Genomic DNA, 60948 nt, shown 5'->3' with positions numbered 1-60948 from the left:
TTTTTGTTTTAATGTTATAAAAATACAAATCTGCGTTACAGATGACATTTATACGTCACGTATCGGGTCACATGATCACAAGCACGTCACCACCACCTACTACCGTGATGACGCAACCCCCCCCTCCCCAAGAAATAAAAGCTAAATTTTTAATTTAATAAAATTAATCTATTTTTTTAAATCATATTTAATTTTTTTTTATCTGAAATGTTTCTTTGTTGTTGTTTTTTTTATAGTAAATAAAATGATGTCGTGGACTCAGACAGTCCCGGCCCCTCCACTCAACCCCCCTCACGCCTTCCCCCTCCCAGATCTTCTCGGTCCTCTCGACACTCTGCAGGATGGACGTCGTAAATCAGGTACAAACACTCCACATCCACCTTTATATATATATATATTTATATATATATTTCACGTGTCTGCTGCAGGTTGATCAGCTGTGGGTTCGGGTTGTGTTCGTGTTTCGGTTCGGTATTTGTTTGCATTTTGCCTCCCGGTAAAGCATCTCCGTGTCGGCCGCAGGAGGCGGCTCCGACAGCTGGCGGAGGAGACGGAGGGTAGAGGCTCTCCGGACCGGGCTCGGTTCTTCATGGTGGTCCATATGTTTGTGTGTTTGTACCACTGTGTGTGTGTGTGTGTGTGTGGGAGGGAGGGGGATGTGAGGCGGACTGCGGGAGGTTTGGAAACAGGAGCGGCTGTCTGGGGTTTCCATCCCTGCGCCACGGTGTCTGCAGGAGGCCCGAAACAAAAACGCACAAACATGAAAATGTCAGCAGCCCCGTGCGCCCGTGATGAAATGAGGTGTGTGTGTGTGTGTGTGTGTGTGTGTGTGTGTCTGGGCTTGTAAAATGGCAGCCGGGGGGGGAGGGGGAGGGCGTCCTCTCTGCTCGGGATGCTGATGCTGATGATGTTGCGGGTCTGCCCGGATCTGTTTTTCTCTCGCCGTTTTCCTTCTACCTGATCCGCGTTATTTAACCCGGGTCTACCCGGGTTCACCCAGATGATTCAGCTGCTCCTCCTCTTCCTCCCACCCCTTCTCCTCCTCTCCTTCATCAGCTACCTTTTAAGATGGAGACCGAGAGAAAAGCCAGCATTGCTTCGCCGTTAGTTTCTATCACAGCCCGATATTTCATATCCAGCTGTTGTTTCACAGCCGCTTTATTTTTACTGTTTTAAACTACAGAGGAGGAAAAAGCCCGGGAAAGCTGATGAAAGCTGTTCTGTGTCAAACATGATTTCAGTCCAAAGCTGACTCTGTCGGCCTCTTTGATCGCTTGCATTTAATTAATGATGTCATATGTGAGTCTTCTGTGTTACGCTCCATAACAAACTCCAGAATTTTACGTCCCTCCGTTTAAACGCAGTATTTGTAGTTTCCCACTGCAGAATTTAACTATGTCCACCACCAGGGGGCAGCATTCTTACAAGTGTTACAGATGTTACTGCTCGTTTCGTCTTTAATATTTTTTATGGACTTGTGGTGGTTAAAACGAACCAATTAAAATCAGAAAACTCTTAAATCCTCGATTTCTGTTCCCAGAATATGTTTTAATGTAAAAATATAACTGACACATTTTTTTTTTCTGCTCTCGGCTTGTTTGTATCATAAAGAGGGGAAATCCCTGATACGATCTGCTCTGGCTGCCAGCACAGAGGCCCAACCAAATATTCCGGTTTGGTCAAAGGGGAGGCACATAAAGCTGGATTGTTTCTCATAAAAGGACCATTGTAAACTCTGTGAATCTTGCACAGTCACTCTACTCCAACAATAAAAATATGGCGTTGGTCCCCTTTAATGCTTTAATATTCACACGATGCACAAAATAAAAAAAATCAGGGGCTCAGAAATGCTTTTTATTACAGACCACAGCAGCTGTACAGATGTCCAGTTTCACACATTTCTAGCTGATGCTCCTTTTTTTTGTTTTGTTTTTTTGCCGGTAAAGCTGAGCTACCTTTCAGGCCCATCACAGCGTGTGTTTGACATGATGGTGGTTTAAAAACACAATTGTACTCCCAGTGCATTAAATTTAACAGCCTAGCAGCACTCTAGTCTTTTTTTCAGCGTGCTGGGATGTGCTTCAGAAGAAGAAGAATCTCTCCAGGTGAGGAAGGTAAAGGCTGAAGGATGTGTATGTTCGCCATTTTCACACTTGTTTTTGACAAAGATCTTGTTTTGAGGTTGAAATAAATAACAATAAAATAGCTTTGTGCCATGTTAACCACATCCCAGAAAGCAAACACTTTCCATCTGCAACCAGATGGCTACAAATGAGTCCAAAACCCGTGGCTGTGATCCTGCGCAGTCTATTTTAGATCTCAAAGGAGTGCGCTATTGTTTGTGGAGGTGGTTTTCAAGCACGTTGTCCAAAAGTTCATATTTGTGGGAAATGGATTTCATATCATATCTGGAATATTTTCAGCTCTCCTCTTGATTACATGGTCAGATGACGGCACTGCAGGTTGCATGGCTGCAGTATCTGGTTATCCTCCTCTGAGTTTGTGACCGTTTTACCCCTCGGCTGTAAAAGGCTGATGGGGCATTGTCGTCTCACTGACGAGCAGCATGGAAGTTTGTGAATGCAGAATGAGGCAACATATTAGCTCATTTACCAACAACCATTCATGAGTTCGAGTCTCGGTGACCTCGACCTTAAGGTGAAACACTTGGTGAAACTTGAGAGCAGGGCCACATAGGATTTTGTGTCTGTTAGGAGGCTGAGCGGTAGCACTGGTGGGTGCAAATATTTTATACAGATGTTCACCCATGTGCCACAGCCTTTGGGAACCCTGATCTGTGGTCTGTGTTGGATGGGAAACATCTGTAAAATAATGAAAGAGATGTTTTTACCTGAATGGAAGCAAAGTCGGGGAATTTTTTTTATGACCTGTAGGTGTGCAAAAGGTTGGGATTCTGGTCTGGTGGGACGAACAGACTCTAGTTTGAGAAGCCTTTTTATTTTAAAGTTGCCGATTAAATGGTGCTGGTGTTTCAGCAGGAACGCACAAACTGCCAAGCAAAAAACTTCACAACATGGTGGAGAGTGGCACATTGCCATGGAGACTAAATTAGTGTGCTGTGCATCACTTTTTAAAATGAAATCGGTGGTTTGTCTGTATTACAGCAGTTGATGGATAAATGTGTCCACTCTGCAGCCAATCACAGAGCCCGCCTTCCTGATCAGTTTATTCAGCTCTGATGTCGCAGGTACGAGGTGAACAGGAATGGAGACGGCTCAGTCCCCCGTGGAGCTTCCCGTACTGTTCGTCACCAATGGAGACGGAGCAAACTCCCGTCTCGCACACTGAAGCGTGTCAGTCAGTTATCCACGAGATTCATGTGTTACTGACTGTTCCTGTAGCTTCTTTTGAATATAAACAAATACTGAAAAGGGAATACTTTTAGTGATAAAGCTCCAGTTTAACTGTGAAAGGTAACAACTGAACGATGTTCCCTCCTGTCAGAGTCTCTGTCAGTAACCAATCATTTCAGCTCTGCTGGCTGGTTTTATTGGATGTTAACAACAGATTCTGGCATCACTCCTCCTGAGATGAGCCCGCTCAGGCTGACCAGTGCAAAACTCCCAGAAGTCTGAGTCGACCTCAGCGCCGTCTAAGTATTAGTCAATTTAAAATATCAGCATTTAATTAATTATTACTTACTATTAGGTAATAATTACTTTCTATTAAGGATCTCGTGCATTTTTATTCTGCTTTAAACTGTTATCTGCAACATTTGAGTCTTTCAGTCTTCACTCTTTCATTTCTGGAATATGTCTGCATATAAAGTGAAGGCAAAAGCATTCTAGAAATTCCTGTTTTTCCATTGTTGTTTATTTTTACTTCATTATATTTTCATTAGCCCTGCGTCAGATTGGCGGCCTGTCATAACCAACCTCAGAGACGGTGTTATAGTCCTGATAAAATAAGCTTACAATCTCTTTTTTGGTTTTATATAAAGTAGTGCCAGTTCACCACGTGTCTCAAGCTACTTTATAATGTAAAGTCACAATATACAATAAAATAAAAATTTACTGGAAGTCCTTTGATTATTAAATTGAACCTTTTAAAGTAATGAGTAATTTTGGGTTAAAATAGTGCCGTTATAAAGTGAAATGAACTGTATTTGATTACAAAATAACTTTTTGCTTGTTTTTATTCTTTTATTGAGCCGTAAGTGTGTCTGCAGTTATGTTTGGTAATGAATGTAATACTATAATATCCCTAAAGCCTGTTTAATACCTTCTCCTTGGCACCTTTTATGCGAGTGTTGAATATCCCACGAGCCGAGCAGCAGGTTGAAATCTGAGAGGAAGAATAGATCTGTTTGTTTGAACACGGTGCACGATGCTGTCTGTTTGCAAGATGTGCTTGATGTGTATTAAATCTGAAATGAAGATTTTAAAGTTCAATTTAAAATGAAGGATTGTGACATTGAACGCATTATAATTCATGTTTAGGTGCATGTTCATCCAAGAGATCAACTTTTCTTTTAACTCATTTTAAATGAAGAATAATCAAAACAGTGACTGAGTCATTGCCAAAAAGCTGAAACATGAAAGTGTTCCCAGAAAAAGAGGTGATGATTTCACATAAGCTGGCAATGATTTTTGCAGAAAGAATTTTATGCATTTGTTCTCAAGTAATTGGATAATTATCAAAGTCTTAAAAATCATAATAAATCTGTTAAGTCATTCACATCCAATTCTGTTAATTCTTCGTTGAATTCTTCCAAATATTTTTCAAACGATCCAAAAACATTTGCCAGTTTTTCTTCATTCCCGCGTGTAGAATAACGTCCCTGAAACGCTCTGGAATCAGAACAAAGTTCTTCTCTGACATTTTTAAAATTTCCCTGCACAACAAATCTTCTCCATGAGTCGAGCTTTTTTCATTAAAGCTGAAATGAAGTGGTGAGAAAATCATTTCAACATCCAGAAACACATGCAAGGATCATTAAGACTGAAGGACTATTACACAGCGAACAGCGGGTTTCCATGTGCAGTTAGATCGTCTCCTACAACGTAAGGAAAACTGTTCAGATTATTGCAATAAAGAAACTACTTTGTTGTGCAGTTGTGAATAACATTCATACAAAAATGTTATATACAGATAAATTCTGTCTCTTATTGCATGATGAGATTATCGTGACGGTCTCCTCTCCACTCCCAGTGTCTGCATTTTAGACCTGCAGTCTGAATCATTCATTAAGTCAGCTGACTCGGTATGAATGTTTTTTAATGTTGCCAATATTCTCAGTGAATCATTATTATAGATAACAACAGTTGAGCTCAAAGTTTCTCTTGATAGAAAGTAGGGCTGCCACAAACGATTATTTTGATAGTCGACTAGTCACCGATTATTTTTGCGATTAGTCGACTAATCAGATCATCATCCATTGTACATAAAACTACAGCTTCTTGCACCAGCATCCATCTGCTCTTATATAACTATCATTAGCTTACAGCTTGAAGTGTTTAAGGTATGTGCTAACTAAAAATAAAGACAAGATGATAGTTTATTAAATTTTAATGAAATTTGCAGATTGTTTCGGTGAAGTTTAATAAACTCCTTGCTATCTAAAATATAACAGGACACCGGAGTAAATTCTCGAGCATCTCACACTTCTGATAATCAGCTGTCTGCTTGACGTTTATTCAGCTGTGTAAAAACTATAACTTTAATCTCAGCCAAACCGATTCACTCAGGAACAAATAAAATACTAAAAAAAGCGAAACAATAACATTTTTAAGTTATCTAAGTGACTTATATATCATGTTTAACCTGAGTAGCGAAAGATTGTGTGGTTTGAAAACGATTTGCCATTAGTCCGGTGTTCTCACGGCTCTAGTGAGCCTAGCCCCCGGCTAGCTATCGAGTAGTGATGGGTCGTTCGCGAACGAAATGGCTCTTAGAGCCGGCTCTGTGACATGAACGACGCGATCCGGCTCCTTATCGCGAGCCGTCACGTGGGTTTTTTTTTCTTTCTCTCACCCTCTCTCTCTCACTTTTTTCCGCTTCACTCCGCACGCGAGCCTTGTGCTTTACGCTGGGCAGAGGGGGGAGGGGCGGTAGTTACACTCAGTAGCACAGGAACAGAGTGAGGGAGAGAGAGAGAAAGAGAGCCAGGGACAACAACATCACATTAGAAAGGTATAGTAATCATCCACAACTATTTTCGGTTGCAGATGATAAAGGATTCAGAAAGTTTATTCATGCGGGCCCATATGACAGAGAATATGCATGTTCTTTTTGTTTTCATATTTTAATTTATAATAATTTTGTTGTGGTTTGCAGTGTTTTGTGTTGTTTCACTCTAAATTTGTAAAAGGAAAAAGCTGAAAATTTAAATAGTTAAAATTTGAAATGTGAATAGTTGATTTTGTATAATATGATTTATTTATTACATTTTATGTGGAGTGAATAAATAAAAGTATATTTACGGTGGTTTGAGGTATGAGACTGACGACTGGAGGTCCATTGTGCTTCAAACAATGATTTTATTAAAACACATATATATGTGGGAAGCCGAGCACAATCACTCAAACAGCATTGATCTTCCTCGAACAATAAATGGGGTGTCATATATATAACATAGTTGATGACGAGCAACATGCGTCAAAACAGATAAATGACCTGCATCAGTTCCAGTAATTCTTGGACCTTGGACATATTCTAAAAAAGAACAGCTCCTTTCTCTGTTCCTCCAGATGCTTCCTGTTATTTCACTTCACTTATCTGTGGAATTAAACTGTCACGTATGCAGGTACAACAAGTTGCAGCCTATGTGTCTGTGTCTTAACCTCAGTGCATGACCTTACTCGACAAACAAAGACATTTCAGAAGCATACTTCCTGACTCCGTTTGAGTCATGTGTTACCAGGCAGACTCCAGTGCAACATGAGGGCACACAGGCCTTTATTCTATTCCTATATAATATGTGGTGAATTGTAAGCATGTATGCAATCTTTCATTAGCTGTGGGTCACTTTACTCAATAGATCGGTCGAACATCGCGTCGGCCGAAGTTTCAGACCATTAATTAACTTGACCGAGCTTCAACTCTTTAATTAGCACAAAAATGCAATATGTGTATAACATGATTACAGTTGCACCTGCAATAAAATATTATTATGTAATTCAGCTCACACCTGAAATACAGACTTTAATGTAACATCAACAGTTTCAATAAATGCTCTAATGAAATGATAATGATAAATCATAAGTGATGCAACAGTAATAATAATAGTTATGAATAGTAACAGTAAAATAATTTTCTCATCCCAACACCCCTAGAGACAAAGCACATACAAACTTCAAATCACGTACAAACACGTACAAACTCCGAAGCACGTAAAAACTCAGAAGCACGTAAAAACTCAAAACACGTACAAAAGACAACAGAAGTGCTCCAGGATGCTGGGCGCAGTGTTGAGCTTTTGTTACCTAGTGGCTACACAAGCCAGCAAGTACCAACGACCGGATTTGATGTGTGGTAGTAACAGGTAAATGAACTTTTTTTAAAAATTATTTGAATATATATGAGTGCCTGTGTATAAATACACAAACAATACACACATGCTTTCAATTGTGTAATTTAAGTGATCTAGTAGCTCTGCTTTGGAAGTTCAGTTCATGCTAGAAATGTGTTTTGGAGTTTGTACGTGTTTTGTCTCTAGGGGCCACCGCATATACTTATATATAAACATATATAAATATAACCTTTTTTTTTTACATTAGTAATTCCTTTTGTGCATAATTTTATATTATTGTTAATAATAAATTAATTAAAGCAACAAAACAACCTGAAGAGCCGGTTCGGAGCCGAAAGAGCCGGCTCTTTTTAGTGAGCCGAACCGAAAGAGCCGGATCTCTAAAAAGAGCCGGAAATCCCATCACTACTATCGAGCTAGTGGCTAACAGACATCTCCGAAAACGCCGGAGCGCTTTTGAAAATATGTGGTGTCTTGATAAACTGAGCAGATATTTGAGGTTTACACAGCTACATTCTCGCCTGAAAATATGTTAAACGTTTATTTTGTGACCCAGAAAGAATAATAAGAGTAATATTAAAACTAACTAGCTGCCGCCATTGTTTAGAACTGAGCTGGCCTGCGCTATGAATTCTGGGACAGAGCTACTTCTTCTTCGGGGTTTAACGGCAGCTGGCATCCTTGTACATGCAGTGCTGCCATCTTCTGTTTCAGTCCGTTATTACACTCTTAAATCCTACTACTTATTCCTGCATGCTTCAAACGAAGCGTCGACTATTAAATCAGTCGTCGACGATTTTGATAGTCGACGTAATCGTGACTAGTCGACTAATCGTGGCAGCCCTAATAGAAAGTCTAAACATGTCGTTGATGGTTAATAGAAATAAGTTCATGAAACCACGCTGACCCTCCTCTCTGCCACCTAGCATCTCTGTAGGTGTTGGTTTGCTTGTTTTTGTTTTTCTAGGATGTAAAGTACAGAAAAGTTTGGAAATATTTTGGGGAAATTGTAACGTTTTCTTCCAAATGTTTCATTTAGCAGAAATGATGCTGCTGTTTATGATGTTCTGGCCCTGAGTGAAAGTGCTCCTGACAGCAGGAGAACCGCGCGCTCGTCTTTCGGCAGGCTGCTCAGATGAACATAATTAACCAGTGTGTGTCTTTCTGTCTGCAGCTGGTGGCCCAGGGTCAGTTCAGGGTGCTGAAGGTTCCTCTGGGCTTCATTAAGGTCCTAGAATGGGTGAGTTCATCAGACCAACAGCTGCACCACAAAAACCTGCAACCACAGCACAGATGCACCGTATCCTCCAGAGTTTTTAAGGACGTATAACTCCCGGAGCTGAGTTCACGTTCCTGTTTGAAGCTCAGAAACATCATACACCATCAGAGTTTAATGGTTCACCTTAGATGAAAGCACAATTCACACATATCCAGGATCATGTATGAACGAATAATTTTCTTCTGTTTAACAGCTGACCAGCTTTAATGTTAATATTTAAAGTACGCATTCATGACTTGTAATAAAAACATATAATAAAACATAAAAATCTTATACTGTATCAGTTTTATTCTATGTTTGTAGCCTTTAAGCTGCTAAAAGTTCACTGACTGCAGGTATGATTCAGCTCCTACTATTAACGAGCTAACGTTCTGGTTTTATTTTGAAATAAATTGTAGATGCCAGCATCCACACAGCAGGGGGCGCTGTAGGGAGATTGAAATCCTTCTTTTGGTTTTTCGTTGTGGATAAAACCTCAGCTCAGTCTGGAGGGTTTTTAAAAACATTTTAGCGACCTCATAACTTCATAGGTGCAGGAGATATACACATGAATTTTTCAGATGTATTAAAGTTTTCATTACAACAAACTCAGTGAGCTTCAGCATCATGGGATGTATCATAGTTTAAACTATGTTACAGTAGCAGAAACAAGCACCAGTTGTTTTGATCTGATTTATGATTGTTCACTGTGGGGGAAAAAACAACTTAAAATGAATTTTCAGTGAAATTTCAGGAGTCATTTCATCATCTGATATAAGTATCTGCTCAAAACAACCTTTAGCATATAAAACGTCTCCTTTTATTTATGTCTGTGAAGGTTCTCAGTCATCCAGGTCATCGTAGTCTAAGGAGCTTGGAAAGAAAAAGCGTCTGGACTTTAAGTTGCTTGAAGACGTTTCACCTCTCATCCAAGAAGCTTCTTCAGTTCTAAGGTCAATCCCCTCAAAGAGGGACAAAAGGACCTCCTGATGATCATCTATCTAATCACTTGAGCCAAGGTGTGAAAACGGTTGTGGGTCACACGGAGGGGTCGTTTTGTCCCTCTTTGGGGGGATACTCCTACGTGGTTTAAATCTGGGACTCTCCACCAGAGATGGGCAGTAACGCGTTACTTGTAACGTGTTACTGTAATCTGATTACTTTTTTAAAGTAACGCGTAAAGTAAGGGATTACTATCGCAAAAACGGTAATTAGATTACCGTTACTTTCCCGTAGGAACGCTGTGTTACTGCGTTACTAAAACTGTGATTTTTCAGCGAGAATGTCTCATGACAGTGACGTAAGCGAGTGCGACGTTCGTGACAACAGCTGTGTGCAGATCAACAATGGATCATATATCGAGTGCAGGAGAGAGTATGAGCGTGCAGCGTTTAAAGCGTGGAAGTACTGACCTTACTTTGAGTTTGATTCCATAAAAAGTGACAAAAACATTAGTGTCCGTTGTGCGTGGGAAGAAAACTTCTTTTTACAGCGAAAAAAACCCCTAAACTTCCGAGCAAACACCGAGTAGCTACGACGTAATGGGAAACTCACAGAGAAACTCGCGGATTCTTCCACTGACCGCTGAACACCTGCACCAGGGTAAACCTCCGCCTGCCCCACTCCTGCTTTACAGGTGAAAATAGAGCAACAGGACCGCTAGTCTTTGACTTTATTTATTTTCTGCTGTGTTTTACTTGCATCTATTTGAAAGACTGAGTGTAAACACACAAAATATTTTATTTTATGTGCTGGAATGCAGAAAATAGGTTTAAATGTTAAACTAATTTCTTCAAGTCAGAGAATGTTGCAGATAATTAAATTTTTGCTTGATGCATAAAGTTAAAAAGTAACTAAGTAACTAAGTAATTAATTACTTTTGAAAATAAGTAATCAGTAAAGTAACGGGATTATGTTTTAGGGGAAATAATTAGTAATTAGTTACTGATTACTTTTTTCAAGTAACTTGACCAACACTGCTCTCCACCATTTGACCTTAGAACTGAAGAAGCTTCTCAGATGAGAGGTGAAACGTCTTCAAGCAACTTAAAGTCCAGACGCTTTTTCTTTCCAAGCTCTTTAGCCTCCTTTTATTTACATTTTCACACCAGACTCATCAAAAGAATCCCCGGTCCTGGTTCTTTGTTTATAATATCATCATATTTTTAGCAGCAGCGATGTTCATGTGTTGTATGTAACAGTTTTGACATCTCACATTGATAACAGAGGGTCTCAGGTACAGACATCTGTGAAGATTGAAAACAAGCATAGGCATAGATCGGTTGTCTTAATGATTTAATAGCTTCATCAGTGATTACAGATCCTGTTGAAAGTGCTGTCTGTGGAGATCACTGTATGCTTCACCAAGAGAAATGGGGAATAAAGCATGGGAGGTCTCAGCCAGTGATTCAATACCTCAGATTAAATGTGAGCGTTTAGTTAGATGGACGTCCCAAAATAAAATCTGTTAAATCTCAGTCCAGGCTGACCGTCACACACTGGCTGACAGGGCGCATGTTGACTTAACTATGTTAACTAATGTTGTATTACATTGTCAGATCAACTCTATAAAACAAGTCTGAAAACATAAAACCTTTTCTAAACCTTCAGACAACAAGCAAATGGCTTATTCACAAATTCCACTGAGATGCCGAAGGCTGGATGGGAAGTGATGTAACAGCTTCAGCTCTCAGTACTGTATGTATGGTATTAAATATCGCACACCCACACACTGACTGAGCAGATGGTCACAGTCAGACGGCCCAATCCCTACTTGGCAACGTGGATGTGGGTTCATGCAGCCTCCTCGCGAGGACCAAGTGTGGATTTTCAGAATTGTGTGGATGTTTTATGGCAAATTTATGGGAAATGGGGACGGTCGAAGCAGCAGTTCATCAAAGACTCGGCTGTTTGAGCCTTGGTCCTCACACGTGTCTGAGTGTTGGCTAGAAGAGCATCACAGCTGGTGTCTACAGATGTGGCAACAGCTGTAGAAAAGCAGGGACACCTTTTGGGACTCTAGTTGTGACACTAGTGGCAAAGCGGGAGCACTAGTGGGATCTTTTTGGCAGCGATTTGTTCCAACAATGGTCTGGTATCAAGCCTGTTTCTTCTTAGATGTGCACACTTTTTGGTTTTTTGCACTTTCTTTTGCACAGTAACATATCTACCCTGGTTCAAAGTAGGTGTGCTGTCAGGTTTTTAGTTATCAGCAGGTAAAAGCAGAACAATCACAAAATCCCAATCACAGGGGCAGGAAGAGCAGTAGGTAGAGTGGTCGCCCCAGGATTGGGGACTATAAGGGGTTTGGAAATTAAAAGAAAATAAAAACTAGTAAAAACTGCAGACCTCCTTACAAACCACATCATATTATACATACAGGAGTTTAAACTTTGACTCCTGGATACAAGACGATGAAAATCCTGCATGTAAATCGTGCAAGGCTGCGAACATCTTAATGATGACCCTGCTTTCACTTTCCTCCACGTTCTGTAGCAGGTGGAGAAATCAGTGACATCACACATAAAAACGTCACCAAGTTCCTCCCGCTGACTCGATGTGAAGCCTGTTTTCATCGGGCCGCTGAAGTCAGTGTGCACAGCTCTGTGAGGCCAAGGCGGTTGTTGGTTCGGTTCCTGTCTGATATGCAAAGCTTCGCAAAACGCTAAACATAGACGTGACGATGAGTCATCATCCTGCAGGAGCCAGCGCCTCCTCGGCTTCAGCAGAACTGCATATATATGTATTTAAAAAAAATAGCAGCAATTTTTAGCCACAGGAAGGTCACGTCCATGAAAAATTGTTTTTACTGAGGATGCTGTTTGCAGGTCAAAGGTCAGGTGACACAATCATGTCACTCCTAAAGCGAGTCTATAAATGCATGTAACAGTTTAGTGTTGCTAAATTCGTGCAATATTTGAGCAATTGTAAAAATCTGCCTGCAAGTGCTGAATTTATTTATTTATCAATAAATTAATAAATTAATTAAGCCGTCCTAATGAACCTAAATAACCTTCTCTACAAAAACACAGCTTCTCCTCTTGGAGGCAAATAAATCTTGAGTCTCTTTGTGATATAATCATGATTTTTATTTCTAGTCTGTTGAGTCAAACAGAGTGACCTCTGTGCAAAACCACGAATACATCAGTGTTTTGGATTTTGGTCAGACTAAAAGGAAATGGAAATTAGAACCTGGAACAACTTTAGGAGTCAGATGAAAATGCTCTGCTTTGCCACATACAGGAGGATACCACTGCTGCTTGTGATGTGTTGTTGCTCCTCCTTCTTCCAGTTCTTCGCCATCTTCGCCTTCTCCACCTGTGGCAGTTATTCCGGGATGTTCAAGATTGCGGTGGAGTGCAAGAACCGGACGCAGAGCGACCTGAAAATAGAAGTGGAGTTTGAGTATCCCTTCAGGTCAGAACACGCACAGACGCCATAAACTCTGAAGCTAAAAAATATCAAATAAAAATTAAATGTTTAAACTTCTTTCAGCTCAATTTTATTTATAAATGCTCCTCAGGCAGGACCCCTGGGTCAGATGGTGTGACTGTCGGAGCTCTAAAGTTATTAACTGTGTATTAGTTCTTGTTGGTCACCAATGTCTGAACCAAATGTTGTATTTCTTGCCAACTTCACTTGATCTTCACCTTCGATAACTTTAAACTCCTCTGTCAGACTCCACCAGGAGTATTTTCATGCCCCCACCTGTAAGTCTGAGAACAAAGAACCGATTTTCCTGGTTGGCGACTACTCCTCCTCGGCCGAATTCTTTGTCACCATCGGCGTCTTCGCCTTCCTGTACTCTACGGCGGCTCTCAGCATTTACGTCTTCTTCTTTGAAAAGTACAAGGAGAACAACAAGGGCCCACTGATCGTAAGTACAGCCTCCCGACTTCCCAGTTGACCTCTGAAAAACCTGCCTCACTCCGTCTTTGTGCCGTTTCAGGACCTGGGAGTCACCGGAGTGTTTGCCTTCATGTGGCTGGTGAGTTCGGCAGCCTGGGCCAAAGGTCTGTCCGACGTGAAGACTGCGACCAACCCGGATGAAGTCATCACTATGATCCCCGCCTGTAAAGAGGATGAGAACAGCTGCCGTGAAGTCCACGACCCGGTTATGTCTGGATTGAACACCTCTGTGGTAAGACTTTCACTGGGCCTGGGCACATCTGAGTCTTGCCATAGGACGGGGAAACTTTGAGAAGTTCATGGATGCTACAATACTAGAATGTCAGTACTGACCCTTATAAAGCACAGACACAAAATGTCTGTAGGCTCTGAGTCATCCAGGGCACGAGAGTCTTAAGCACTCGAGTAAAAAGAAATTGGACTTCTTTCACATGAGCCAAGGTGTGACCCTGACGACTCGCCTGATGACAGAGTAGGTAAGAGACCATGTCCAAAGTGACGGCGCCTGTTACACGCCGGCCTAGAGCCTCAAAGAAGTCAATCACACAGCCACGGCTTTACAATGACCAGTCGTTTTATTAACTGGACAGGTAATGAGCGTCAGGGTGGGCATGGCCAAAACAACAAACAAAACACACTAGAAATAAACCAGAAATAACTTACCTATAGTGATAAAACCGCAAAAGAAAATACAAGCTTCTTACCTGTCTTCACTAACCAAAACAGGAGGAAAAGGTTCTAAAAAGCAACGTCTTCCCACCCCTGCAGCTACCATGTCCTGTTAGAGGTCTTTTTACACTATTTACACTGCAGTCTAGCTCTTCTCATCCCGGAAAACTCAGTCACACAGCACAAACACGCAGCTCGCTGGAAACATGAAGCTGCCGGCCTAGTCAGGTCCCAATTTGTAGCCAGCCTCATTCAATCTTCCACCGATGGTCAGCCTCCACCTGGAAACTTACATAGCACAAACATCACAGAGTACAAACAACGCCCCCTCTGGTGTGGTGAGTGACAGTACCACACAGAAACAATGACCTGGCTCATAACAGCGCCTCAAGAGGAACTCATGAGCAGTTAGACCAGAAGAAGCGGTCTTAAAAAAGGAAGTCCAGTAGTCTTCAACTCGAGCTTAAGATTAATGAGAGATTTAAAAAAATTCAACATGTCAAAGCAAGATTTCAGATATAATGTTAGCTAAATAACAATGACACGTTTAGCACCGGATTATAAAGAAAACTGGTGCTGGATCAAAGTCTCTCTGATGTTTATTGAAGATGGGTTTAAATTCACTTGTTTCAGGTCAGTGACATAAATGTTTCATTCTGTCTTAAAGTAAGACAGATTTGACACTTGGCTGTTTTTGTACTGATGAAGTAACTGCTGACGGGGCACTCACACTTTGTTGTCCTCCTCTTCATTTCTACCTTTCGCTTTAGTGGATTATCTTCCTCCATCTGACCCTATCCATAGCATCCTCCTCCTGCTCCGCCACATCAACCCTCTGCATGTCCTCTTTCAGTAGAACCATAGATCTTCTCTGAGGTCGTCCTCAGCAGCTCCATCTTAAAACTCCAGTCGATCAGTGTACGTGCCCAAACCCTCTCAGCCTTGCCTCTCTGACTTTGTGTCCAAACCGCTCGACCTGAGCCGTCCCTCTGATGGACTCATTTCTAATCTTGGTCACACCCAGCTCGACCTCCCGTCTTGCTGTCAGTGCCACTGTCTCCGAACCGTACAGTATAGCAGGTGTTAATCGGGATGCTAACTTAAGCTAATAAATACAGTTTATTTTCAGTTATTGTTTGTACTTTGGATGGTGGAAGGCATTTAAAAAAAAAAGAAAACAAAATCAGTTCTTTATCAAATGAGGGTGGATTTGGGAACCTCTTGGAGCTGAAAGAAACCCCAATAATGCAAAACTTAAAGCCATAATATACTTTAAATGGCCGAGTTATCCCCATTCACCTAAAACAGGTGAATTTCTGTCTTTTGTCCTGCCTGCCTCTTCTCACTCCTAAGCTGTCGCAGCCCTCTATCGCTCTGCCAGAGGATTCTTCCTGTCAAAAGGGAGTTTTTCCTTCCCACTGTTGCCAAGTGGCCAAGTGCTCATAGTAGGTCGTCTGTCTTTTGGGGTTTGTTTCTAATATTGTAGGGTTTTTGCCTTGAGGTCACCTTGAGGTGACTGTTGTGAATCGGTGCTGTATAAAAAAAATACTGATGCATTCAACTGCAAAGTTGCTATTTTAACATGGGAGTCTATTGGGATTGACTAGGTTTTGCAGAAGTGGCCATTGGAGGAAGTGCAGCTCTTTGCACTTCTATCAGAATCTGATTTGGTAACAGAGAATAACGTGATAACCCTCAGCTTCTCCTCTTGCAGGCATTTGGTTTCATTAACCTGATCCTGTGGGTTGGAAACCTCTGGTTCGTCTTTAAGGAGACGGGCATCATCGCTCCCTTCATGCGGGCTCCGCCTCCTGAGAGCAAGCCCGCCGCACCCGATGCCTACGGCCAGCAGGGAGCCTATGAGCAAGACCCGTATGCCAGCAACCAGGGAGGCTACCAACCTGACTACAGCCAGCAGGGATACAACCAGGTGAGCAGACGCACTGATGATGCTGGTAACGTCAAACCTGGAACCTCAAGGGAAGAGTTTAGCTGAAGCTTTGTGACTCGGTGATGTGAAACATAATTTATCTCCTGATGAGCTGTTTGATCAGAACAGACATCTGTAACATCTGCTATTCAGGTGATGGGTCAGTTAATTACATTATATGTGATAATTAATGTTTATGATAATTGTTTAAAACAGAAACACTTTGCTGCCCATGACTGTAGATTGAATTTTAGTCTTTGAGTCTGACATTTTACATACAAAATCAGTGATCATTAATCAAGAAAACTGAACTGCAGGCTGAATTCATCCTATGTATTTTTTTTATTTTTTGTCGTCCAGGAAGCGCAGTATGGTCAGGGCTATGGCCAGCAGGGGGCGCCCACCTCCTTCTCCAACCAGATGTGAGCTGACAGGAAGAAGGTGAGATTGTGGAGGCTTAGTGAAGTGCCTCCTTGCTGCATTTAAGTTGAAAGTTCAATTTGGAGCATCACTTTTAGTATGTTGGGCCCTTTAATTTCTGTTTCTTGGAGTCAGAAGTTTCCATATTTAAAACTGAGGTTGCAGCACGACGACATCAGCTAGGTGCAAAGCATGCACACAGATATCTTCCAATTATAAAACACTAGAATTTCACTCACCAAAACTGAAGAGCAAACCTCTTGATGGCACATCCCTCACATCGAGCCATCATATTTCTCAGTTTAGTTAGAAATACAAGAGGGTCCCAGTTCAGTTTAGCAGGTTGAGTAGGTAGCCCATACACCATAAGGCTGATACAAAGGTCCAGAGTGGAATAAACCAAAAGGCCACTTACTGTTCATCTCCCCCCTCATTTTTCTCCTACATTTCCTGTCTGCTCTCCACTGTTCTATCACAATATCCAAAAATATATTTAATGACTGCTTTGTACCAGGCTCTAAACATGATTTTTACTTTATTTTTATTTTATTGATGTGAAGCCGGACACTTTAACACAGCAGTCTCTGGGGATTGGCTGATTTTTGGAGTCTGCCTCAAGTGGCCATTAATGGAACTGCAGTTTTGCCAATTAACCAAGCCCGAGGACCTCTATCAGAATGTTTTTTCACATCTTTAAATATGTGAGCTAAAACTGTGCTCATCTGCTGTGTATTTATTGAAACAATCATGAAGGTAAAGCTTCATATTCATGCGTAGGAATGTTGTGAAATGTTTGGGGCTCTAAGATGTCATCCTCGTTTATTTTCTCTCGCTATTTTTAGGGATTTGACTGTAAATTTTGAAGATTAAATATTGTATTTTTGTTTCTGGTTTCTCCAGGATGGGGATTAGTTTTTAGTCACTGACGCAAAACATGAAACTCGAGGTTAATGTTGCTTTTTTCAAAAAGACTCGTCGGTGAATGAAGGTCATTTGAAAAAAGCGAGCAGCTTTCTTTATTTATTTAATCAGATTTTTTTCCATTTGTCTTTCCTTCACAGGACAAGTCGGAGTGAACCAACAGTGGGTCGCTTGCAACCAACCCACAATGTGACACTCCTGGCTGCAAAGTTAATGGGTGGGGTGGGGGAGGGATGAGGGGAAAGGGGGGGTTAGATGTTCACTACAATGAATTGATGTGTAAATGACTAAAAAAGAGAGTTATAGATAACAAATCCACAACTTGAAGAATCCACCAAGACATCGGTGACGAATAGAAACCTGAAACCAGTGACGATGTTGATAAGAGTTATTCATATTAATTAATCTGTGGAGAGAATGTATGTTTGTGTTGTATAGATATCACTATGAACAGATATATAATATAGACTGAAATGTTTCCTGTTTCCTATTGATCTGCCCTGCCCAAAGTTTTACGCCCCGCCTCCTTACATCAGCAAACCAGATTCACACCAGCCAATCGTGAAGCTGTTGAGACTGGGTCCACACTGAGACAAATCCAATGAAAACCAGATTTAAACCAAAATGAGAACCACATTAAACAAACTAACAGAGCGTCCGCCAACATCACCTCCCCGCTGCATGTAAATATCAAACAGGAAGTGATGTCGATCTGGGCACGTAGTAAAACCCAGTCCGGCCTACAGCATCACAGTGACGCCCGGTGGAAACTGGATCCAAAATGGCCCCTCGTCATTACAGTTTGCACAGTTCGTGTGTTTAATGGGCTCAGCCGAGCTTCGATCTGCTGTGTGTTACATTCCCGCTGCAGAAACGTCCATCTGGACGATCACCGCCGCTAAAACTAAGCCAGATCTGATTCTACTGGCTTCTACTTTGGGTCTAAACTCGGCTAAGACCAATCTGACAATCTGATGATTTCGATGTACTGCTATGATGCAACAGAAACGCCCATCAGGAGCAGGCAGTACAGTTCACTGCCCCTCAAAGGGCTTCCAGATTTAAACCAATTAGAAAGTGAAGGTGGGCTTTTGGAGGCGGGGAGCCTAAAGGGAGACAAATGAATGGAAGACTAAGTATGGGATAATTATTTGGACTGACTTACGCAAAGCCTCTGACTTTGCTTTGTTCACAAAGATCAGAGGTTTTAAGCAACAGCTGTTTCCAGTACACGATAAATATCTTTACCTGGAAACGGTTTCTATGCGGACAGCAGCTGATGATTACATCCTGATACAAGTTGTTGTGCTGTGAGTCGACATTTGTGGCATCAACAACTCAATGGCAGACCAAAATTTTAGATGACTGGTTTCTTGGAGTTTTTCCACCTTGATGGGGGTAAATTTCCCCACTTGGAAACTCACTTTTCCCATTTTAATGGTGGCGATGTGAAAATTCAGAGCACAAAATTCAGTTAAGATTCCTCCATGACTTACATGTTGATCTCAGTTATTGGCTAAAATCTTCAGATGGATGCTTCTGTCAGCGAGCTACTTTGAAATGTTGCAATTGTTTTTTTACATTTATTTTAATTTGTCTTCTGTTAGCCAATCGAGTCTTTCTGGAAAGTTCTGGGTCTATAAAAAAGTGATGCTTCTTCCTCTTCTTCTTCTTCTTGGGTTGTTTTTCTTGAAAGTGAAGCTGTTTTTAGCGTCGGTATCTTCCTCCCGCATGGTGACGTGTTTACTGCTCGTGTCGTTCAGTATCTGAAGATCAGTGTGATTCTACTTCCTGTTTCCTGTGTGTGTGCGCGTGTGTGTTTGTGTGTGTGTGAGACCATTACCTGTCCATACCACTTCATTGGCTCTTTTTATCCTTTCTCTCATCTTTTATGCTTTTAATTCTCCTCCGTTCACTTTTCTTTCTTTCCTTGTTTTTCTTTTTTTACCCTCCCTCTTTATTCTTCATCATCCTCTTCTCCACCTCTGTGATGTGTCCTCTTGTGTCACAATAGTCTACTCGGCATCAGTAACCATGGCGATGGTGTTGACAGTGATGATGTGTGTGACTTGTTGCTATGGAGACATCCCCAACCCAATTCCCCCTGCTGTGTTTATTCAATGGAAAGTTTCAATAAACGACAAACTCATCTCAGTCTGATTTTGTGTCTTTATACAGTCGAGTGAGCAAATGAAGGGGAAATGAAACTGGGAAGAAAAGGACACTATATGGGAAATGCACATGCTAGACCAGTGGTAGGCAACTCCAGGCCTCGAGAGCCAGTGTCCTGCAGGTTTTAGATGTGTCCTTGATCCAACACAGCTGATTCAAATTGCTAAATGTTCTCCTCAACATGTCTTGAAGTTCTCCAGAGGCCTGGTAATGAACAATCATTTGATTCACGTGTGTTGACGCAGGGTAAGATCTAGTTGAGTTTCCCACCCCTGTGCTAGACGCTTAAATAGATACTTGGCAAATGGACAGCTACTTTTATACCAATACCTCTATGTAGTGCTTTCTACTCTGACCATTCAAAGTGCGAGTACCCTGTTGGACCTCCTTTTATCTTTGGTGCTACCTTAATTCTTTGTGGCATAAATTCATCGGGGTGCAGGAAACATTGCTCAGATTCTGATGTGTTCCAGTCACTTCCAGGACCACAGGTGTATAAAATCAAGCACCCAGGCATGCAGACTGCTTCTACAAACATTCGTGAAAGAACGACTCACTCTGACCTTGGTGAATTCCAACGTGGTTCTGTGATATGATGCTGCCTGTGCAACAATTCAATTCAATTCAATTCAATTTTATTTATATAGCGCCAAATCACAACAAAAGTCGCCTCAAGGCGCTTCATAGATACAGAGAAAAACCCAACAATCATATGACCCCCTATGAGTAGTACTTTGGCGACAGTGGGAAGAAAAAACTCCCTTTTAACAGGAAGAAACCTCCAGCAGAACCAGGCTCAAGTCTGGCCATGAAATTTTGTTTCTACTAAATAGAAATAGTCAGCTGACAGCAGTATTATATGAAAGTGATTTTTGAACAACACCCATGAAGTGGTAGGCCACATAAAATCACAGAACAGGGTCAGCAGGTACTGAGGCGCACAGGGGTCACCAACTAGGTGCAGAGACGTCCAAACTCCTATTTGCCCTCAGATTAGCTCAAGAAACGTCCGTATGGAAATGGGTTTCTATGGCTGAGCAGCTGCACCTAAGCCTTACATCAGCGGGTGAGATGCAGTGAGTAAAGCACACTGGACTCTAGTGCAGTGGAGACATGTTCTCTGACGTGACGAATCACTCTTCTCCATCTAGCGATGGACGAGTCTGGTGGTCCTGTTCCAACATGCCTCGCGCCAGTGAACAGAGCAAGGTCCAGAAAGACAAGGGTGAGAGAGTTTGGTGTGGAAGAATATGACTGGCCTGTGCAGAGTCCTGACCTGAACCCACCAGAATAGTTGAAGCGGAGACTGTGAACCAGGCCTGCTCGTCCTGCGTCAGTGTCTGACCTCACTAATGTTTTTCTGGAATGATGGTCAAAAATTCCCATAAACACTCCAAACCTTGTGAAAAACCTTCCCAGAAGAGTTGAAACTGTTATCGCTGCAAAGGGTGAGCCAACATCATTTTAAAGTCTATGGATTAATAGTGGGATGCCACTCAAGTTCATCACGTGAATAAAGTTCACTGACTGAATATTTTATTATTTATTGATGAACAGGTCGAGCCTAAAGCACTGTTATATTGAATTTTTGATTTTTCGATCTACATGTTTTTTGGATACTACAATAGTTAATCCCTCTAATTAAGTTGCTTTTTAAAATAACACAGTAATGTGAGGTTGGTGAGACCAGGCAGAATATGGCTTTATCCCAATTCAGGGTCTGCAGCCTTAAAGGCCGCATTTTAAGGCCGATTACGTCACCGCGACGCGACGAAGGCTGTCCTAATTCAAAGGCTGCTCAAAATGCGGCCCTCAAATGCGTCCTTCATTTCCCTGAATTTTAAGGACGTGGCGGTGTAGACTTCGTGGCCCAACATATCCCAGAATGCATAGTGCGGCGGTGGGTGTGGATAATTTTGACGAAAAAAACAGCGGATGAGGGGCGCCCGAAGAGTAAACTTTAAGTAAGTACTGAATATTATGTCACTTATTTATGTGCAAATGTTTAATAACGAAGAACATTAAAACATTACTGTTGACCACATGTCGGCAAAGTCATGTGACATTAGTGACGTTTGTACTAACTTGGTTTTAAAGCCTTTACTTTAAAATATACGCCGTTCAATAGCTGAGCTTAATCAGAGAATGATCAAAGCTCATGTAGAAACAAACAAACAAATGAACCAAAGATTTTCTCCTTCATTTCTGTCAAACAAAGCTGTATGAAACGGCTGTTAGTATCATGGTTGCTAGGCAACCTGGGCAGCACGACGGAGGCTAGACCGTCCCATTTCACAAGCCTCGCACTTCCGGCCTTAGCGGTCTTTGAGTACGCGGCCCTTGAGGATCGTTGAGGCTGCGTACTTTAAGGCTGCAGACCCTGAATTGGGATACAGCCTATGTTTGAAAACGGAACCGTCCATTAATGTTAACTGCACGGCACATTATGATTGAGTGTGATCCTAGAAACGCCCCTGCTGAGCTGTATCACTGCATCACAGAAAAAAACAAGAATAAAAGGTAAACTCTGATCAACGCCTGCAAAAACACAGAACTGTTTAGGTGTTTGGAGGGAGGGGGGGCACTGGATCCAGCATCAATTCCCGAAGACGGCCACACCCACATTACATCCTGCATACTGGAGAACTACACCGGCTAATGATACAGCATGGTTGCACCGAAAACCAACACCCAAGGAGTCGCTTCGAAGCCAAACCAATGGAAGACCCCATTACCCGACACCAGGGATCTGGAGAAAGCAGTGAATACGGTCAGTGTGCTCATTTATGGAAACAAAAAACTGGATTACTGGTAAAAAATAAAATAAAATAAAAACTACACGACGGAAGAAAGGAGCTGCGTTCAAGACGGAAATGTGCCCACTTGGGCATGACAGGAAGAAAATAAAACGATTAAAGATATAACGACCTTTTTCTGTTTGTTTCCTTTCAAAGGCACTGATTCGAGACTTCGTGTAAACGAACAGACAAAACACGATTATATTTGTTTCTTCTAATAATCAAAAGCTTTTATCCAAATTGATCATGATCAATTATCAAGTAAAGCAAACGCGAAAAAGCTTAAGGTGTGATTTAATGATGCATTCAGGATTTTGCTGAAGCTTTCAAGGTAAACAATTGTAAGCCGGATCATTGACCGCGGTGATGCGCATTAAGCTCCCATCTTTCATGCTGTGCTCATATATTGTAACGTTCGCAAGCTCTCGAGCACCAGACGGTTTGTTCTCACCACGGTTTATTGAGGAGGTACAGAAAACGGGCCGTTAGTCCCGAGGATTGTCCTCCGGTACAACTCACTCTCCAGCTCCCTAACAACAACAACAACAACAACAACAATAACAAGAGCCCCCTCCCATTCCTGCACACACTCAGTGACTTCCTGCAGCACAACCAAATCACGTATCTTAAAAAAAAGACTAAAACTGACATTGAAACAAATAAAAACTAAATTAAAACTAAACCTTTTCAGACAATAAAACTAAGCTGATGTTTAAAGAAATCCAGTCTAAGAGATGTGATTTCAGTGACTTTGAGCATTGCATGGTTGTTGGTGTGAGCCACGTTGGTATTTCAGAAATTGCTGATCTGCTGGACTTTGACACACGGATATTTCCAAGGTTTACAGACAACAATCTAAAAAAAAGGGAGAAAACATCCAGTGAGAGGCCTTGTTGATGGCAGAGGTCAGAGGAGAATGACCAGGATGCTTTAAGCTGATAGAAAGGCGACAGGAACTCACATGACTGCTCATTACGTCCAACCAACCCGAACGTCCAAGCAGCACAGTCACAGTGACTATTAATGGAGGCCGTCCTCTGCGTCACACTGGATGTTCATATTCCTAAGGTGGTCGTGTGTGTGGTCACCTTACAAGAAGTCCACTATGTGTTTAAGTCACGGTTTTCTCTTGGGGACCAAAGTCTAACATTTTTATGCAGCACAGATGAACTGAATGAATTTCCTTATGAGCTGAGTTTCAGCTGCAGGTGTTTCTTCGTCATGTGACACTACGCTGGTTAAAATAGAGGCTTTTCTGAACAGTTTCGATGGATGCTGGGGAGCACGTTACCGGTACTTTCTGACCTCGCTCCCGTCATTTGTGCAGAATGACCGTGAACTGTTGACGTCAACTATGCAACAATTTGTTTTTGTGCTTTATAGAGAAGTTAGGAGAGAAGAGCATGTGGAGTATATGAGGTACTCATACTGTGATGTGTGAGTTTGTGATATATGTAGAAGCTGGTGGCCCCCGCCATCCAACCCATCCACCCCCACCTCCTCCTTGAGTTACACCTTTGCTTCATTGTAGCTGTGTTTGTTTTTATGACAAATATACACTGAATGATATAAAGACTGGAATTAATACTCAGTTATATTCAACCCAAAATTTTAGGTCTGGTGGCCCTGCACCTCATTGACACCATATTTAATCTATATTTACACTATATAAGGGTTCTTTCTGCAGCATTGAAGGTCCCAAAGAGCATAGAAGTCTACATCAACCATAAGAAGAAGGACTCTCCCTCCTACGGTGTCTCTTATGAATACCTGACCAATTTTAGTGGTCAGGGTAGAAGGACATTAATCAGGGAGGGATGGTCCCTCAAACAGAGCTCCTGCAGTGCTACAGAGAGGAGAACCTTCCAGAAGGACAACAATTTCTGCAGCACTCCCCCAATCAGCCCTGTATGGTCGAGTGGCCAGCTGGAAGCCACTCGTCAATAAAAGGCACATGACAGCCCACCTGGAGTTTGTCAAAATGCACCTGAAGGACTCTCAGACCATGAGAAACAAAACTCTTTGGTCTGATGAGATAAAGATTGAACTGTCTGGAGGAAACCAGGCGCCGCTCATCACCTGGCCACTACCATCCCTTTTATTCTTTTAATTGGATCTAAAGGTGAGTCTACAGGTGCCCAGCTGGACCAAGTTTATCATTTTGACCCTACATCTGGAATGTAAACAGATGCTGGGTTTGGATGAACTAACTGAAAGCTTTTATAAAAATGTGTTTTGTTTTTGTCATTTTTGTTATTGACTCTGATGATCGGACGTCCCTGAATAAAAGTGCACGTGAACAGTGGGTCATTAGTCTTTCTGTTTTTCACCATGCTGCTAAAATGAAAATATTTTACCTGCTGCGTGTCTTTTTTTTTATCTGCAGCTGGTGACCCGAGGTCGGTTTGGGGTGCTGAAGGTTCCTCTGGGCTTCATTAAGGTCCTACAATGGGTGAGTCCATCAGACCAACTGCTGCACCACAAAAGCTGCAACCACAGCACGGATGCACTGTGTAACTGAGTTCAAGTTGATGTTTAAAGATCGGAAACATCATAGGCAGAATTTAATGATTCACCATACGGGAAAACACGAATATCATCATATGAAGAGTTTATGCACATCTGCATAACACAGGACTGTGGACACACACATGAAAGACACTTCTATGGTCTATATCAATACATTTTTAGTTTGTTGTAGAATTCTGAATGCCGCTTTTATGATGCAGGTTTTAATGAGCGAGCTTACTTGTTACACAGAAACTGTAGATTCCAGCACACAGCAGGGGGCGCTGTAGGGAGAGGGTGGTGGCTTTAAACGTTTTCTTACTCTTCCTCTGGAAAAGACAGCGTTTCACTGCAGATTCAGATAACTTTGCATAAATTTAAGGGGACAAAACCTGACAGTATTTTAAATAATTTAACTTAGTAACTTAATGGTGCGCTGATGTCTTTTTGCAGACTCTGTAGTTCTACCAGTGTTTTTTAATTGGACTCTTTTTCTTCTAAACTCTTTATAAACTGCAAATGAGGAGGATTCAGTTCAATTTTATTTATATAAATTACAACAACAGTCGCCTGAAGGCGCTTTATATTGTAAGGTAGACCCTATAATAATACATACAGAGAAAACCCCGGCAATCATATGACCCCCTATGAGCAGCACTTTGGTGACAGTGGGAAGGAAAAACTCCCCTTTAACAGGAAGAAACCTCTGAGGCAGGGCCATCTGCCACAACTGGCTGGTGTGAGAGAAGGAAGACAGGAGAAAAGGAGAAACCCAACCTACAGTGCAGCCTTTATAAGCTGCATCATATTAAAGAAGTGCAGTGCTGTGCAAAAGTCTTGAGCCACCCCACACTTCTTGTAGTTCCCGCGGCCTCTCCCGTTTTTCTTTGAACATCGCATTGTGTCCCCTTACCTGACCATTTTCAGAGCAATGTTTTTTTTGTTTTAAACTAATTAACACATAAATATGAATCATTCAAGCATACAAATGCACTCAACACAAGGGATGAATCAGTGTTGTATCTATGCGTCGCACAAAACTTTAGCAAAGAGCTCATTTTAAACTGCATCTTTAGCCGGTTCGATGCTTGCAGCTTGTCGAAAAAACCCGTTTGTTCCAGTTTCTTTTGTTGAATCTACAAGAAAATGCCAAAGTAAAGTTTGACTAACTAAAATTTGGATTTTTGCACCAACTGCTAAAAGGCCAGTTGTCACAATAATGTCAGAGATTCTTCAGTATTCAGATTTTAATTTGTTGCATTGGCAGAGGTTTTCTTTTCCACTGTAGGAGCTGAATTAATTTGTCAAAAGTACAAAAGCCCCGAGTGACACTCTGACACAACTTGTTGTTATGAACTGAAGACACACAATAGACAAAATAAGTAACAGGCTAAAATAAAGAAGATTTAATGGGATTGTTCCTTCAGTGACCACGCCTACAATCAGTTATTATAGTTTTGAGTGCATTTTATTTATACGTTTAGTGTCACTGTTAGTTTTAGTCTTTTTAATTATTTTTGATTTTTAACTATTATCAGAAAGTATTCCAATAAAAGCACAGAACGTTTTGTAGTGGGATTAAGATTATGTGTCTTTCTGCTCCTTTTTGAACATGTTATCATGATTGTTTTGTTTTTCTTATGTTTGTTATATGATTTTAACATGTTTAAATAAAGCCTTTTTAGCACAAAAGTAAAAATGAATTGCAGAGGCCTACTGCAGTTCAGGCTCAGCTCTGACTGTGAGCTGTTTCCACAGCTTGTGATGCGTTGTTGCTCTTTCTTCCAGTTCTTCGCCATCTTCGCCTTCTCCACCTGTGGCAGTTATTCCGGGATGTTCAAGATTGCTGTGGAGTGCAAGAGCTGGGTGCAGAGCGACCTGAGTATAGAGGTGGAGTTTGAGTATCCCTTCAGGTCAGAACAAAAACTCTGTGAACTCTGAAACTAACTTTGACCTATTTAAAATTCTTTCAAATAGTATTTAGAGGATGCAGCACCATCCTGGTTCATTTAAATGATATCAGTCAGCCCTCCTGGGTGTTTTTGTGTCTCTTTAGTGATTCTTCAAAGCTTTGAGGTGTTTTGGGCTCATTCTGAACATCAAAGCTCTGAAGTTATTATCTGCGTGTTAGTTATTGTTTATCACTTTGGTGAAAGTTCACCTTCACTAACAGGGAAACTTTAAACTCCTCTGTCAGACTCCACCAGGAGTATTTTGATGCGCCCACCTGTAAGTCTGAGTATAAAGAACGGGTTTTCCTGACTGGCGACTACTCCTCCTCGGCTGAATTCTTTGTCACCATCGGCGTCTTCGCCTTCCTGTACTCTATGGCGGCTCTCACCATTTACGTCTTCTTCTTTGAAAAGTACAAGGAGAACAACAAGGGCCCACTGATCGTAAGTAGAGCCACCCGACTTCCCAGCTGACCTCTGAAAAACCTGCCTCACTCCGTCTTTGTGCCGTTTCAGGACCTGGGAGTCACCGGAGTGTTTGCCTTCATGTGGCTGGTGAGTTCGGCAGCCTGGGCCAAAGGTCTGTCCAACGTGAAGACTGCGACCAACCCGGATGAAGTCATCACTATGATCCACGCCTGTGAAGAGGATGAGAACAGATGCCGTGAAGTCCACGACCCGGTTATGTCTGGATTGAACACCTCTGTGGTAAGACTTTCACTGGGCCTGGGCACATCAGGACGGGGAAACTCAGAACTTACTGGTGCCAACACTGGAGAGTCAGTACTGACCAATAAAACACAGAATATCACTGAGAAACATCCAAAACAAAGAAGCCACAATTTTCAAATGTGATTCATTAACTAAACTGCAATTATTGAACTGAAAATATCAAAATGGTTAATAAATGAGGATCAAGCTTTCCTTGCACACACTGCCCAAACCGATTTAACTGATCAGCAGAGATCCTCTGACACACCCTCCTGACATTCTCCTGACGCCACCGACAATCACAAATAAAGCTTACTGCTGACATTTATGTACGATTTTACTTCACTATTATAAAGAGACAGAAAAAGTGAGATGGCTTAGTGTCAGGTAGACAGACCTGTAAATTACTCCATGTCCAGGGTGCGTAGCAAGAAAATATGCTGACACGGCAAAAGCCTTGCTACATCACTGGAGAGTAGCTGGTAATGTTGACTGTGGCATCATAAGACTAATCTCTGAAAATATGTTACATTTACTTCTCCAAAAGTTGATTCTGTTCATCTGGACGTAGCGTTTTCTGGGAGAAACGTTTCGTCACTCATCCAAGTGACTTCTTCAGTCTCAGCTGACTGCAGGTTCCCCCAATCTTATAAACAGTACATTTGCATAATGACTGAAACTGAAGGAACAATGGGCTGTGAGGTCAGTTCCTTAATCATAATTATGCAAATTCTCATGACCATTGATCAACAACCACTGATCAACAATCACTGATCAATGGCCATGAGTACCATTCACAGAGAGTTGGGGAATGGCTGCAATCACAGCATTGTAAGCGTAAACGTTTCTCCCAGAATACGCTACGTCCAGATGAACAGAATCAACTTTTGGAGATTTATTTTCCTGGATGATTGAGAATGCATCAAGACATTACATTTACTTATTTCAGCTAATGTTTGTACTAAAGAAAGGAGCTTTGAGGCACAAATATCTGTGCATCCAAAAACATCTGAGTGTGACACACAATTTGTCTTTTAATGCGACCACACACTGAAGAACTGCTGGTCAAACCTGTCACTCAGTGTGGCCTCTGACTAACTAAGGCTAACCACGTAATTACATTAATGCATGTAAGGTGAACTAGCAAACATCATCATAGCTACATGCGGCTGTCTTCTTGTTTGATGGCAGATACTCCCTTCACCCTGGCCAAAAAGGCTAAAATGACCAAAGAAAAAGTGGAAAACAGTTAAACATGAGAGGTTTTTGGACAAAGTTTGTGTTTTTTCCATTGTTTAAGCACTGCTTCCAGCCAAGAGTGATACCATATATGCCCCATAGCTGCAGAAAAGGCTAACATTGTTATCTTTTTACAAAAAAACAGCTGAACATGAGAGGTTTTTGGACCAATTTTGTGTTCTCCATTCTTTAAGCACCGGTTTGAACACCATTTAAGCACCGGCACCGTTTCAAAAGTACCGGTTTGGCACCGGTATCGGATAAAACCTAAACAATACCCATCCCTAGCTTTGAGGCTCAAATATCTGTGCATCCAAAAACATCCGAGTGTCTGTATTCACTGCATTTGATTCGAGCACACAATTTGTCTTTTAATGCGACCACACACTGAAGAACTGCTGGTCCTACCTGTCACTCAGTGTGGCCTCAGTCCCAATCATTCATACTTTGAAGCCATAATATAATTTAAAACAATGATACTTCTTTTTAACTCCTCCCCAGTAACATTTATAAAAGGTGAAACTGGCTATGGAAACTAAACCCTTTTGTAAACATATTTTCTACTGCAAAGGTGTTTTGACATGGAAGTCTGTTGGGATTGACTAGTTTCTGGAGTGGGCTTCAAGTGGCCATTGGAGAAACTGCAACTCCAGGAACAAAAATCTGCAGAAATTTGAATTTGAGAACTTTGGAACGTTCTTCATTATGATGTTCCGTAATGTCCCATAATTTCATTGTGCTTGTACAATGACAATAAAAGGTCTATTCTATTCTTCTATTCTGTGTTGATAAAGTTTTGAATCTACATCTAAACAGAGACTCCAGGGTTGACCTTCACTGTCTCCCGTCTCAGGCATTTGGTTTCATTAACCTGGTCCTGTGGGCGGGAAACCTCTGGTTCATCTATAGGGAGACGGGCATCATCGCTGACTCCGTGTTGGCTCCGCCTCCTCAGGAGAAACCTGCTGCACCTGATGCCCACGTCAAGCAGGGGGCCAACGAACAAGAAACATACAGCAACAAACAGGCAGGCTACCCACCTGACTGCAGCCAGGAGGGATATCCCCAGGTGAGGTAATGCTCAGGAAACAAAATGCTGCAGCAGGTAACCGCACACCTGAAGGTCTGTGACTAGATGATGTGATGCTAGTTAATCAAAGATTGATTAGCTAGCTACCTTTGACTGCTTTCTTGCCACAAGCGGTCGCTCTGCATGTTTTATTTTGGCTTCTGATGACTTACCTGTAATCCAAACATTTCATTGTTCCAGCCTTCAGTTAAGTAAATAAACCGAACTAATGAAAATAATGATTAGTTACAGGCTGAATATGTCCTGGTTTTTGTTTTGTTTTCTTGCCTCCTCCAGGACGTGCAGTACAGTCAGGACTCCAACCAGCAGGGGGCGCCGACTTCCTTCTCCAATCACATGTGAGCTGTGAGGAAGAGGGTGAGTCAGTGAAGTATGTTTAGTATATTTTATATGTGGCACTATATAGAGTATAGCACTTTGAATTCATTTCTTCTTGATTAATCAGTAACTTGTTTCTTGTAAAAAAACAAAAAACAGGAACTAGAGCATCCACACACCAGGGGGCGCTGTAGCACTAAAAGAATAAAACTTGATTTTAAGATTTTAGTCTTGTCCTGTCTGCTGTTTGGAACCAGACGTTTTCATGTTTGAACTAAAAGCTGGAGTGCAAAGGTATCAACTAGCTAGCATAATAGGTTAGCAAGTTGCATCCAGAGACAGTTAAATATGCCTAGTGTCGTGTTCGTGTGGTGTGTATTCTTGTACAAATATATGTTCATTCAAATCATGCTGATGCAAAATATTTAATCTTTTTTTTTTTTTGCAGAATGATGCTTTTTTAAATTCCCTGACACAAAACATTAAAACTTTTTAGGTCGTGATAATTTGAGAAGTTGCTCTTATATGAGAAAATGTCTCCACCTTGTGTCTCTGTCACAGGAAGCGTCGTAACGAGCCAACAGTGAGCCATCTGCAATCTAGCAATCTACCCACAATGCAACACTCCATGGAGATCGATGAGGGAAAAGAGGTTTAGATGTTCACTGTAACAAACTGATGTATAAATGATTAATAAAAGCTAACCTGTAACCAGTGACAGTGCTGATAGGACTTACACACATTAATCGGTTGTATTGAAGAGATCACATTGAACAAATATATAACACATACTGAACTACTTCTTATTTAGTACTAATCTGCCCTATCCACTGTTACATGACCTGCTACATGGTGTATATCTATATGATAATGGTGTTCTGCCTGCTTATTATCTGAATGTATCTGCAGTCTATATGGTTACTGAATCGTATATGAACATGAACTCACTGACAATCATATTAGACCTTTGCAAGAGCATTTATGCTTTGCATTTGTTTTGTGCACAGTTTAAAACGTGTTTTTAAACGGTATAAGGATGGATCCAGAATCTTGAATGAGTTTTAATGGTGTAATAAAATAAGTTTGACACATTTAAAAACAAGCTTTTGCGCTCTCTTTGTTGAGTCAGCTGTTTGTGGAAGTTCAATAAACTGATCTGTTATGAACTCTGCTCTTCTCTGGTTGTCATTTTTGAGTTTTAAACTTCTTTTCGACAAAAGTTTAAAGAATGAATCTGAGGTGGTCTCTACCAGGAGGAAGTGAGAGTGGCCCAGAGGTCGATGATCCAGAGGGGATCAGAGCATCCGCCTCAGAGTGCTGGGTGGTGCGTGTTTATAATGAGTGTTTTTCAGAAAAATGGATGAGATTTTGTTTAAAGCGGCGACAGCGATTTGGGATATTGCATGTGTTTTGTTCTTATGTAGAATGATGTGGCTGTCAGTAGAAAATGTCCAAACAAAATGTCAACTATTGTGATTAAATAAGAGAAATTGTTTTGAGAAGAGAGTGTAGTTTGAAACCTGGCCAAACGCCATAGTGCAGGGGTGTCAGACTCCAGGCCTCGAGGGCCGGTGTCCTGCAGGTTTTAGATCTCACCCTGGGTCAACACACCTGAATCACATGATTAGTTCATTACCAGGCTTCTGGAGAACTTCAAGACATGTTGAGGCGGTTATTTACCTTTAAATCAGCTGTGTTGTATCAAGGACACATCTAAAACCTGCAGGACACCGGCCCTCGAGGCCTGGAGTTTGACACCTGTGCAATAGAGCATCTGGCAAAAAGTCTTTGCCAAATCAAACGAGTCGTCAAAGCCTGTCAGACTCGGGCTGGCAACAAATGCCTTTGGCGCTGTTGGCCTACAGCAGGGGTGGGCAACAAATGAATCATGTAATTCAGGTGTGTTGACCCAAGGTGAGATCTAAAACCTGCAGGACACCGGCCCTCGAGGCCTGGAATTGCCCACCCCTGGCCTACAGGGTGTCAATGAAAACTGTGCTGCTGTTAGCCCAGGTGTCCCCAATCCCAGTCCACAAGGGCCAGTGTCCTGCAGGTTTTAGATCTCACCCTGGGTCAACACACCTGAATCACATGATTAGTTCATTACCAGGCCTCTGGAGAACTTCAAGACATGTTGAGGAGGTCATTTATCCATTTAAATCAGCTGTGTTGGATCAAGGAAACATCTAAACCCTGCAGGGACACTGGCCCTCGTGGACTGGGATTGGGGACCCCTGTGTTAGCCAAAGACAAAGGAAAGAGGAGAGGGGGATGGCATGTTAGGAGGCAGTGAGAGAGAAAGAAAGGTGAGAGCAGGGATTTTAAATGTTGATGCTTGAAGTCAAATGGCTAATGTTGAATGTTGAAAGAGAGGAAATCTGGAGTAACTGGATGAAGTGGATAGAGAAAGGGTTAAAGGAACAGAGGTAATGAGGTCATCCTCATCAAGAAGAAAAGGAGAGTGAAGGCAGAGACGAGGGTTAAATGATGAAAGCTGAAGAAGGAAGAATTTGGCGACAGTTCAGGGAAAAGACTGAGTGTTAGTGACGAGTTACTAGATAACTGAGAAAGTACAGCTGATGTGAGCTGCAAAAGGATGTGAGCCAGGTTAGAGTGGGTAAGGATAGAGATGGAAGTGAATAGAGTGAGCTGAGAGGTTGTAAGGAATACTATGATGAGCTCAAGACTGAAGAAAATGAGAGAGAACTAATAATGAATCAAACAATGAATCTGGAATTTCAGAAGATTATTAGAGGAGGACGTGAGGGCAGCTGTAAAAAGGATGAAGATTGTGCTGTAAAAACCCGGAGCAGGAAGTGTTTCTGTTAAAAGCTTCCTCTGTGGCTTTCTGCCCTTTGACAGGATCTCAGTTATTGGCTATAAATCTTCAGATCTTTCAGTCAGCGAGCTGTTTTGGAGTGTTGCTGCTTTTCTTTTACATTTGTTTTAATTTGTCAGCCAATCAAATGTTTCTGGGGGAAAAAAGTGATCCTTCCTCTTCTTTTTCTTCTTCTTGGGTCAGTCTTCTCGCCTCCATCGGTGCATCTTTTGGTTCTTCTGTGTTTAGTCTGTTGTGTCCTTCTCTTCATCCTTAGCAACTTCCATATATCCTTCTCTCCTTGTTATGGAAATCCATACTTCTTTGCTTTGGTTCTTTACCTGTTCCTTAACTCCTCATTTATTTAATTCCTTATCTCTGTAACTACTTCTTCCACACTATTTCTTATATCTTTCCCTCCTCACTTGTCTCCTTATTGCCTTTTTTGTGCCCTTATCTTCCTCGCCATGCCGCCCCTTACGTCCTAATCTTAATCCTTGCCCCTTTTTGTTTTATACACTTTATATCCTTTTCTCCTCGTGTCCTTTTCCCCATTTCCTCCCTCACCCCCTCTTTCCTTAAATTCATGAAATCCTCTCTTTTTTCCTTGTATCCTATTTCTTGCATACCCTTATGCACTGATCTTCTTACTTGTCCCATTGCTTATTACCTTCCTTATCTTATTTATTTCCACTTTTTACATTTGTTTTCTCCTCCGTTGTCCCCTTGTCTCATTTCTGAAATTTTATTCCCGTATTTTATTTCCTTGTGTCCACACCTACCTCCTTACTTCAACTCCTTCCTTATGCCCTTACAGCCAAACTTATCCCCTTTTATGAACTTATCGCTTTCTGTGTCTTCTTATCTCCTTCCTTATGTCCTTAAATTATTTTTTTCTCCCACCTTATCCACTCCCATAATTCTTAGTTCTTCCATTTTTCATCACATCCTATTTTGTCCTCGGTCTTCTGTTATTATCTTATTCCATCTCAAAATCCCTCCCCGTCTCCTCCTTCTCTTTCCTTTCTCCTCTCGCCTTCTCTCCTGAGTCATCACTCCTCCCTCTCTCTGTTCCCTCCCCCCTCCTCCCTTTTATCAGAGGAGTGTCTGCATCCTGCCTCAGTGTGTGTTTGTGTGTGCTCGGCCTGTAGCATGGCGTCTCTCGGCCTCCTGCTGCTCAGCACTGCTCTGATCCACACCACTCAGGTAAGGACGAGTCCCACCGACGGCACACACACATACAGAGAGAGAGAGAGCATGTTTACATATGTGTCGCATGTGTTTATCCAGCCATTCATCTCCACGGTGCTGCATCGTCACGGTAACCTGACACTGATGCAAAACAATGTCACTGCTGATTATCTTCTACCTGTCAGCACACACACACACACACACACACACACACACACACACACACACATGTGTGTGCCTGTCTTCTGTTTTCTATTTCATTGATTAGGTATTGATTAACAGGTGAGGGAAATCAGTGCAGAGAAACTGAGATGTTGTGAGGCTGCGGCATCTACGTGAAGATCAAACTGAGTTTTAAATGTTTGGAGAGAACCAGAACCAGGTCAGAACCAGGTCAGAACCAGGTCAGAACCAGGTCCAGGGTCTGCATTTGGACCCTCAGATGCATCATTTCACCGCGGGTCCTCTCAAAGATAGCAGGACAATCATGAGTCTATTTTTGTGTGTGGATGTGTGTGTGTGAGTGTGAGTGTGTGTGTCTGTGGGTAGCTGCTGTGTCAGGAAGAACATTTCGTTTCAGCTGCTGTCACCATAGCGACAGGAGACGGTTACCCACAGCAACACGGCCGTAGATTACACAGGATACAGCAGGTCTCCTGACACATAATGACTGCTCTGCGTGTGTGCGTGCGTGTGTGTGCGTGTGTGTGTGTGCGCGTGCGTGTGTGTGCACTGCTGTTCATTATTTGTGAGGACAGGGTTCGCTTCCCTGAGCATACAGACCTAAATGACTGAGCGATAATAGAGATGAGGTTTATTGTCTCTGAGGGAAAAATTATATTTGGTCTCACAGCGCTGTGACAATAAAGTTATGTAATCTTTATTCAGTATGTGCACAACAACACAACTGCACCTGTACTGCACACAGCGCTCACTTTGTTACCGAGGTTTAGACACCGACATCATCATCCTGGACTTTAATTTTTAAACATGTTTTAAAGACTCAACGACAGATCCTGGCGTGGCGGTCTGTAGGTGATAAGCAGCTGTGTGCTGTCACCCGGGGGGAGTGTAAAACATGTACGGAACGGCTTACAGCATGGGCTGCTCTTGTTCATGTCCTTGCTTTTGCTGCTTAGAGAACAAATGTTGTTTACAAAGAACATCCTGAGCAAACCGTCACTTCTCTGCTTTTACCTGCCCTTTTTCAATCTGACCTTTTCATGCTTATGATAAAGTGCTGCCATTCTCTTTACTGGTCTAGTCCAACAGCGTTCGACCTGTGCATAATGTCATGCGCTGTTAACTTTTGTGGGACTTGTGGTCCCATTATGGTGTCCGTTTACATGCCTGTTTGGCTACACAGACATATAGGTTGTGGGAATTCATCCAGCACGTTGATCGACATCAGTAACGTTATAAATACGTAGCTTCTATCTAACTACTACAGGCTGAAAACAACACATACTGCTTAACCTTACTTCTGCGGAGACCCCTCACTTCCAGATAAATATGAGGGTTGTGATAATAAAGATTGATTTTGTGTAAAAATGTTAAAGAGTGGCTTATCTCCAGCATGACACATCTGCATGATTCAGTCCAAATTAATTCTTTTTGAACCTTTTACTGGGTCTTTATGCTGCCCATTAGTTCATCCGGTCTGACACACGATCTTTTCGCTCCTCTCCCATTAAAAGCTTCTTCGCCACAGAAATATGAAAAATATGATGATTCTTTCAGAGCTCATGTTTCTTGGTTGCTTCACTTCCGTGAGGAACAAAGTGACTTTCACAGTCATGATGAGTACCACAGACAGAGCATAACTCTGAAACAAATGTATCTCATTAGAAATATGACTTTCTTTTTAAGGGTCACGTGATCAGGTATCCAGGCAACCGAGAAACCTGAGCGCTGAAAAAACATCTAATCCTATTTTAACCCAAACCATGATCTTCTTTGTAATTCTAACCAGGTAAAGCTAACAAACCAGCAGGTTAGAATAAAAATAAACAGCAAATAAAAATGCGACCTCGATCGGCTCACAGAGACGGTGTATTTTCATTGGATCATTGGATTGTGGGAACTATAGACTCTCCTGGCGCCCCTGCAGCCACCTAACATGAAATTATTTTGCTCTTTAACTTTGGAAGCACTTCACTTTTCTTTATAATCACCAATTTATTTCACCCATAGATGATTGTGGATTCAGGGTCTGAAAGATGGATGCAAGTGTCTTAAACATGCATTCTTTCCAATAGCCAGCAGGGGGAGACTCTTCAGGTCTCAAACCCCAGACTGGTTGTATTAAGTATATGTGAAATTGGACCTTTGCTTTTTGGTTTGTGACCTCAGTAAACATTGTCCTTGTGCGTTTACGATCTCAGTTAAGGCTTATTTATTGATGTCAAATGGGAGGATAAAGCAGGGTGTAATTTGGACACCTGCCTCGTCTTTGGGAAGTTACGATGCTATGAGCTATCATCTATGAGCAGAATCCATAACACATCTGCTGGACCTGTGTTTTTCCATACAGTCAGTTCAGTCTGGAAAACGGTGAAAGATCATGATATGATGTGAAAATGTGGACATTTTTGGCTTAATATGACTAAATTCTCCCGCCGTGCTGCACAGAAAGCAAAGAAAAGCTCTTTTTTAGGTTTTTATGCTGATGTTTTAATCTCCCAGAGCGCCGTGTCAGAGCTGCTCTAACGTTTGCAGAAAATACTGGATCCCACAGTGAGTCAGAGAGTTATTCTCCTCAGAGGGCTCATTACCTCCTCCTCCTTCATCTCTTCATCACGCCGCTGTCTCACCATCGCACAGAGCCACAGATACAACCCTCCTCCTCTCTGGAATAAGCTGCTGTGCTGCAGGCGGAGGCATATTATCATCGTAAATCAGTGTTAGTTCGAGAACTCTGACACGTCTCGGCTGGAAATTAAAGCTGCTGCAGCAGGATGAACCCGGATCTGTCTGCTGCAATCGCCTGGCATGGAAGATTTAATCATCTCACAGTCAAAGCGACAGCTTCTTTCATGTGAAAGAAGCTGTTGAAGCATTTTTCTCTCACGCTTCCATTAATCCTGAGCAAAGATTGCTCGCAGCCTATTCAGACTCTTCATACTGAGGAGCAGTTTTAGGTACTTTACCCATGAGTCGCTCTATATCAGCGCAGATGCACTGATGTGTAACTGTCACTTAAGCATTAAACGTCACATCTGCCAACATATCTGTCTCCCAATGACGAGGATTAACACATTTCATTCAGACACTTGTGACAGAAAGAATAGAGTATAATTAGAGGTGATCGTTTAGCTCATCATTCTCTGAAAATAAGAGATGCACAGGAACTGGGAAGTGAAAAGTAAATATCCCCTTGGAGCCTAGAGGTTGATGCCAAGGGTGGAGGAGTGGAAACACCAGGTGGTGCTGCAGAATATATCGCCAAATTTGGATGGCGTGTTCAGTACAAGCATGTTTGTGTGAGATGTAGCACAGATCTTTTTCTCATTTTTAAAAAATAGTAGATTTAAAGAATGTTTTATTTCCTAATAAATGGTGGATATTTGTATGAAGCATGGTTAAAATTGGAAATAATGAAGCCAGAGCATGAAAAATGATCCCTGTGAGCCAAAGGCTCAGACTCCAGACTGCTCTAAATGCTCTGCCTTTTCCCCAGATGACGCCACTGATATGGGATATCTCTAATATAGCTGTCTCAGACACAGCTCTGGCTATGAGCACAGATGTTTGGGAGGGGCAGCCAATCAGAAGAAAACTGGATAAAAGCACGGGGGAAATGAACTAAAATGACTGCACCAAGCCCCAATATAAGATGATTATGGTGGCAAAGCTGCTGTAATTGAGTATGAGAAGAAAAATATGGAGCTGTGAATCAGCAGGTTAGGTTCACCGTTATTACCACAAAGCCTTCAGCATAATTAGTTGAAAGCAGCTCAAAGCGCTTTTCACAGCAACGTGTGGTGGTGAGATCCATCTCAGTTGCACATCTAAGTGGTAACTCGAGTATTAATTGCGATGTGAATACTAAATAGAAGAACAATAATTTCTCAGTGCAATCATGCAGCCAGCACTGCTGCTGAGTCACCGTACGTGCAGCTCACTGATTGATATCACCGTGATCTGAGAGTTTGATATAAATGTGATCACCCCGAGGCCTCAGACAGCTCATCGATAACCCTCTTCATCACTGCATCAGTCCTCCTCGGTCTCACACACACTCACTTAGGAACAGAAACTGCTGCGTCACATCTGTTCTCACACCTTTCCTTCCTTCTGTGAACATTTCGACACTTTGTGGAGAGGGAAAGTTAGCTTTCTATCATCCGCTCATTGGTTAAATCAAGATGAAAGGGAATTATTCTCTCTTAAGTAAGAATCTCATTGAAAGCAAATGAACCACAGGGAAATCGAACTCCTGACCTTCAGCACTAATGAATATTGAGTTAACTAACCGATTAACACTTTAAAGAGACTGCTTCAGAGATTTATAATGTTGACATTGCAACAGTCACAATGGTCTGGTGTCTCTTTAAGACAACCCAAGTCGAGGGTTAATGTTGTTATCCGTATGCGCCACTCACTCTCTCTGTGATTGTGTGGACATGTGCTTGCACGCTAGTGCATGAGGGGGGACGGATTTTGTGGCTAATCTGCTAAGTGTTTTGCCGCCTCCTCTCAACCACTAAACGCAACCCGACGTTACAACATCCAGGCACATGGAGAGAAGTCAATTCACAACACAAGGACATGATTACATGTATACATGCATATTTAATCATGCTAGAGTGGAAGTTTTGTGGCTCTCTGATCACAGCTAGTTCATATCCGTGGTGCTACATCAAAGGAAAAGCTCTGTTTCCAATAACCTGATCAATATTTCTTGCTTTGTAAGACACAATCTGAAAGGACTGTAACCATGGAAACAACATCATCTGTAGTCCTTGGTGCAGTTTGGCAGGGGACACAACGTTAATGTTTTAACCTCGTTTGCTTGGTGGGTGCTGCACGGATCGATATCAGAGACTCTGTTTTTCAGCTTCCACGTGCTCTGCTGTATGCCGATGATGTTGACATGTTCACATATAGAGGAAAGAAGCTGAGCAATTAGCTGTTAATCTGCCACATATAATGGACAAAGTTTCAAATTAGCTTAAGTGAAAGTCAATCATTTATGTTGGTGGTGATTCATTTGAGGGAATTCTCCTATTTTGGATGTATTTGTATTTCATAGCTAATTTAACGTCGTATCTACCTGCTCAGTTACTGGAAAGGGAAATTAGCTAGTCGCTAAATCTGACAGAAGGCATCTGTTCTTTCAAGAGATGGATTTTATTTTTAATCCCTGAGAATAAAAATTTAAGCTTATCTGAGCTGTAACTTCTGCTCTGTCTCGCTCAGTCTCTGCCTGCAGCTCGCGCTGGGGGCCACGGCCTGGATGTGTCAGTGGGTGGAGTCAGACGCCAGCGCAGAGACCTCCCTAACCTGCTGCCTTATGAAGATCAGATGATGTCATATCCTGCCATGCAGGGAGGAGGCAGGGCCAATGACCTGTACTACCAATCAGATGACTGGAGGGGGAGGGGCTTGGACCAGGCACTGCAGCGATTGGTGGAGAGAGACCAGAGGAAGGAGCAGGAAGAGGAGCAGCGAGCGGGTTAGGAAACTTTAATCCTTTAAACCTTTTTTAAACAACTTTCTTTTATGTTTTTCTTGAGATTTTTTATTTTCAGGGAAACTTTGTTTACTCTTTTGTTTAGTATTTTACATATGAACAAAAATTCTGACTTTGTTCTAGAAATTTTCATTAATTTATTGGTAAAAAACAATATTTTGTCTTTGTTTCCTCACATCACTTCAATTATTTCCATTGTAAACGTTTCTCCGTATCAGTTTATCATCAGTATACTTATTTATGGCAAAAGGAAAACCAACTTCTAAGTACACCAATCAAATATGTCCACAGCCTACCTGGCAGCTCTGCTCCGCCTACTGAGCGAGGCAGAGAGCGCAGGACTGGTCGGTCCGGGTGACGTGGAAGTGGTCGAGGAGGAGGAGGATGAGGAGGATGATCAGGGCCCCACAAGGGACTTCCAGGGCCCTGCTCCTGCAGACTACGATGAGACTGGAAGGGGGATGAGCATGGGGAGGCCCCGGGCCGCCTGGTGGGGCCTTGTGGAGCCCCAGCTTGCTCAGGCCCTGCTTGACAGGTAAATTTTAGTTTCATGCTGAGAATCTGTAGGAGACAGAAAAAGTAATCAATAATAATAAAGCATGATTTTCTCAGGATGGATCCCCGGCTCGCTCAGACGCTGCTGGAAAGAGCGAAACAGGAGAGACGTCAGCAGGCTGGACGAGTCGCATCAGGACTGAGCCGAGACCAGGAGACCCTGAGGTGAGCTCACCAATCTGTTAATGGATAAACGATGGATCAGTCCGCTCCACCTGCAGCTCTACAGAGTTCTTTTTAAAAAATCTGTGCACTGTAACTGTGAGTTTAATTATTAAATGAAAGTACTTTGAAAAGAAAGTTAAGAAATGGAGAGAAAGAATCAGAATATATAAAAACAGTGTGAACAAAGTTTTAATTTAGCATGACTAATTACAGAATGAATTAGTTTTCTCTGAATAAAAGTTTTCCACCCTAAAATATTGAAATATTTTGATTATTTTTAAGAGACATCTATATTTGTGTCCTCCTCTATTCACATATTAACACTTTGTTGAGAACATCCAAAGGTTTACAGGGAAACAGGGTTTCAAAGTGCTTTACAGAGATATTAAAAATCCAAAACAAATAAAAAGCATCATTTAAGATGGGAAAAAAGAAAGAAAGGAACAGTAGATGAAATCAGTAGTTAAAATGTAAGTTTTGAAATTTAAGCTTAAAAGTAAAACAGTGCTTTACAGGATTTGGTGCTTTATTCAAATGCAGCTGAGAACAGGTGAGTCTTCAACCTGGATTTAAATAAACTGAGTGTTTCAGCTGATCTGAGGCTTTCTGGGAGTTTGTTCCAGATATAAGGAGCATAAAAGCTGAATGCAGCTTCTCCGTGTCTGGTTCTGACTCTGGGAACTGATAAAAGACCGGATCCAGATGACCTGAGGGATCTGGAAGGTTCATACTGGGTCAGGAGGTCACTGATGTATTTTGGTCCTAAACCATTCAGAGCTTTATAGACCAGCATCAGAACTTTAAAGTCTATCCTCTGACGGACAGGCAGCCAGTGTAAAGACCTCAGAGCTGGACTGATGTGGTCCACTGTTTTGCTCTTAGTGAGGACTCGAGCAGCAGAGTTCTGAATGAGCTGTAGTTGTCTGACTGATTTTTTAGGTAGACCTGTAAAGATGCTGTTACAGTAATCAAGCCTGCTAAAGATGAATGCATGGACTAGTTGAGACATCAGATCTTTTATCCTTGAAATATTCTTGAGGTGATAGTAAGATGATTTTGTTATTGTCTTAATGTGTTTTTCTAGGTTTAGGTCTGCATCCATCACTACACCCAAATTTCTCGCCTGGTTTGTGGTTTTTAGGTGTATAGATTGAAGTTCTCTGGTGACCTGTAATTGTTTTTCTTTGGCACCAAAGACTATTACTTCAGTTTTGTTTTGGTTTAGCTGGAGAAAATTGTGGCACAACCAGTCATTAATTTCCTCAATGCATTTACCAAGAGCCTATACGGGTCCTCGGTCTCCTGGTGACATTGTGATATATATTTGTGTGTCATCTGCATAGCTGTGATAGTTTATTTTGTTGTTCTTTATAATCTGTGCCAGTGGGAGCATGTAAATGTTAAACAGAAGGGGTCCCAAGATGGAACCTTGGGGAACTCCACATGTGATACTTGTCTGCTCAGATGTGAAGTTACCTATTGATACAAAGTATTTCCTGTTTTCTAAGTATGTTTTGAACCAGTTTAGATTGGTCCTAAACTGCACTGCTCGCTAAAGGACACACTAACTTAAAACATGATGCACATAGCGCTGAATTATGTTAATCTCTATGATATTTAGTCGATATTGTTTATTTTTATTTTTAGTACATCAGGGATCTGACTGTGACAATCCAGAGGATGTATTTAGTGTTTTTCAATCTTTTTTTTTTTTTTTGACATGTCAAAGCAAAAAGCAAGAAATCTAAAGGCACACTTTGACTTCCCTGAAGACCATTTGGGAACTAATATCAGAAATGTTATTATTAATTATGTGTCTTCATTTGACTTGTTTCAGTTTTATACTTATTAGAAAATGTAAAACTGAACTTAATGATCCAATGACGTGCCCACAGCTGCTGAACCACCGACTCTTTATTTTATGATGTAAATTAATAGTATGATTTATTAATAAATTGCTTAATTATTTTGTTTAATAATATTATCAATAATAATAATAATAAATTCAAGATGCTCATGTATCCCCTCCTTAGGCGGATGGTTGCTGGGATACTCTCCAGCATCGGTCCTAACGGTGCCTCGGTCGCCTCCTCTGGTCGCAGAGCGAAGAGGGACCTGTCAGCCAAAGCACCTGAGCCTGTTAGCTCCGCCCACAGAAGAACCCGCCGTTCTCTTGACGATCTGGCTCCCCCTTCACCTAGCAACGACCCTCCCCTCCTCAGGGTGAAGAGGCTGGAGGATTACGACGGAGAGGAGCAAGGAGAGAAGCTGCACCCCCAGGTGGTCGGGCTGCAGAGGATGAAACGCATCGACACTACGTCAACAGGCGACGCAGAGGAACTGAATCATGGGAGTCGTAGGCGCCGGAGGAGAGCTGCTCTGAACTACGACCCACAAATATTGGTGGATCAGATTCTGGAGTACATGAGGGAGTGAGGAGTAGAGAAAAGAGTATACGTTGTCATTCAGGTTTTTATTTGTGCATCTTTTTCATTTGTTCCTGCTGCTTTCGTGAACATTTATCAGGTTGTTTGTTGTAAAAATGAGGAGAAATGTCAAACAGATGGAAAAGGATAAAACGGTTCTGTTTGTGCGACTCTTTAAAATACTACATTTCCCATGAGCCTCAGCAGGCATTGTTCCAGCACATTCAATGAACCAAAATCTAAAAATTCACCTGAATCAAATTTGTGAAAAACTTCTTTCTCAAGCTCTCCGATTGGCTGATAATCTACTGCAATGGTCTCTGGGGCTTGTAGTTAGACTCTTCATTACTGTAATGTGGTTACATTGTTACAGGTTCGCCATTAAATCGAGCTTCCTTCTGTCAAAAAAGATGGAGAGATGGTGGAAAGTGGTAATAACCTTGGCAATGGCTCATCAGCTATGTGATCAATACGTTCTCGTTGTGTTCCTGTACTTCAGCTTGTGATGATTCGTCTGTCTGTGGTGAAATTTTGATTCATGTCACACTCAGAAATAAAGTCGGTAAAGTCGACCTTCACTGCCGCCTGCTGTCTGTTTTTGTCCACCAAAGATGGACGTATCCTGTGGTTGTCGAAAGGGAGAACAGTGTAGGACCTGTAATTTTTCTAATGGCCAGCAGGGGGAGACTCACCTTGCAAAAAACAGTCCGATTGTGTTGAGGTCTATGGGAAAATCTATGGGAAAGTCTGGTGAGTTTATAGGTTGAGGTGGCAGTTTCAGATCTTATTTGATAAAAAAAAAAAAAAATCTTGTTCGTTTAATCAATTATGGGTCACATTGGTGTGAAAAAATGACACTTTTATCACAGTCTTCACACCCCAAGTACTCTGAATTTAAGTTAATAAATATGAAACAATCATTCTGACTTAACTGTTTAAAATATATACAAAACAATTTGGCTATAATATCATTAAAAACAAACAGCACATCTTTTTGATTATTCTGTTTCAGGTAAGTAAATTAACTAGGTTAAGTCTTTCCCAACTTTGTTCATCAAACCTTTGGAGGTCCAGATCACATAATTTTCAACTTCCCATTTCTGGGAAAAGTCAAATCCAGGGTACAGAAATAACTCATTCCACTTAACAGCTTTGTTACATTTTAATAAAACATTGAAACAGAAAAACTTTTGAATCATTCCAAAAAACTGTTTTCCAATAAACACATGTCTGGTCTATGGAAAAAAAAATAAGTTAAACTGAATCTAATAAAGACACAGCATAATCTCATTAACAACAAAAACATTTTAAACACAGAAGGGAACACATTTATTCATGTACCTTACAGGTCAAAAGTCATGCTGACAGCAAACACTAATGCTCTCCATCAGTTTTATCTCTGTGGTTAGCTGAGCTTAGCACAAAGAACCGCGCTGCATCTGAAATCCCATACCCAACTCTAACCTACTCCCGTACACAGACCCGTACACAAACTCTTACAGGTTTATATACACACTCGTGTGCATGAATGTCATGGTAATTTGGGGCTTTTATTTACTTCTTTAAGCTGCTAATAGGTCCTAATAATATATTTCAAACTTATGTTTTAACAGTCATTAAAGACGTATGCTGTATGATCATTTGATGAAACGAACATTTCAAAGAAATTATTACAGATGAGCGTATATAAACTTCTGACCTCGACTGCTCATTTACATTGAGACTGAAGGGTTATTGCACAAGTTGTTGGTTAGTAAATAATTTGGATTTTATCCTAATGAATAGATGATTTCAGATGCAGCGCTTAAGCGTGTTAGCTAAGGGAATCAAAGAGGTTTAGTTGACTAAAGAAGCTAGCTAGACATGAAGGGTAATGTATACTAACAATCCATCTAGTACTATTAATCCTGTAGGAGCACTTCATTTAAACACCTTAAGCTAACACAAATCTAAATGAACTTGTAGCTAACTCAAAGCAAGCTAACCTAGCTAAAAATCAGGCTGGAAGCATAGGCGTATATCATAACGCTAATGGTAACTTCATTCTGACTCCTAATGACAAACTGTTAGATAATATGATATACAATGTAAATAAGACTTTTATTCATGCTGAGTACATTAGTGGTAGAAGCTACTGCTATCTAGGACACATTTAAGATAAATCTGGCTATGCTAGCCAACAGTCTCCCTTGCTGTTGGCTTGCTGCTTGTGCTAAGCTAGGTTAACCACTTTGATTAAAACAATGTTTTACTTAATAAATGCTGAAAAATGACATAAGATGATTTTATACAACATAGGACCACTGATCTTCAGACCTAACATATTGTCACAGCAGCCCTCTCCTTTTATTCTTTAACCTTTTCAGACCTAAATCCATCAAAGTGACCTGCCATCACTTCTACATTTAAGTGGGTCTATTTAGGTCATATTTCAAATATGAGCTAAATTTTCAAACGGTACTCCACACAAGTCCCTAAAGGTTGAGCTAAGAGAAAAATGAGTACTCTAAATAGTACAGCGAATATGCTTGGCTCATGCACACAGATTTGTGGCACTGATTTGCAAAGGACTTCGTTCTTCAGCGAACAAAACATGGACACTTAACTACCAAGCAAGACCAAATTTAAGGGTAGAATAATACTGTCTAACAATTGTGCTTCTCATCAGTGCTGGGCCACACGTTCATCTTGAAATCTGCGGGGAAGTCACAGGGATTACCTTTACAACATCATGTTTAACATGAATATTCAACACCATTAGTTAGTTAATGTAGCTTAAAAGTCAAACAAAAAGCAACAGTATAACAAGTTTCATATTAACATAAAGCCTGTCCAAATGGAAAGACAGTGGCGTGGATACAGTTTCACCCCAAAATATCAGATTTAACATATCAACACTAGGCTGTTAACTGGATTTTTAACTTTTAACTACAAAGCAGATTTTCTTTCTTTCTTCTACAACTTTTGTAAATTTTAAAAGCTGCAGAAACAGTTACTAAACTGTCTTAAACATAAGGCTTGACAGAACAGGAAGTCGGTAAAGAAATCTAAGACTTTCCTTCAATTTTCTGACTTAAGTTTTTTCTACAAAATATCCCAAATATATTTTAATTTAATGCGTGGGACGAATTTGTTTCTGCTTTAAAGTTGTCCTGATTGATTGCCACACTGTGTAGAAATGTTACTATGTAGTAATCTATTAACTGTGCTCATCCAGTACCAACACTTTATTTTGCTCCCAGTGGCTAGTTAAAAAAATAAATAAATAAAAAAATCACCTGCAACTCAAACGACCTGTGCTGACGGCATCTATTGGAGGTGGGTCCAGCCTGCTGACACAGGTGTTATGACGGTATCACTAATGTGAGAGTGAAGATAAAAACTGGAGGCTAAAAGGGGCTTATAGTTCTCCTTTGATTTACTCCATCTCGCTCGTTTTCTCACCATTTTTCTTCAACTGAACAGCGACCGAATGTCCCGAACTCACCACCGCAGAGCCTCTTTCCTCCTGTTGTTACATTCCTCTGTTCAACACTAAACAACTCCTCCTGGAAACATCATGCAGCAATGAACGATTGCAGCTGAAGGAGACAGTCGTGCCATGAAATGCAGAAACAGATGATGATGATGATGGAGGATGAAGAGGTCGGGCGGAGTTGAAGAAATGAAGACCGAACATCCCTAAGAGAGAGTAAAAAGAAATAAATATCTGAGGCTTTAAAGACAGAAGACTAGTAAAACGTAAAGAAGATACTCACCTGCTGATTCATGCTGTCATCAGCAGACCTGTGGTCACTGCAGCAATGAAAACAGAGTCTTAGTATCAAACTGTGAAGTTAACTCGTCAGATGAGTTTACCCCCTTACCCCCACACTCACATTCCTGGGTATCTGGTGGAAGTAGGGCGTCCTGTCTGTTGGCGAGGACGAAGGCCAGTGTGGCCAAGATGGCATAATCAAGAACTCCCAGGATGGCCAGAATGTAGGCCCAGTGAACTGAGCAGTTACCTGGAGAGAAGCTGCCCACCTGGAGACAGATTCACGATTAAGGACATCAGTGTGATAAAACACCCAGAAGCAAAACGATCAATCAGAATCCTCACCGAGTCTCCGCACAGAGCTTTCATCTCCTGACTCTCCCATGAGTCAGGAAACAGAAGACACGCCAACGCCAGACAGAAACCTGCAGAGACAAGAAAATACTGAAAAGCTGCCCTATACAGGCAGAGAGAGGAACTACAGAAACACTGTCCTCTAAAATAAAACTAGTGTCTGACCAAGCAGCAACCTCCAGCCTGGTAAATCAAGCCAAATGCAAAAATAACCATGAGCTGCAGTTCTGCTCTCGTCTAGCTGCAGACAAACCACCATGACAGTGACCAAAGTGTTTGGGATTCAATGACCCATCAACATGACTAACCTGCAGTCAGCTGCAGCCAGGCGCAGATCTTGTAAACCGTTGCGGCGCTGCAGAACCTGAAGAGACAGAGACAGAGGACGCTGGTCCACACCGCCAACAGAGACACCCCCACCAACACCGCCACCGACTGCAAGGACGGCAGTGGAGACAGAGTGGACAGACCACCGTGACAGTCTGGGACCGGCCAGTCTGACTCCATGCACACCTGACAACACACACATGTCATACACGTGTTCATTAAAGTGATCAGGTAAGCTATTTGATCATCCATCTGTGTGCAGGTGTAACATGTGTGCATACAAATACAGAAACCCCTAAAAGATCCAGCTGTGGATGGGACAGCACCGTTTCTCACCTCAAACAGTCCCAGTGTGCCGCTGGGTGGCTCTGGTCCCGCCTGCTGTCGGCGAACGTCTGTGGTGCAGATCCAGGACGGCTGCACCAGGATAACCACCTGGATGATGGCAAAGCAGAGAGTGCAGACAGCCCAGAGGACGCCAACGGCCCGGGCGCTCCGCACAAACTCAGTCTGGTACAGGCGGGAAAGGTCGGCGAGGCTGGGAGACACCAACATCACTGAGAAAGAGACACGTTTGACCATGACGAGAAAAATGTCTGTAGACTTTCTTAAACAACCTGCAGATTCTTTTACTGTCCTCATCCTTCCAAGGCGCTTCGTGTCAGCTCTGCTACCCTGAAACCTGGAATTTGTACCGTGGCAGGACAGTTGCACGGTAAAAAGTACAAAGTCTGTGTGATGTTAGATTATGCCAACGCAAAAAGACCTGTGAATCGTATTTATATTGTGAGGTGAAGACCGTACAATAGATCCTAAAGACTGACAATCAAGCAGGGACCAAAACTAATACAAACTGAACTACGTTAGACCTTCGATTACTTTAAAAGGCTTATAATCAGATTTTATTACAGCATCGTACTCGTTTCCTTCATCGTAGGTTCAAAACATCAGCAGATTATAGCACGAAATGGAAAATGCTCTATTAAAAAAACCTGCATCCTTTCATAAATGATAGTCCGGTGTATTATCTGAGATTAAAATCCTCCACTCCAGTCACTGCACCTGCACAACGTGAATGAGAGGTGGAGACAGGTGTAGCGGCAGGAGCTCTACCTGAGATTCTCAGCTGTGCAGGCTCAGGGAACAGCTATGATTGGCACATGCAGGCACGTGGTCAGGTGCTGATTACGGGAGCGCGTGCATTTATGGGAAGCCAAAATCGTGTTCGAGATTTAAAATTCGATTAATCGTGAAGCCCTAGATGCACAGACGGAGCATCAGTGAATCACAGAGGCACAGGGGGAGTCTCGCTCTGCATCATCGAGCACAGACACCGACGCTCAGGACAGCCTGCAGAGAAATTCTGCAAGGACCAAGTGGAGAAAAACCGGGGTTGATACCGAGAACACGAAAAGATGCAGAATCAAAGCGACCGACAGCCAATCAGCGGCCGATAAACATCAGATCACCTACAGACCAACGTCACATCATCACCCCGTGATTTACCGAGCACAGAAACGGCACGAGCCGCAGCCGTATTCATCCGGTAAAAAGAGAAAAACGGCATCAACCAACCTGCAGCGTGAGGAGCTCCACCTGTCTGTCCGTGCACCTGTCTGTCTGCGGGAGGAGCTCCACCTGTCTGTCCGTGCACCTGTCTGTCTGCGGGAGGAGCTCCACCTGTCTGTCTGCCGGATGAGAGGATGCTGCAGCAGCAGGGAGGGGGCGGGCTCCTCTACATCCCCGGATGTGGAGCTTCCGCTGTAAACAAAAATCTGCTGATCAATAAGCGGACGGAGAAACACGAACAACAGACGAGCCTCCACACTCCACACTCGGTCGTTTGTAATGAGCTGCGCCTCCTACAGGAGGACTGAGGAGCTGCAAGAGGACTGAACGTTCACTTTGATTCATCTCGCACCAATTTACAAGATATGAGCAGCAAATGGCTCATTTTACCTTCTTTATGCGTCTGTTAATTTGCACCAATGCATTCTATTCTGTAAAGGTGCATGACTGAATGCAAAGGTCATTCCTCTGACTGTTTACCACTGAGCATGTTCATACACTGTACTTAAAAGAAGTACGCAGCAGCAATAACATCCCTGACTTGACTCTGGTCGTGTTAAGGAGCCGGAAGTGACCATATCTGAATGAGAGGGTGTGTTTAGCAATTTCCCATGCATGCATCTCTCACATCTGCTAATATGAAATAAAATACAGGCATGTCATCTCACTCATACAGACTTCTTGGCTGGTCTCTGCCTCACAGCAAAAGATGTCATTTGACAGATAATTCGTAATTCAGTTGCTTCAAACAGGGAAGAGAGGTCTAAATCACAGACTTCATTTAGCAGAGGTGAGCCCTGGCATAAATAAAGTGACCGTGTTAGTAACCTCAGTGTGCTTTGTAGTGCAGGGCAACATCAGAGGGTGAACCCCAATGATCAGTCGATCATGTGAACAAGAAGTTGTGAGATGGAAGAACTCATTTTGAACAGTCAGAGAACCTCCATCCGAACCAGGCTCTGAGAGGGGCAGGCATCGGCTGAGATGGGTTGGAGGTGAGAGGAAAGAGAGAGGACATGTTGTGATAGTGTATAAACAGCTCATAGCAGCGTAGCTCCTCTCAAACTATGAAACGTTTTAAACCTAATCTTAAAAGTAGAGAGAAGCTGGAAAACTGGGAGCTGGTTCCACAGAAGAGCCTGAAAGCTAAAGGCTCTGCCTCCCAGTCTACTTTAAATACTCCACAAGTAAGCCTGCAGTCTGAGAGCAAAGTGCTTGGCTAGGATACTAAAAGGTCTTTATGATATAACAGCACCTGATTCAAGACCTTGAGGGAAAGGATCTCAAATTAAATTCTGGATTTAACTAAGAGCCAATGAGAAGCCAGTTTTTCGCTGCAGATCTGGATGAACTGAAGGCTTTTAGGGGGGCGACCTGCTAACCTGATATTGACATAATACAGAGCAGAGTAGGAAATAAACCAAAACAGATTTCGAGCAGTCTGGGGTCTTTAATATGAACAGCCCGCACTCGAGCAGGAGACACATGATGGAAAATATGAAGCGGTCAATAAAGTCGACAGAAAATGAGAAGTTTTCTTTATTTTGTACTGCGGAAACTCAGACACTGAATATTGATCGTGGATATTGATCCAGTCTGATTTGGTGCAAACAAACAGTTTAACAGAAATAACGAGTTTACGAACAGGCAGACAAACAGAGTGTTATTGCACAGCACACAGAGCTCCTCCGATCTCACCGACAACAAAAGCAATCAGCTGTTTTTTTTAAAAGTCTATTGATCTGTTTTCTCTTCGGCTGCTTTACGTCAGAGAAATGATTTTTTTTTATATTATGGAACAAAACAAATCAATGAACTCAGTTATTGATCTTTCTCACTGATTTATTGCTGCAACATTTTAGCTGGAAAGAAAAAAGGTTGATTTTAACTAAAATTCCTAAAATAAGTTTCTGTTTTCAGACTTTTTTAGTTTTTTAAACTCTGATGTTGATTGTTTCGGTCTGATGGACGGTCATCACGCCGTCAGTCACATTTTGGCAACACTCTCTGGAGGGGGCGTGGCCTCTTGGTGACATCATCACCACTATGACTTGAGAATGAAGTCCTCCTGAGCCAAAATTCTTCCTGTTTTACTGAAAATGTCTGTCTTCTTCTTTTTGCTTCTTCAACTTCTTCCGCTCATGATTTTCAAAATAAAAGTGTTAACAGCATGCTGGTGTTTGATCACATTTTCGGAGAGTAGAACTGACAACTTGCTGATGACGATGAAGATCATTGAGTGTCTGAAGTAAAAAATACAAATAAAAACATCTTTTGCTTTGCACGTGAGTTTTTGTGTTTTGGCAGTTGTGGGACGCTGTACAAAGCTGGTGAATTTAACAGCGTTTCCCCAGGAAGCACCACTGCTGCTGGTATCCGTAGCAATGCACTCAACCGTCCAATCACAGAGAAGGAAGACAGCGAGAAGAAAAGCGAGAAAAAGCTGCATACATGAGGTTTTACGCTCAGCTCCAGGGGGGGATCTCCTCTCCAAACTTGGCGCAGTGAGCAGCGTTTTTAGCTTCAAACAGAATCTGAACAACAGAAGAAGAAACGTGATCATCACCGTCAGTGCATATAAACACTGGCTGTGAAAGCCAGGACATGTTTGAAACAAATGGCTTTCCGTACTTTAAAAGTTTTAATCCAGTCCACATCTTTTCAGGTTCTTTTAAATTTTGGCTTGTGTTTATAAAGTGGCACCAAACAAAACAGCTGGCTACACTTTTACCTGCACAGTAACAAAGTAACTAAGCACAGAATGGAAACAAAGGGCAACTAATGCTGAAGGAACAGAGCAGAGAAATTTCTTTACTGAGCTTGAAACATTCTCAATGACGTACCGTGAAGTTTCACTTCTATGTGCGTCTAGTTTCACGACACAAAGCTTGACTGTGTGTCTCCAGTAAACCACAATCATTCTTAATTTAATTATTATTTCCTGGTCATGTTCAGGCCTGTGAACCAGCCTTGGTAACACTTATATGTGCAAATTCAAGATCTATTATTAGTTTTTACATCAGATATATTTGGTTTAATTAAAACCTGTTAAAACCAGGCTCAGGGTTGGATTTATGACACTGAATTATTGTTGTAGCATGACATTAATATCTCTGAGTAAACGTTACAAAGCATGATAACTTTGTTTACTGTTTGAGGGGTTTATGTGTCCCAACAGGTGTTCAGTTAAATTAACTGTGTATCCAGGTAGTAGCATCACCTGGTTGTGTACGTAGGCCTCACACTGGTAGCACCACGCAGAGAGATCGCAGAAACTGAGAACCAGGGGATGTTCAGACACGACTCCGTGATTCACCATGTGTTCGTTCACATAGCGACCACAGAACACCTGAAATACGCAGATGGCAGAGTCAGGTCAGCAGGTGAAACACGTCTTGGATGCATGTGATGCACAGGTATGACGTGTGACCTGGTAGCAAGTGAGACAGATCCAGTTCTCAGCCTCTGAGCCGCAGTCCTGACACGGCCGGAAGACGTCTATACCCGAGGAGGGGAGGGGCTTAACGGCATCCAGGTGAGGACACCAGGAGAGAGGGTCCACCACATACAGAGTTGACTGCAGAGGGAGACAGAGAGATGGACAGTCAGACACTCATCTGGATTTTTAACTTTATTAATGATCACAATTAAATGATGTCTGACTCCATCTGCGTCGGCGCCACACATCAGTTCCAGGGATGTCTGAGGCTTTGACCAACCACACGCTCCCTCGGGCTCTGGCTCCGCCCCGGCTCTGTCTCCAGCCTTATCTACACCTGCGACCGACTCTGGTGTTGCCACGCCAACAGGCTATGAGAAATAAAAGTGAGGAAGTTGTCATGGTCACATAGAGGGTGGGACATAAAAAAAAAATGTTGCTGACTCACCTGACACGACATACTGTCTGCTGATTCGCTGCACGCAGGTGTACTGTCATCTGACTCCTTCTTCACTTCTTCACAGGTCAGCTTCTCTGAGCTCAGGGGGACCTTTGGCCTAGCTCCTCCCACTGGAGAGGATGCAGGGTTCTGATTGGCTGAGGTCTGACCAATGTCCAAACTGGCCAGTCCCTGAGTGAGCTGCTCTAGACTGCTCACCGTCTGATTGGACAAACGAAATGAGGAGCATCCTCAGTTAAAATGTGTCCTTCTTTATCAGGAGTCTCATCTCAGTTTGTGGGTGTGTTACCGTAGAGTCCTCCGGTTGTGCAGGGGGCACCGGCGGTTTGTCGTTGCTGCTCTGCTCTGACTTCCTGCCTTTTCCTTTAGAACTACGTTTCCCACGATGCTTCAGGGTAGGCAGGGCTGCCCGGACAGACTCTGGAACTGAACGACAGAAAGAGACATTCAAATGAAATTAAATGGGTATAAACTGGTACATGAACAGAGTCCATGAACACAGAACCAGGTCCAGGTTCTGGTCTTGGATCTGGTCTCTACACACACTCCTGTCCAGTAAAAATAAAACTGATCTCTTTAATGACAGTTGTTTTAATTCATTCCATCTCCATCCAGCCAGGTTTTTTCTGACTTTCTTCTTCTCATGGCTGTGAGAAAAGCAAATCAAAACAAAGCTGGCTTAAAGGGAGAAAGCCAGATTTCTGACAGAGGATAAACTGAGAGGCCCGGTAAACGATAAATAAAGATTATTTCTAACTGCAAATCATGCAGAGCTGCTTTAGTAGAGTCAACAATAGAACCCGGAGCTGGAGATGAGCAGAACAAGTTCTGTTTAAATCTGATGAATGAGATTCTGGACTCACCGTCAATCCTCAGGGACCTCCAGTAGGGGACGTGGTATCGGATGACCTCGTTTATTGTTGCCACGGCACTGTGGTGAGGAGGAGGGAGAGGCGTCACCAAGGCAGGAGGGGGGTCTCCTAGCAACATGCTGGTGCACATCGCCATGGAGTCAGAGATGGATGACAAATTGTAACCTCCCTGAGGAGAAAAAGACGCATCAGTTCACTCAAGTGTTCTTCACTTAATCCATGTTCACTTTCATTTCACCATGCCAGATCACCTCCAGTATGACCAGGACCCGCCCCCCAGCCAATGACATCAGCATGTGTGTGAGGTGGGCGTATCCTTCTGGAGTCACATTGTAGCCACCCAGGGGATCCCCCCGGGCTGCGTCGAACCCGGCCGACACCAGAACCAGACTGGGGTTAAACTACAGAGAGAAGACAAATTTGTGGAAGACTTAAAGGCGAATCAACCAATCAAAGCACAGTTTCAAGTCTAAACACCCAACCAGAGGACTCAGTCACATCTAACCAACCAATCAGAGGACTCGTTAAGATTATCAATCAGATTATGATCACTCTTCTCCTGATTAACTGCTCAGTGTGTGCCATAAATGTTACCTCAGTGGCGATAGGCATGACGACACGGTGAAAAGCTGCAAGATAGTCCGAGTCACCCATCCTTCCTCCGCTCCATGCCACATTGACATTAAAACCCGCCCCCTTGGCCACGCCCACCTTGTCGGGGGCAGCGTCCTCTGAAGATGGAAAGAATGCACCGTTGTCGTAGCGGTGGAGGGAGATGTAGAGGACACTGCAGACACAAAGTCCAGTTTAGCTCATTTTCGTCACTGCAGGTAAAAACTGTTATTTAGCTCCTCCTCCTCACCTGTCATCGTCCTCGAACATGTGCTGCGTGCCGTTGCCGTGGTGAACATCCCAGTCTAAGATGAGGATTCGCATCGAGGGATCATGAGAGGCTTTCTTGGCATAGCGAGCAGCGAGAGCTGCCGTGTTGAATAAACAGAAGCCACAGGGATAGTCTCTCTCAGCGTGATGACCAGGAGGACGGACAATGGCCACGGCGTTAGTCACCTGCAGAGGAAACGGACCAATCAGCTGACCTTAGCCTGTCAGTAGTATATTATATGTATTATACACACATCACATTTAGTTAGTGTTGTGAACAGAGGACATTTTTAAGGATGGACTGTCAGAAGCTAAGCGATCAAAAACAGTGCACCAAAGAGATGGAAGACTTTATACTGGTCAGTTATTCCCATTTCAGAGATTGTAACTCGTGTTTTTGTTGCTACGTTTGCAGATGTCAGTTATTAGTAAGATGCTAAGAAGCTTTTATGACAGAGCAGAGCCACTCACGTCGTACCTGCCCACACAGGATCTGGTCCAAGGCGTTGAGGCAGCTTCCAGCTGCCAGCTGTGCACACTGGAAGCTCTGCTGGTTGAGGTAAATGGAGACGAACTCGTCGCCCAGTTTGTGCAGCTCTCTGGGCTTCATCGCCGCCGTGGCTTTCATCTGCTCGATGTGCTGCATGCTGGACACACACATTCGTGCTGAGGACCAGGAGATGAGGTAAAGCTGCTCACTCACAGCACTCTGCAGCTTCATACCTGTGACACAAGGACAGCTCCTCCTCTGTCGCCAAGCGAACTGGTATCCGCTGGCAGCGATCAACCAATCCCAGTTGCTGATGTTTGGAGAAGATCTTAAAGATTCGCTGAGGCTGCTCCGGGTGATGTCTGCAGTGGAGTTACATCAGCGGGATTATTACAGAATCGCAGCTTCCTGTATTCAGGTGGAACAGAGTCGAGCTAGCTCACCTGTCCCACAGGTTCGAATGCTCCATCATCCTCTCATCATAAACCAGACCTGTTGTCGTGGCAACAGAGGGGGCAAGGTTGGGCTTCATTGTATTTTTCTGACTGGTCGATGTGCTGATGGCGCGTCCCTCAGCCGACGGGCTGCCTTCTGCACGGAAAGGAGGAAGAGGGAAGTTTGATGAAGAGAAGTGAAAAGGGGATTCTAGTTCCTGCAGGTTTCCTCTGCACATCTGTCTGGAGGGTTTAAACCTGCGTTAGTTGGAGCTTAAGAATTACACTCATCATCGTCTTTATAGGTCAAAGCTGCGTTTGATATGGTGGGAAGGGAAAAAAAGTTTTCTCACTCATGCAAAACAATCTATAAACTATTTTTATTGTTGTCTTAGATGCCAAAGAAGAAAATATATCCACCTAATAATATTATGAATCACCACAGATGATGACTGGTTCCATTCTGCTGGCCTTTAACTAACTGACTGCGGTTTTAGAATTTCAGATCAGTTGAATTTTATTTATATAGTGCCAAATCAACAACAACAGCCGCCTCAAGGCGCTTCATGCTGATGTTACTTTTAAGAGCTTGTGTCTGTTGATGTGGAGCTACCTGTCCTAACATTATGATCACAGTGTGTGTGTGTTGGTGTGGTTGAGGGTTACCCAGCACTTGCAGAGAGGCCCAGTGTGGATACAGAGCTGAGATGGTCTGAGAGATGGACTGCAGAGCACTGAAAGACACGCAGGGTCTGAATGAAACAGGCTGAGAGTCCGCCGCGTGCAGAATAAAAGGAAAAACACAACAGGTGACACAGCCTTTGTAATCTGCTGGATGTCAGGTGAGGTGTTACCTGTCAGACGGAGCAGTGGGTTTAGTTAGAGGAGGACATGCTCCACCCAGCAGAGCTCGAATGCAGGCTGCAGCACTCTCAGCTGACGACTCGTAGTTATAACCTCCCTACAGACAAACAAAAAAAGAACAAAAACAAAATGAACAAACAGGTAGAAGCCAAACTCGTTTAAACTCTGATATCCTGGAACATAATTTCATTGCATCTCTACTTGGAGAAAGAGGGTACGTGACACACACACACACACACACACACACACACACACACACGTATATTTAACATGAGTGTAAAGTGATTTCAGGGTCAGGATGAATCAGATGTCAGCGTGTAGGAGGACGTTTTACCTCGAGAGCGAGAACAAGTCGACCTTCTGCCAAACTCATCAACATGTGAGTCAGAACCTGGAAACACTGAGGACTCACACACATCTCACCCTGAACACACACACACACACACACACACACACACACACACACACACACACACACACACACACACACACACACACACACACACAGAGTGAAACGACTGACGCATTTGATTAAAAAAAAAAAAAAACTGATCTCGGGTCTGTGGGCGTTTTACCTTCAGATCTCCAACTGCGGCATCGAATCCAGCAGAGACCAGAACCAGCTGAGGCTGAAACTGAAAACACGCACGCCGATCGATACATGACGTCATCAATATCAAATTTTCTAAATGTGTGTATGAGTGTGTGTGTGTTACCTCGTAGGCGACGGGCAGCAGCACTTGTTGAAAAGCAGCGATGTAATCAGCGTCGGTCATCCCCGTCTGACAAACATCACAACACAGGGAAGACTTGTTCAATAACACTAAAACCTGACGAGGTCACAAAATGCACATCAGTACAGACGGTACTGTAAAATGAAACCATGACACAGGCAGAGCTGGAGGTGTTGAGATTTTCACCGGGAGCAACCAGAATGGACAGGGTCAGAAATGAGCACATCACAGGACAGCTGAGATTAGAGGCTGAGGTGGTTTGGACATGTGCAGAGAAGTAACAGTGGATGTTTTGGACAAATGATGATGAAGATGCAGCTGTCAGGCAGGTCACTGAGAAGATTCATGGATGTAGTGAAGGAGGCCATGCAGAGTTCTTCAGGGAGTAAAAGCTGTGCAGGCCCAGAGGCAGCAGAGCAGCTTTAAACCATCCACCCCGCCTTGCTTCACAGCTAAGGTGAGTTTTGGTGTATTTTTGCATGTTTTTCAGGCTTTGAACTGCTTGTTCTGCTTTACTGTTGCCTGCTCTGGGTAAGAGGCTGTCAGCTGGAGGATTTGGAAGAACTCACCTGGTTCCAGGGCAGGTTGATGTTTCTTCCTTCAGCTGGTCCGCTGCCAACAAAATGGCTGTCGGATTCTGGCAGGTGAGGCCAGAAAGAGCCCTGCTCATACCTGTGGACGCTGAAGTACAGAACACTACAACACACACACACACACACACACACACACACACACACACACACACACACACACACACACACACACACACACACACACACACACACACACACACACACACACAGAGATAAAGTTTAGACAGGAACCAGCTACAGCTTTACCCAAACCTAATCAAAGGCATTAGACATGATGGATGAAGCTCTGAGCAGGTTCAACATCTAAATCAGATTCTCCTGGAAGCTCAAATATTGGAGCGATTATGCACAGCTGAGCAAAAACGTGACGCCACCTGCTGATACGCTGCACTCCTTTGAGTCCATGAGCGTGCACTGTTTTTATAAAGCTATGCAGACTAATGATCCTCTTTTATAAATCCTTTTCATCATAGACTTTTTTTCACATATACAGGCCTGATTTCAACTACCACCTTTTATCAACAAATAGATTTAACTCTCTCCATATTGCCCCTCGAGTTATTAGGCAACCAACAGCAAAGAAGAAGCGCAACATTACAGGCTGGAAAGATGAAGGTAAAACTAAACCTTCAGATGGATCTTTAAAAGCTGCTTTTGTTCAAATCGCTGCCTGCTCTGTCTGCCTGTCAGCAGATTCACATGTTAATAAGATCTGATCCTGGATCAGAGGAGAAGGAGCAGTTTACCTGGGATCCTCCTGGAACCGGTACTGGATGCCCTGCCCGTGATGTACATCCCAGTCCACTATCAGCACCCTGACACACACACACACACACACACACACACACACACACACACACACACACACACACACACACACACACACACAGAAACAAAATGTGAACACTGGGATTTTCAGAGTAAAGCTTGAAGCTACGTTTATTTCATTCTCGTTAAACCCCCTCCCGGGGTAAAAGAGAAATTATACAAACAAACCAACAAAGCAGAGTGTTTTTAATACACATAATCATTATAATAAAAAGTAAAAATACATAAATAAAATATCCATCAACAAATCACACATGTCCAAATACAGATACAATTTCTTTACCAAGTTTTGCAAGTTTACGCAGTATAACAATATCCTTAGTAATAAACAACTTTGCCATCTTATAGACATTTGGGCTCAACCTAAAATACACAAGCAGATGTTTTTGTCTTTGCAACTAAAAACGACGACATTCAAATAAATAATTATACTCATCTCTGAGTTTTCCCAAGCTACAAAGTTCACATAAACGTTTAATATATTTGACTCCATCAGATCTGCCCGTTACTACGACTAACACCACATCTAAACCTTGCTAAATAAAACAGAATAATCTAAACGACAAAAATAATTTTCCAGTTGGAATTCTCACTTAAATATTCTGTAATTAATATAAAGACTATTGTTAAACATTTCTCAATTCCAATTTTGTCTCAGAATATGAGATATCCTCATCTCAGTTACTGCTTTTATACACCTGTCATTCAATATTTTATGTTCCCATAAAGTAGAAAATCCTCTATGATCAAATATTTGCTTTAACTTCAATATCCACGGCGACTTTAAAAAGGCCTTTATCATATAGATTTTTCAAAAAGCTAAACACGAGAAATGATCATTTATTCCTATTTCTGCTCAATAATCTACACCAGCAGCCAACCATCCTACATTCAGTCTTTATTACATTTAAATCCACCCAAATCTCCATATAAAACACAATTTGCTGCATTTTTATTCAAGTTAAAAAGCTGCTTTGAAAATTTAACATGTAACGCCCCACACCTCCGACCCATAGAGGTGGGAATCACCATACATCCCACGATACGATATTATCACAATACTTAACGCACGATACGATATTATTGCAATTTTTTAAAATATTTTGCGATATTCAGATTCTGTAAATAAAGGTAAACTTTATCAATATTCATTTTATCTAATATCAAAGTCTCACACTCAGTCTTTCTCTCATTTCAGTTTTATTGTTGACAAACTGAACGGTTTGTATTACAGTCTAGTCCAACTTAACTGAATCAACCATCTGGTACAATTATAGCTATTCTGAACTATGCAGTTTATGAAAACTATGCAGCCCCTTCAGCAACTGAAGAATTTGAAAGTAAATTAAAACAAAATATAATTTTACATTAAATAAAAAAGTTTTAAACTTAATTAAAATAAAACATGTCTTAAATTAAAATAAGTAAACTGTCATGTTTATTGCTGCCAAAAAACAAGTTAAACACATTTGGACAGTGAAGGAATGTCAGGATTCTTGCTCAGAAAAAGGATCAACATGCTCTGAAGTCAGAGCACAAAAACCTTTTTTGTAACAAAATATCGATTTCTGCTGTCCCTGTATCGATACATTATTAGCAAACAAAATATCACCATACTACACAGTATCAATTTTTCCCCCACCCCTACCGACCCATAGAGCAACACAGGTGAGACCAACTGTTCAAACTGTAACTGAGTTTCAACAGATAATCCTAGATCTCCAGCTTTAGTTAAAAACTACAGAGCTTTCCAAGCCTGCAGCTTTTGATTTTTAATAGCTATTGTCAAGTGTTTTGATGCACACTCAATCATCCAGGTAAGTAAATCCTTCACTTGGATGAGTGATAAAACGTTTCTCCCACTGAAAACGCGACGTCCAGATGAACAGAATCAACTTTTTGGACTTTTTTAAAGTGTTAGACCAAGATAAACATAATTGTTCACTCTTCATAATACAGAATTCCCAAATTAGAAGTCACCTTTTGGGAAAATTCCTATTTTAGCTCTGTTTCCGATTCTGACAATATTCCAGTGTCATCTGCATACAGAAGGACAAAACGTCTTAAACAGACCTCAACAGAAATGATAGTCCATTATAATATCTTTGT

The 60948-nt window shown here is 42.2% G+C and overlaps 5 protein-coding genes across 9 annotated transcripts in view; 3 read left to right on the top strand and 2 right to left on the bottom strand.

Annotated features, from left to right (window-relative positions):
- The first annotated feature begins 275 nt into the window (after positions 1-275).
- On the top strand, positions 276-19752 carry LOC102782480 (synaptophysin). The gene is made up of 8 exons (XM_035913367.2): positions 276-359; positions 8667-8732; positions 13042-13166; positions 13428-13626; positions 13699-13890; positions 16042-16257; positions 16618-16698; positions 17739-19752. Exons 1-7 carry the CDS (start codon positions 342-344, stop codon positions 16681-16683), a joined length of 882 nt encoding a protein of 293 aa, XP_035769260.2. The 5' UTR covers positions 276-341; the 3' UTR covers positions 16684-16698; positions 17739-19752.
- Positions 19753-22095: 2343 nt separating this feature from the next.
- Positions 22096-31552, top strand: LOC102789749 (synaptophysin-like). The gene is made up of 8 exons (XM_087834091.1): positions 22096-22540; positions 24955-25020; positions 26865-26989; positions 27274-27472; positions 27545-27736; positions 29832-30047; positions 30345-30425; positions 30948-31552. The coding sequence occupies exons 1-7, from the start codon at positions 22439-22441 to the stop codon at positions 30408-30410; spliced, it is 966 nt and encodes a 321-aa protein (XP_087690217.1). The 5' UTR covers positions 22096-22438; the 3' UTR covers positions 30411-30425; positions 30948-31552.
- A 2739-nt stretch (positions 31553-34291) lies between these two features.
- pcsk1nl (proprotein convertase subtilisin/kexin type 1 inhibitor, like) lies at positions 34292-43814 on the top strand. Its single transcript, XM_006803716.2, has 5 exons — positions 34292-34410; positions 39817-40072; positions 40382-40625; positions 40703-40810; positions 42844-43814. The coding sequence occupies exons 1-5, from the start codon at positions 34357-34359 to the stop codon at positions 43244-43246; spliced, it is 1065 nt and encodes a 354-aa protein (XP_006803779.1). The 5' UTR covers positions 34292-34356; the 3' UTR covers positions 43247-43814.
- A 569-nt stretch (positions 43815-44383) lies between these two features.
- lhfpl4b (LHFPL tetraspan subfamily member 4b) lies at positions 44384-49504 on the bottom strand. 4 transcript variants are annotated; one of them, XM_087834145.1, is made up of 8 exons: positions 49355-49504; positions 49250-49312; positions 48011-48231; positions 47656-47860; positions 47339-47418; positions 47115-47262; positions 46995-47031; positions 44384-46917 (listed from the first exon to the last, which is right to left on the bottom strand). In XM_087834145.1, exons 3-7 carry the CDS (start codon positions 48227-48229, stop codon positions 47003-47005), a joined length of 681 nt encoding a protein of 226 aa, XP_087690271.1. In that variant the 5' UTR covers positions 48230-48231; positions 49250-49312; positions 49355-49504; the 3' UTR covers positions 44384-46917; positions 46995-47002. The 4 variants fall into 4 exon arrangements, 3 of the variants coding, with proteins under 3 accessions (XP_087690271.1, XP_087690270.1, XP_006803804.2); XR_015717042.1 differs by lacking the exons at positions 49250-49312; positions 49355-49504 and having other exon boundaries at positions 44384-45931; positions 46515-46917; positions 48011-48256; XM_087834144.1 differs by lacking the exon at positions 49355-49504 and having other exon boundaries at positions 49250-49315.
- A 1151-nt stretch (positions 49505-50655) lies between these two features.
- Positions 50656-60948, bottom strand: part of hdac6 (histone deacetylase 6) — a 16187-nt gene continuing 5894 nt past the window's right edge. For both annotated transcript variants that reach the window (XM_087833950.1, XM_087833951.1), the window contains exons 10-29: positions 58758-58826; positions 57988-58114; positions 57401-57466; positions 57260-57319; positions 57019-57108; positions 56675-56781; positions 56487-56554; positions 55830-55977; positions 55620-55748; positions 55375-55543; positions 54877-55082; positions 54609-54801; positions 54266-54415; positions 54006-54183; positions 53432-53568; positions 53131-53343; positions 52907-53053; positions 52674-52820; positions 52464-52592; positions 50656-51777 (exon numbers count right to left, since the gene is read on the bottom strand). In XM_087833950.1, coding sequence (XP_087690076.1) covers positions 51709-51777; positions 52464-52592; positions 52674-52820; positions 52907-53053; positions 53131-53343; positions 53432-53568; positions 54006-54183; positions 54266-54415; positions 54609-54801; positions 54877-55082; positions 55375-55543; positions 55620-55748; positions 55830-55977; positions 56487-56554; positions 56675-56781; positions 57019-57108; positions 57260-57319; positions 57401-57466; positions 57988-58114; positions 58758-58826 — 2602 coding nt within the window. In that variant the 3' untranslated portion in view covers positions 50656-51708. The remainder of the gene's footprint in view (positions 51778-52463; positions 52593-52673; positions 52821-52906; positions 53054-53130; positions 53344-53431; positions 53569-54005; positions 54184-54265; positions 54416-54608; positions 54802-54876; positions 55083-55374; positions 55544-55619; positions 55749-55829; positions 55978-56486; positions 56555-56674; positions 56782-57018; positions 57109-57259; positions 57320-57400; positions 57467-57987; positions 58115-58757; positions 58827-60948) is intronic.

This window comes from Neolamprologus brichardi, chromosome 20, assembly GCF_056152115.1.
Source record: "Neolamprologus brichardi isolate AB-2024 chromosome 20, ASM5615211v1, whole genome shotgun sequence".
Lineage (NCBI taxonomy): Eukaryota > Metazoa > Chordata > Actinopteri > Cichliformes > Cichlidae > Neolamprologus > Neolamprologus brichardi.
Note: the sequence above shows the minus strand (reverse complement) of the source record. Positions and strands in the feature narration are given on the sequence as shown.

Bases quoted from the DNA above. Each gene is read 5' to 3' on its own strand.
- LOC102782480 (XM_035913367.2), top strand. The intron at 13,891-16,041 runs GTAAGACTTTCA...CTCCTCTTGCAG, and splicing joins CTGGATTGAACACCTCTGTG to GCATTTGGTTTCATTAACCT. The intron at 16,258-16,617 runs GTGAGCAGACGC...TTTGTCGTCCAG, and splicing joins GCCAGCAGGGATACAACCAG to GAAGCGCAGTATGGTCAGGG.
- LOC102789749 (XM_087834091.1), top strand. From the start codon at position 22,439: ATGGTTGCACCGAAAACCAACACCCAAGGAGTCGCTTCGAAGCCAAAC. The intron at 25,021-26,864 runs GTGAGTCCATCA...TCTTTCTTCCAG, and splicing joins TCATTAAGGTCCTACAATGG to TTCTTCGCCATCTTCGCCTT. The intron at 27,737-29,831 runs GTAAGACTTTCA...CTCCCGTCTCAG, and splicing joins CTGGATTGAACACCTCTGTG to GCATTTGGTTTCATTAACCT.
- pcsk1nl (XM_006803716.2), top strand. From the start codon at position 34,357: ATGGCGTCTCTCGGCCTCCTGCTGCTCAGCACTGCTCTGATCCACACC. The intron at 34,411-39,816 runs GTAAGGACGAGT...TGTCTCGCTCAG, and splicing joins CTCTGATCCACACCACTCAG to TCTCTGCCTGCAGCTCGCGC. The intron at 40,811-42,843 runs GTGAGCTCACCA...TCCCCTCCTTAG, and splicing joins CGAGACCAGGAGACCCTGAG to GCGGATGGTTGCTGGGATAC.
- lhfpl4b (XM_006803741.2), bottom strand. From the start codon at position 48,256: ATGGTCAAACGTGTCTCTTTCTCAGTGATGTTGGTGTCTCCCAGCCTC. The intron at 47,419-47,655 runs GTTAGTCATGTT...TTGTCTCTGCAG, and splicing joins CTGGCTGCAGCTGACTGCAG to GTTTCTGTCTGGCGTTGGCG. The intron at 47,263-47,338 runs GTGAGGATTCTG...ATCTGTCTCCAG, and splicing joins AAGCTCTGTGCGGAGACTCG to GTGGGCAGCTTCTCTCCAGG.